This window comes from Podarcis raffonei, chromosome 6 (genome assembly GCF_027172205.1).
Source record: "Podarcis raffonei isolate rPodRaf1 chromosome 6, rPodRaf1.pri, whole genome shotgun sequence".
Classification (NCBI taxonomy): Eukaryota; Metazoa; Chordata; class Lepidosauria; order Squamata; family Lacertidae; genus Podarcis; species Podarcis raffonei.
In genome coordinates, this window is record NC_070607.1 from 2,368,555 (window position 1) to 2,429,784 (window position 61,230).

Here is a 61,230-nt window from a genome sequence, read left to right on the forward strand (position 1 = left end):
AAATCGAGCTCTTTGGCATCAACTCAACTCGCCGTGTTTAGAGGAGGAGGAATGCTGCCTACGACCCCAAGAACATGGAGGGGAACATGTCAAACATGGAGGGGGACATATTATGCTTTGGGGGTGTTTTTCTGCTAAGGGGACAGGACACCTTCACCGCATTGAAGGGATGATGGGCGATGGACGGGACCATGTATCGTCAAATCTTGGGTGAGCACCACCTTCCCTCAGCCAGGGCATTGAAAATGGGTCAAGGATGGGTATTCCAGCATGACAATGACCCAAAACACATGGCCAAGGCAACAAAGGAGTGGCTCAAGAAGAAGCACATTAAGGTCCTGGAGTGGCCTAGCCAGTTTCCAGACCTTAATCCCATCAAAAATCGTTGGAGGGAGCTGAAGGTTCGAGCAGCTACACATCAGCCTCAAAATCTTACTGACTTGGAGAGGATCTGCAAAGAGAAGGAGGACAAAATACCTCCTGAGATGTGTGCAAACCTGGTGGCCACCTACAAGAAACGTCAGACCTCTGTCATTGCCAACAAGGGTTTTGCCACCAAGTACTAAGTCATCTTTTGCAAAGGGATCAAATACTTATTTCACTCATTATAATGCACATCAATCTCTGACTTTTGTCTTCTGGGGGTTTTCCCTGTTGTTATTCTGTTTCTCACAGCTACAGTAGACCTACCATTAAAATTATGGACTGGTCATTTCTTCGTCAGAGGGCAAACGGGCAAATTTAGCAGGGGATCAAATACTCCCCCCCCCCTCACTGTATGTTAGAGGCTCGTTTATATTTTGGGAATGATGCATGTTTTTATGTAGCTGCATTGTTTTCTACTTTCTGGATGCCCCATGATCATATTATAAAGTAGTTGTGTTCCGTGTTATAAATCAAGCACTGCTAGGATCGTTTCTTTTTTGTTTTCCAATGTATTTCTTATCAATTAAATTTTTGGTGCAAGCAAATTTTTATTCTGAAAGTGTGGTGAAGAGAAAGCGGTTTGAGAACCACTGGGCTAGGCAGACCCCTGTTTGTGACCTTGGAGCTGCTAGCTGAAACAGACAAATCTGGGTCATATAGACAATATTCTGCTTCAATATAAGGCCAGATTCCTATGAAACGCTCTTTTAATTAGATGCCTGAGGCCAGTGCTGACAGCACGCACTAGTCTGGAGCATCCATGCAGCCCAGATTATTCTCCCGGCTGTTCTGAGGAGAAGCACGGTGTGAATTCCTCCTCCTGCTCACACAAAGGGATAATCCAGCAGCCATGGAACAGCCAGCCTAGAAACATAAATCAAAGCATCTCTCTATGCTTATGTACCTTTTTGCTTTTCTGGCAAAGCGGGACTTGAAACCCCAGCAAACAGCAAGGTGAAACCCTCCAACTCACCCCCACACCCTGTGTGCAATTCAGTGATCCTTCTGGGATGAACCTACCCTCCCTCTTCTAAACATTGTGCACTTGAAACGGCTGAATTTTGCAGGAGTGAGCCTCAGGCAGGCGGGAGTCAGTCTGCTGGAATAATGAGAACGAGTCAGGCTGTGAGCCTGTGCTATCCTGCCCAGTCCTCTTGTGCATTTCAGTTCTCTGTGCACACATCTGAGGGAGCATCCTCACTCTGTCGCCTCTCCCTGCTCTCTTTCTTTCGCCCCCCCACCTCCCTCCTTTTCCACCAGCTCTTCTTCAGGAGCCGCAGAGCTAAGAAGCCAAACTCAGCAGCATGCTCCCAAGGCTGCCGTAGACAGAGCAGTGGTCAGGCTGGCCACCCTTCAAGCTCTCCGATGTACCGGGAGCCCGCAGTCTCTGTCGTCCAGGGCCTCAGTGAGCTGTGCCAACCCAGCGCCAGCCCAAGCCAAGCAGCCTCTGCAGTGCGGACCGCTAAGAGACAGGTAGGAGGTGGGTGCTTGTGACAAGGAAGCTGCCTGGTGCGGTGGCCTTTGCAACAGGGCGGCAGACCTCTTGGTCAAATGTCATCTCCTGAGCGGTGGCATTTGGGGATGTTGGCCTCTCACCAATTTCTGTGGGGCAGTGGGCCTGAATGGGTGGGTAAGGGAGGGGTGCATGGGCCTTCTTCAACTGTCACCCTCCATTACGATCACTTTAGTGGATTTCCTCTCAGTATGTTAATTGGTGTGTAGCCTCTCCAGGATGACTGAAGGAGAAAGAGAGAGAGATGCTCATTTGCCAAGGACAGTCCTGCTCATGCACAAATCCTCTCACACCTTTTCTTCAGAGCTGATAGCATACACAGCCCCAAATCATACTGCTTTTCTGGGAAGTATCTGTGGTGAACCGCAGGTTTTCAAAAAATAGCTAAAAAAAATAAGAGGAGTAGGATTAACACAGTACTAAAAAACCCCAAGAATGACAGTGAGCTCTACAAGTTACAGACAGATTGTTTTTCCCCTGCCTGGCTGCTGCTGTTGCGATAAATGGGAGTGATTAGCAGCAGCATAGATTTGGCTTCTCCTCCCTCATTTCTCTTTTTTTAAATTGTTGAATGAAAGGCAAGTGGGCTGCAGAATCAGTGGCAGTTCACCAAGGGACAGTGACAGCTTGCAGATAAAAGGAAGTAGAAGACTGACTGGAAGGGGCTGGCGAGGCTAAATCACCCAGCAGGCTGCTTCTTTAGTGCCTTAGATCATAGGTGACTGGCAAATGTTGTATGGATATCCATGGCCGAAAGAACCAAGACAGACACATTTCTTCCCCAAATCAGTGGCAGGGAAGAGACTGGCCACCAAATATGCTGCATCTGTTCCCAATTTTATGGCTTCCTCACATGCAGGGCTGCTAATTTTGAATGACAGGGTTCTTGTGTCTTTAAGAGTGGGTGACAAGCAGGAATTCCCCCCCCCCCACTTCCATCTTCATGCTGAGAAAAGCTTCATTGGGTGAATTTCCAGTATTCATGTTGCAACTCTTAAAGTTACCAGAAAGCAATTGAGCAATCCTGTTCACCCTCATAATCAAGACTCCTGCTCTTTGAAAACAACAATGACAACAAGTACAACCCTCTCTCGGTAACGGGCCGTTCACATCCAAATACTGTGTTGTGTAATCAAGAAATGGAGCCCAAAGGCGTCTGTTGCCCATGAAGAGACGGGACTATGCTGGGCGCCTGAGTTCTCCATGACTGTCAGTGAATTCCCTGAGATAAAGTAAACGGGAGACAAACACTTCATCTCTTACGTAAGAGTATTAGAGGAGCCCGTCTTGCCCTGCATCCTGCATGCAGGGGATGAGTACAGCATTGCTCTTCTGCTTGGGGTATCTGCATACTGCATCTGATCCTGGAGGTAATAGAGCCAACATGACTGGCAGCCATCAATAGTCTTATACTCCATGGAAGTGCTGGTGTTGACCTATAAAGCCTTAAATGGTTCAGGACTGCAATACCTCAAGGATCCCCTCTCTCCATACAACCTGCAGTCATCATCTGAGGCTCTTCTTCATGTGCCTCCTCCATGAGAGGTCTGGAGGGGGGCAACCCAAGAATGGGTCTTTTCTACAGTGGCTCCCCTTTTGTGGAATGCTCTCCCCAGGGAGACTGCCCTGGCGCCTTCATTGCGTATATTTAGGCACCAGGCAAAAACATCCCTCTTCTCCCATAATTAGGCAATTTTAAACTGGGGTGGGGGGGGGGGTATTGTTTTTGTTTGTTACTATATTATATTTTTTGTGGTTTTAGATTGTAAACCGCCTTGTGTTCCTCAGATGTAGGGTGGTATAGAAATTGAATAAATAAATACAATTGAAAATGTCCAGTCCCTTTTTGAAGCTATTCAATTTGTTGGCCACTTCTATGGCAACCATCTTGTGCTAGCTAATGCCATATTGAGGCCGGGAGTGGGGGAAACTGACCTGGGTTATTTCCTCCAGCCCATGGGTAAGGTCTGGCAGATGTGTGTGTGTGGGGGGGGCCAACCTGACATCACAATTTTGTCAAGGTACCCATTTTCAGATCCACTGTGTGGATGGAAGCCCCAACAATCAAGCCCTGACAACCAGCTGATGTTAGGGCTTCAGAGCACATGGCACTGCACAAACTCCAACCATCTGTTGCCGATCAGCTGGCTGGTGGTGCCTGCAACCTGCTTTTGGCCCCTCTATGTCTTTATCCGCCCCACAGCTGACTTCATATATGATTTTGGGTATAGAGCAGGTGACCATGCCTTGGCCAAAACAGTCTTGCAAACCAAACTTTAGGTATCTGATGAAGACTCTCTCTCTCTCTAATTATAATAATATTTTTTTCTCCTTTGTGGCTCCACTTAGAAACCATAGTGTAACGCAGTATATAAATTATTGAAATAAAGTAATAATAATGAATAAATATTCCTTGCCATTGGCTTAGCCATGGGGGGTGGGAAGGAGCAAATCCCTTCCAACTCTGCAGTTCTATAATTTTATGATTCCATTCCTTTTGTCTGTCCTGAATCTTCCACCGTTCAGTTTGGCTAGATGACTCCTGGTTCTTAGATGATGAGAGGAAGAGAAGCCCCTCTCTGCCCTCTTTCCCCATGCCCTGTGTAATTCCACACACCTTTCTCATGCTCCTGCTTAAACATTCTTTTCCAAAACAATGGACCCTTTACTCCTCGGGGCACAGCTCCACCCCCTCGTTTTGTTCGCCCTTTTCTGCACTTTTTCTAGCTGTACAATATCCTTTTTGAGGTGACAATTTGTAACAGCATTATGATCCTGGCGGATTTTATTTTCAGTTCCTTTCCTAAGAATCCCTAGCCTGGACTTCTCTTTTAAAGAGAATTTTAAAGTGGCCACCACTAGCTCTTGTGGGAGTGAAATCCATAGTGTCACTATACAGTGTGTGGAGACGTGCTTTCTTTTGCCTCTCCTGAATCTTCCAACATTCAGCTTCACTGGATGCTCCTGAGTTCCAGCAATATCTCTCTGAAAATTCCCTATGTTGTAACCTTTTCTTGTAGAGGAGTCACTTTGCTCCTTTCATTATTTCGGTTGCCCTCTTCTGAGCCTTTTCCACCACTGTAATGTCCTCTTTGAGCTGAGGGGACCAGAATTGGACAGAGTTCTTTGATGTGTGGTCGCATCATAGATTTGCATAATGGCATTATGATGGCTGGCAGTCTTAATTTTCAATTCCTTTCTTAATTATCCCTCGCATGGCATCTTAATTGAGCCATCCACTATGACCACAAGGTCTCATTCGTGGTCAGTCGTCACCAGTTCAGACCCCATGAAAAATTAGGGCCACACACACACTAACCTGTTTCTAGTACAAAAATGCCTTTTATTAATCCGGAATCATTCTTGCTCATCTGCAACATGCTGTTTTAAATCTAAATTGATTGAAAATCATTCTGTCCACAAAAATTGATGTGGTTACATGATACCCATTTGAAAATCCTCCCCTTGGTTAGGTTATCATATTTTTCTCTTTCTGCACATACCCCAGATGAATAAAGAAGGAAGTGTTAGAAGTTGCAATCTTGGTATACACCCACCCACAATTTCATTGGGCTGGTGTGGAAGTGTGCACACACAGACACACACTTTGCCAGAGTTGCCTATATATGTTTTCATGTGCTTTCAAATGGATGCACTGTGGGTAACACAGAATCAAGCTGCAATGAACTTTTGTTTTCAGAACAAATCCAGATTCTCAAGAAGTGCTTTCCAGGAGCAAAAACTATGCAATAGATCTAGATTGTGCATTGACTTCATAGAAATTCAGAAATATTTGGTCTCCATTGATCCTGTTATCAAATGTTATGTGTGCACAGTTTATAATTTTTTTATCCCCATTCACCTCACTTTACCCTTGCTTACATTGAATCACATTTACCACCTCCAGTTTGGAGAGATCCTTTGATTTGGTACCATCAACAAACTTCAATGCATTCAATCTATTTGTTTTAATTGTGCTATTTCCCTTCCAGTTTGCATTTATTTTTTAATCTTGATTTGCAAACTTTCATGAATGTTCAGGGTCATTCACTCCCCTTCAGTTCAGCTGCAGGCTTTTTGTGTCATTTATTTGGTGCCTGCAACAAACGGCACCGACTTCAGTTATTTGCTTTCATTCCATTTGTTTTGTTTTTCATTAGATTTGTGAAAACTTCTATTTAAGCCCCTCCCCCCCCCACTCTTGCTGGATGTGTGGTGTGCATGTGGTGGTTGCTTTTATTCATTTCCATTTCCTCACCCCCTGTTCACTTTTAGCTTTCTTGTTCAAAATTTCAATATGAGTAGGAATATAAGAGTACCCCTAAACATATTTTTAGTAAAAAACCACTGGGTATTGTGCATTGTCTTAAAATAAGGTGCAACAGTTAATGCAATTTGCTAGAACATTATGAAATCAGCTGTGGGGCAGAACCCAGCAATTTTTGGTGGATCTAGGCTTGAGCCTCATGAGTTTGGGTCGTTCAGTACAAAAACTGTTCATTAATCCATTCATTTTTTTATTATTTAAATAGCTGGAGGGAACAACCTTGCAGTCTCTTTCTTTCTTTCTTTCTTTCTTTCTTTCTTTCTTTCTTTCTTTCTTTCTTTCTTTCTTTCTTTCTTTCTTTCTTTTTTCCTTCCTTCCTTCCTTCCTTCCTTCCTTCCTTCCTTCCTTCCTTCCTTCCAATGGCAGCATCTAAATAGTGCATTTATGACTGCAGCTTGAGGACTTCCAGTAGGTTGTGAGCTTAAGAAATGTCTGTTCTTTGGTTATACCCCCCCCCCCCGCGAGTTTAAGATCTTTCAGATGTTTCACAACAAGCTCCATTTTTCTCCCAAGGAGGGTGCATTACAGACATTGATGTATTGACAGCCGCAGCAGCAACATGAATCTGGCAAGCTGTGGGAAGAGGTTAATGTTATTGTACTCAACAGCTGAAAGTCAGGCTCTGCCTCTGCCCTGCGCTTGCTCTGTTCCACTCACATTCCCTTCTCTCCAAGCAAACCCATCAAGACATTTGTCCCCATGAGGCTTAGCTACTCTCCTTGAATAGGGCACCCCCAATTCTCAAAGGGGAATGCACTAAAAAGGTGTAGGGGTGACAACTTTTAGCTTTTCCATTTATCATCTTCACTGCTGCTACTAACTGCTTTTCAGATGGGGAAGACCTGGATTTGAGATCCAGGTTTTGCTCTGGGGGAAGCTGAGGCTCAAACTACGTGTCATGTGCAGCTTGCAGGGACATCTCCTGTTCTTCTTTCATTCAGGGGTGAGAACATAGCTATTTCCCGAATACTGCATTTTAAGAATATTTAGACAGGGTGGTCCAACTTCTCCTACCAAGGGGGCTGCAAGAGGACTTTGACACAGAGCCCACCGGCTCCACCTGCCTTGTCAGGGGGGAGGGGGAGTGAGGGCAACGTTTGATGCCTCCCCCCCCCAGCCTGTATTCAAAATTCACCAGGCGCATCTTGTACCTAGCTATGAGCCACTTGCGAGCAAATGAATCTTTATTCAACATTCAACACATATTTACACAACAATATTGCCATATTACAGTTTATGCACAAACATTACACATAAAAAGAAAAATACAATGAAAAATAAAGAAAAAATAAAGAAGAAAATAAAAATAAAGAATGAAAACAAGAAGGATAAATTAAACTTCTGATTATTCTCAAGAAACAGAATCTCATTTGATATTTTTACACAGTATCATATTATTATACTTTGTTTCCTTTATATCATTCAAAGAGATATTATTGGGTTTATTATCTGTACATTACAAGAGTTAGGAGGTTTTTGCTATCATAATAGGTTTTCAGATATTCTTTAAATACTATCCATTCTTTATTCACCTTCTGCATTGAGTACCCTCTAACTCTCCCCGTCATTATTGCCAACTGGATGTATTCTGTCATTTTAACTGCCATTCTAACTTTGTAGGTGTAATTTCACTCTTCCAATTCGTTGCAACCAGAATCCTGGCAGCAGATGTTGTGTACATAAAAAGTGGTCTTACTTCTTTCTTAATTTCATTTGACGTTATCCCTAATATAAAGGCCTCCAGTCTTTTTGTGAATGGGAATTTGAATATCTTTTTAAATTCATTGTATACAATATCCCAGAGGGACATGGGTGGCACTGTGGGTTAAACCACAGAGCCTAGGACTTGCTGATCAGAAGGTCGGCGGTTCGAATCCCCGCGACGGGGTGAGCTCCCGTTGTTCAGTCCCTGCTCCTGCCAACCTTGCAGTTCGAAAGCACGTCAAAGTGCAAGTAGATAAATAGGTACTGCCCTGGTGGGAAGGTAAACGGCGTTTCCGTGCGCTGTTCTGGTTCGCCAGAAGCGGCTTAAGTCATGCTGGCCACATGACCCAGAAGCTGTACGCCGGCTCCCTCGGCCAATAAAGCGAGATGAGTACCGCAACCCCAGAGTCGGTCATGACTGGACCTAATGGCCAGGGGTACCTTTACCTTTTTTATATAATATCCCAAAACTCTTTAATTTTTTCACATTCCCACCACATATGCATATATAAACCTCTCCCCTTTTTACATTTCCAACAAATTTCAGATCTATTCTTATACAGTTTGGCCGGGGTGAGGTGCCACCGGTAGAGCATTTTTGTAACATTTTCTCTTAGAGTATAACACACTGTAAATCTATCACCTTTTACTTTAAATTTATTTCTTAAAGAATTTTTTAAAATATTTGGATGACATTCAATCCTAATGTCAAAAAAATGCTTGTGTTATTAAAAGCTATCCCATAGAAGCTGCCTCATCACATCTGCGAGGATAAACAACTCCCCACCCTTGGAAAGCTCTGTGGTCATTTGAGCAGGAATTTTCCATAACCCGCTCCTCTTGCCTCAAAAGAGGCTTTTTAAAATATTGGCCTTTGTGAAATGCAATTCTCTTTATTGTCCATTTAATCACATTTGCCACAGTGCCTGTATCAACACATGGGCACTGTTTTGTTCCTGATTTAATGCAACCCTGACCTGGGAAAACATAAAAGGGAAAATATTAGTCCATAGTCATAGCTGAGCTTCCCAGTGGGCGACCTTCTGCATTAACAACCTGCTGGCAGGGAGTCAAAGCAATCAGGCTATGGACACCATGACCCAACAGAGTTCTTCAAATATAAATAATTTTGCTTATTAAACTTTTTAAAAATATGTTTTAAATTACCTTTTGGAATCAGCACATAAAACTCAGCCTTCACCCGACCCATGTCTCCCTGACTGCTGAAGCCCAGTTCTCAGGGCCAAAGTAGATGCTGTTTGGGAGATCTGTGATCAGCTCTTCCAACATCTATTCTGCCTTTGAAAGCAGCCAGTGAGGGAAGAAGGTTTGGGATGGGAGCCATGGCATTGGAGCAGTGAGTTCATGGCATTTCTCCAGTTTCAGTCCCCCTCACCCGCTGCTTTTTGCCATGGCTCTCCATGCGTAGGAAAGAGGCAGGCATCTGCAGCTAACAGCTCTTTGGGGAGGCAGTTAAATCAAGGAAATGGCATGGAGGGAAAGGATTAAGCACCATTTCCCTACTGTTGCACCCCTGGTTTTAATCTCCCCCTGGTTGCTTTTAGGCACATACATGCCGCCTCTGATTTTGCCCTCAGTGAGGCAGGAAATGTGTATGCCTGGACTGTGCCACCTTGGACCATAAGAGGGGGCTCATAGGACTGAATACTTGTCCAGCTACACACCAATTTCCTACATATTGTGGGTTATGTGTGGGGTTTTTGTATGCTTATGCAGTCATGTGATCTTTCACTTTTCCTCTGAAGTGATAGAGCCCAGACTCAGGGTTATCAACATAGTGGGAAGTAGGCCTAAGCCTATGCCCACTTGCCCCAACTTCATCCCTTTCTACCCACAAGCCATGTGTGAGGCTTCTCCCATTCCTCTCCTTCCCTCAGAATCCAGTCACTTACAAACAAGGAGTTGGAAGGGGACCACTTGCACTACTGTAATGTGCTGTATGTGCACTTCCCTTGGGAACGGTCCTGTCAGGAGCGAGCCAGCAGTAAATCACACCATGCAAGTTGAAGTTAACTCTTTATTAGCAAAAAACACTATCAACACAAGAGTGTCAGACCTAATGATCACAGTCGAAATATATAAAAAATAAAATAAAAATTGTCCAGTAGCACCTTAGAGACCAACTAAGTTTATTCTTGGTATAAGCTTTCATGTGCATAAATACTTCTTCAGATACCAGCATGCACACGAAAGCTTATAGCAAGAACAGATTACCTCTGGTCTGCAGGCCCACAAGGCCATTTTGGGGAAGCCATGCCCACCCAACTTACACCTGATGTCAGATGAGGGGCTTCAAAGGAACAATTTAGAAGCTTAAAGTGAGCACCTTTCAGAGCTTTTATGTGACTGAGGTATTGTGCAGGGCTGACACTGAACTTCAGTCGCTCCCAACCTGAGACCAACACCCTCTCAACCTGTTGTTTGCCGCTGTCGCTGACCTCACCACCAACAGTTATGTTATAGTAGTAGGTGGTGGCGCTTGGCTCTGACCTATGGTGGGTTCACCATGTTAAATTACCAAAAATGCAATGACCATCCAAACATGGGGCTGGGGACTGCATTTTGGGTAGACATGGCAGGTGTCTGGGTCAGTTTCCATTCAAAAGCACAGCCATACCCATCACTAAAACACATCTGGTGGCCTGGGGATGTGTGAGGTGAGGGACTGGTGGTCAGGTGGTGAGGGATCCTGCTGAATCCCTTGGCAGGTGCCCAATCTTGACGCCACCCCTGACGCCAACTCCGGTTTTATGCTAGCATTTTATCTCATTCTATGGCTCTGCTGTGCCTTATTTTATTGTGTTTCATGATGATTCATTGTTTTAAAATTGTGGCCTTTATCATCTTACATTTAGCTGTTCTGAGTGCACTGCTGAAGCATAGCCTATAAACATCCTGAATAAATAAAACAATACTTATATAACTATATCAGTTTGGTAGGCTGCTTATCTCTGATGCCTGTCTTGGGACTCAACTTTTGCTGCCATTGGGATCAACAATGGAAAAGGGTTGGGGAGAAAGAATAGCATGACAAAAGATCTGAACATTTTTGAGTGTGGGGACTGGAAAAAGGCAGTCACAGCGTTTGGAGAGCAAGATATACTCTATCTCATACCTGGAAATATTTACAATTATGCTATATAAAATTGTTTGGTTGCCATTTGCCACCAGGCAGATCCCCTGGAAGTACATCACCTGAGATTCCCGGTGCTCAGGAGGCTTCAGCACCCTGCAGAGATTCCTCTCTCTCCTCAGCATAAATTATGAAAAGGAAACAAAGGAATGCATATTTGCTGGATGTATATAATACATATGAGTGAAAGCATTCATATTTTCTTGATGGAAGATTAGATTTCCAGGGCACAGAATGTTGATTGGCACCAACTGTATACAGCCCTAATTCTTTGGGTGCTTCTAGATGACCCATTTATTGAGCATTTATTCTGATTTATCTGTGGCATACTCTCCGACATTCATCAGATGAAAGTAGGGACATTCTATTCTACATCAGTATCACTGCTTGAACATTTCCTCCTGGTCAAGTACAAAAGTTATTGGAGGAAACACACAAAACTGCAGGATTTAAGCTAAGGTTACCAGATTTTTTTCAATGAATCTGGGGACACTTTTCAACTTCAGTTGAATTCAGTGGCTTTTGTCAGGGGACTGATTTGTAAATCCGGAGACTGTCCCCAAGAAATGGGGACATCTGGTAACCTTACTTTAAGCACAGAATAGAGGGGAAAAGAAAACTCCAAATACAGCTAACTGTGTGTGTGGAGGCTGTCTGATATGCATTGATGAGTATTTTGGAAGCATGGTAACTTTGAACAACCATTATTGTTGGGATACGGGGTATCCCAGTGCTTATTTCAGGGTCCAGGGACATATAAACCTTTGAGTTTGGGGATATATAAACTTCCTTTTTTTTTGCATGTTCAGACCCAGAGACCTCCCCCCTAAATAAATTCACACTTGACTCAAATTTTAGCTTGGTTTTTTGGCAGAATTTAGGCCACAAATTTGTTGATTACAGAAAGTGACTGGTTGCATAGGCTCTGGTTCGACTAGCTGCCTGCCATGCAGGTAGCGCTGACCCAGGGTTCCAGCATAGGTCAGCCAAGGGTGAACACCTGGATAAGTGGAAAGCTGGGAACGGGCTAACTCCGCCACCCAAATGTCCCCCTGGACTCAGGCACGGGCACAACCCCCTCTCAGGGGATGACCAAACCATCGAGTCTCTGGATTCCTTTAACGGAATACCCTTCGCACAGGGATGGTGAGAACGTTCCCCCTTCCCTATCACCTGAACCAGAGCCTATCCGCAACCTTACAAGTTGTGACGATTTGCTGCGCAGCAGGCGAAACCCAAATGGCACCCGCCAATCAGCCAAGTGGGAAAATTCCTGCCATGCCCCTGTCCCAATGACAGACGACACATGATGGCATAGCAAGGTCAAGCGCACAAGCCCTAAAAGTAGGGAGAGGTGGGCGGGTGGTCTGAATGCATGCACCAAAAGAGGAAGCTCTGGGTCACGTGCATGCGTATATATAGGTCACTTGATCTGTTTGTTGTTGTTTTTTAATAATAATTTTTATTAAATTTTTCCTTTTACAAAATTACCATCTCAAACATTATTCACAAATTTCAACTTATTGGACTTCCACCGGCTTCTCCACCAATCATCCATATTTTCCATTTTTACGCATTCTCTATATTTAGTATTGCCATTTCATATTACCCTTTCAATTCTATTTCTTTTTTACAATACATCTTTAACCTTCACAGAGCCTCTTTAAAACCCACTAGCGTTGTTTGTTCATCACATATGCTTTCCAGATAAACTGTAAACTTTCCCCAGTCCTCGATGAACTTGTGATCCCGTTGATATCTAATCTTCCCAGTCAATTTGTCCAATTCTGCATAATCCATAAGTTTCATTCTCCACTCGGTCCCTTGATCTGTTTGGACTGCGCCCCATTAGCCAGACTGAAGCCAACATCAAGGGACCTACCAATCGGGTGGCTGACCAATCTTACCCACCCACCACACAGGGGTTGGTCTCCAGGTCTCACCTCTTTGAGGGAGGACACGATTTAATGTTTCAAACTTCTGAGCAAATTAGAAATGTGTAAACAGCTGCAGCATCCTAGTGCTGTGGTGAATTCTGGATGGATCAGCTACATAGGCACCACCCGCCTCCCCGGGACCCCTGCCTCAGCTGCTTGGGGAGTCCCCCTCACCCATATGCACACAACAAGATTTCAGAAGGCACTATCAATTCAGCTCATGAGAAAGTTCAATGCTTTTCCCCCATCCACATGAGAAGTCAGGCAGGAAGGGGCTTTGGAGGGAGGCATTATTGCTTCAGAGGACCCCTCCCCATCTCCCCAAATCCCTTTCCTCTCTAGTAATCTAGTTCAGTTCATTTTAAGCCACAGAGAGAGCCAAGCTGCAGGATCAGATTCAGATCTCTCTGCATCTCTCTCAAAGCAGGAGCCAAAGAGGAAATGGCCACTACACATACAACAGGTGGTGGCAGCTCAGTGACACTTCAGGTTCCCAAACGAAACTGGCAATGAAAGGCAAGGGAGCAATGCAAAGAAACTGGGCAGGGACCTAAGAGGTTTAGATGCAGAGCAGACCCTCCTTGTCTGCTGAGCAGTTTGTAAGAGCATGCAAATGAGAACCCAAAGTAGATTGCTGCTTCTCTCTTTCCCTGGCCAGGAGATGGAAGGAGCAATGGATGAAAAGGTGGAAGAAGATTTTGGGTTTTTTGTGGTGGGGAAAAACTTGCAATTGGGAATTTGGGATTCTGCATGACAAATAGAGAAGCCGTGATGGCTTAAGGGTTTGTGTGAGGGTCTCCACATTTTCATTGCAATTGGAGACTATGTTGCGGGCAGGTTAGAGGACGTGGTGTTGAAGCAAGTGTTATTCCACACTTTCCAGCACATATTTCTGCTGCTTTTCTTATCACGGAAAAACAAGACAGTCCTCCTGAAGGTTTTTGGGGGAAGCAGAGATAGATGACTCTGGGCCCTTCTTCCACACAATCTGTTGGCTGAGAATTCCTCATGGAAAATAGTAAGAGTTTGAAGGCACCTTTGGCCACACTCTGAAAAACTATGCTGCTGGCTTTATACCAGTTGTATTTACTTGTTGTAATTTTGTTTGTTTTCATCCTTGGAAGCTGCCAATAAAAAAAAATGGTTACAGGGCAGCCAGTTTATAAAGTGTATATACATATAAACAAAGGCAGATATAAACAAGAAGAATTGGCACAGAGAGCCAATGTGAAGTAGTGGAGAACCAGGAGATTATGAGGGAAAGGGGACCCCTGTGCTTAGCTAAAACACCATCATGGCAAGGACTTCATGACAATAAAAATTGGAGGAATGACGGCAAGGAGCAAGGATGTGCTGGTGTTTTTCTGCACTAGAGAAATAAAAGGTGACTAGCAGATAGAAGTCCACAAAAACTGGCCAGAATAATCCCTCATTAGGAGACTCTCTGACACAGCAGCATCTGGCTTCCCCACATTGGCTATTTAATTTGACAACATTGGCTGCTTAATGCTCATTCATTACATATCCTCAGACATTTCTCCGATGAAAATAGGGACATCCTAAGAAAAAGTGGGACATTCCGGGATCAAATCAGAAACCTGGATGTCCCTGAAAAATAGGGACACTTGGAGGGTCTGAGCCAATGTCATCTCCCTGAAAACAAATCAGAATGAATGCTCAATAAAGAGGTCATCTGGAAGCACCCTAAGGAATTTGGTGCATGGACAGAACTGGCCTGCCACATCTTCATGCCCTGCTTTGAAAGAGGATATAAAAGAGCTATCAGGCTTTCCCAGGCTTCAGCTTCACTTAGTGTATATATGGCCAGGAACGCTGTAAGCTGCCAAACTGAGAAATATTGAATCCTTTCCCTCCAATAATGTTGGGTTACTGCTGCAAAAACAGCTGCTTAAGGCTATGACAAACAGAGCAACTTGACAATAGCTATTTTACTAGAAGCAAAGAAGGTTATGATGATGTCTTTTGGCAGACCCGCTTCTGCTGGATTGACTACATGACACAAGTGATTCAAATGCCCTTCATCAGTTATAAATGGGAAAAGCAAAGCTAAGGCTCTTACAACAGCTAGGACGGAGGAAGCAGATTGAAAACAAAAATTGGTGCTACAAGGGATGTGAAAGAAGCAATTGCTCCAAGCTGCAACAGAAGCCCCTTTAACTTGGGGTGAAGACAAAATTGTACCAGCAGGGCACCAAAGGCTTTTGGATACTACCTTTTCACCGACCTTACAGCTCATAGTTTCTTTTTCCAGTTCTTGGGCTAACAAACTGGTTCTGCAGTCTTGAATGGGTTATCTGAACAACTTGATTGTAAAGGAATAGTGAAACACGATAAACCAGGAATCTTGCTATGATTTACCGCACTCTTTAGGAGCTAGTTTCATGGACATCAAAGAAGGATTTTTTAGTGCATTCAGTCACAATAATTAATCTGTGGATGCAAATCATAGCAGCAGAGACCGAGGCTCTTTCAAATGACCTGTTTATTTAGTATTCATCCAGATTTGTTTGCACCAAATTTGCATGAAGTTAAATAGTATTGCTGTTTATTAAGCGTTCATTCTAATTTGCATATGCAGTTTATATTAACCTACACCAGTGCATTTTGCCTTCACTTTTCTTATCACAAAAATATGTGGTGGTTTTTTTCTGTTTTGGAAGTGGATTTGCAGCCCATTTACATTTCAGATGGGGAAATCAGGGCACCCCCCATCCCACTGACCCTGTCGCTCGCCTGCCTGCCCCCTCCCTTCCCCTGTCGCCTCCCTTGCCCCCTTTTATCTTTCTCCATGGCCTCCTCCTCTGCAGCCTCAGGAGAGGCGACACCAGTCTGCATAGCCTCCACTGCCTCTGCCAGAACTCTTCTTCTGGAAGCTTCTGGAAGTACTGCCAATGAAGTAGGAAGGAGTGTGCATGGGGTCTTCCATCTTTTGGTCCTGTGCTATTGTGTGAGCTATTGACCCATGCCACAGCAGTGGTGTAGCTGGGGGGTTCGGGAGGGGCAGATCACCCTGGGCAGCACTGGGCCTGCAGGGCAGCTGAGCCGCCATGTTCCTCCCGGGTGTCCTGGTGCAGGGAGCCCTCGGGCGCCCCCTCAAGTGACTTACAACTTGGGAACACTGGTCATTTCCCAAACACGGGCTTCCAGCTGTTTTTGCACTATAATTCCCATAATTCCTGAGGACTGGTCCTACTAGTTGGAGATGATGGGAAGTGGGGAACTTTGGAAGCAACTTGGAAGGGGAATTTTTAAAGGTCTAAGAGGCTATATTTCCACACTTTACTTTGCTGCATTGTTCATGATTTTAAGTCTCTGCTGCGGTTCTCTCACCAAAGAGTTCTTGCCCCAAACCTGGATCTTTCCATCCAGGGAATTCTCCGTCTATTATTATACCTAGTATTTTCTTCTTTAACCAAAATACAAACCAATAAACCAACAGTATGTCCAAAAAACACTGTTCATTGGACAGTTTAAAATCTATTTGTCATGTAGACAGGTGGCAGAGAAAGTCAAAGGAATAAATGGGTTACAGACAGATGTAAGGCAGTTGTGGGCCAGCTAGGGAAAGCCTAAAATTACCCAGGCCTGACCTAGTGAGAGTATGTATAACTAGGTCTTGTCAGGCTGAAGCAATGGTCTGCCTGGGGGTGGAACCATTCTGAAGCCAATAGTACCCGTACGGTCCTTCACTATGCAACTCTGAATGGTTTCACAAGAGCCGGAAGATCTCGGTCAAGTTGTGGCTGACCCTGATGTTTGAGGAATCCCGGATGTTTGCCTTTGCCTGATCAAGTATCCTCCTGCTTGCTACACTCCCAATCCTGGCAACAGTTCTGGCTTTAGAAATTAACCCCAGGGACCCTGGCCAAGAGGACATCTGCTGCAGGGCTGGTCCTGAGTGTGACTATCCTTGGACCCAAGTTCACCACTCATTTATCGCCCAGTAAATATGTGACCACCAAGTTGAGACGGTGAGAAGCCCCAGGCGACGTCTGTTGGGCATGGGCTACAACTAGGGAAATCCCTTCATTGCACAGGGCGGCATGTGATGGCCTTCAAAGCTCCTTCCACCTCTAGAGGAAAAGAGCGTGAGAGGAAGTCAGACAGAGGTGTGCCTGAGCTGGCAGGAGATGTGGACTGATGATGGGAATCAGGTGAGAGGAAGCATAAGAAAGTGTGAGATCACACCCAGGCTGATGAACTGAGGAGGAACTCACACATTTCTATTTAGTTGACTCTGAATCACATTTTTTATTTTTAAAAAATGGCTGTGTATTTATCACACGAGTGCTCCCAATAAGGAACCCGCCTTGCTGTTTAATAGATGCAATTTGACTTCACTGGCACTGGCACTCTTTAATGAAACTCGCTGATGTTATTTTCCTCAACCCCACTCCACCAGCTGCCTTGCACAGAAACCTCCATGGATTTACCATCCTATCCTAAACCCACCAAGGACTTATTTAAATACTTATTTAAATACAGGCTAGTGCTTTGTTCTAACTGCTGAAGCAAGGACCAAATGGATGTTTATGGGGGGGACGGGACTCCCATCTGAATCCTCCCAGCAAACGTTTTATCAGACATTTACTGCGTACCCTGAGTGGTGGATTACTTTAATTTAGTAGAAGCAAAGGGATTTGAATGCCATCAGGTTAACAAGGAGGAGCGGGATGAAGGAGGATGCTTCGAAATGCTCCGATCAGGTGGGCACTTCTCAAATCCTACCAATGGAAATGTTGTGAGCCAGCTCTGCAGTGCTAGCCAAACCTCAAGCCTGCTCAGTTAGGCTGCTTTAGTGTTTACTGGATGTGATATGCAGAGAGGTTTCAGCAGAAGCGTTGCTTAGGGAAATAGGGGGAGGGGGAGGCAGGGAGGTGTGTCGCTGTCTGTGGGTTTTGCTCCCAGCTTAAGCGATTGCTCTCTTCTCTCCATAGAGCCTCTCTGACCACACAATTGGCAAAGACCTCCAGAGCACGAGGACAGGGCAAAGGCAGTGAGTATCTTTGCTTGGTCTCTAGGGTTGTCTGTCTGGGTGCACGATCCATGTTGAATGTGTCTGCTCTCTCCTGAATGTTTGTATTTGATGGGCATTCTTACTGTCATTGCCCCTCCACCTTTTTTAGACAGACATTTCTGTTCTTCCGTTTTGTCCTTTGCTGTTGTTTCCCCCATCCAAATATATTAAACGATGCCTTTGGTGATGGTGCAATAACCTCTTGTCCAAGTTGGGTGTCACATAATGGGGAGACTCCCCCCCCCTTCCCCCATCCGAGACCTCAAAATCTGCACCTGGGTGCACTTGAAAGAGTTGCCTTTGCACCTGCTCCCTTTATTGCAAAGGGAAAAGGAGATTCCTTCATAGGGGAAAGCAAATGCCTAATAGATGGGACCACCCAGGTGGTTTTCCCTACAAAATAAACAACCTCTTTTTATAAAACAACAACCACCACCCTTTGTGCCATCCCTGTTGTTGTTAAGAATAGCGGTGGAATGGGACAGATGGGAGACTTTGCCGCAAATGTTTTTGCCTGTTACTGTGAAATCATGAATAGACTAAAACCCTTTGGAATCCAGGAGGAAGGGAAGAGAATTTAAAACAAACACTGGAGCTGTTTCACCTGTGCCCTGATGGACAGGAGGTGCCTTGGTGGATAGGATGGAGACAGACGGTGGAGGGGAGTGGGCCAGATCAGATGCACCCAAAATGAGGTCAGATAACACCAGGACAAAACTTTGATGTGCTTGCAGGTTTATGGTTGTCTGAAAGCTGCTATATTCTCCGCCCACCACCCTGTCCCAAGATTTTGCAGCATAGGGAAGGTCAAATTGGTCGGCCACAGAGGCCTGTGCATGCGCAAAGACAGGGAGGAACAGAGGACCCAGTTTCTGCCAGGGGAATCCAGGAAAAGCATCCTCACGTGCTGCAGCCTCATGTTGCAATGGGGTGGGTGGGCTGAGAGTGCGCTAATGAGGAAATTCAAAAGGGCTTAGGGAATTACAGGGGTTGATTTCAGCAAAAATACAGCACAAGGCAGACGGTTGGGATAAGGATTAAAATGAATGCACTTGCTGGCATTTAATGCAATCCCTCCTCCATTAGTTAGAAGAGAAGAGTCTGTGTGTGTGTGTGTGTGTGTGTGTGTGTGTGTGTGTGTGTGTACATAATCAGATTTTTAAGTGCATGCTGGGATTGGTCCCTGCTTACCTACTTTGGATTTTTGAAGACCTTCAGGCCCATCTCCTTGCCTCTGCACTGTCAGTCTTTTCTATCTGCTTTATGTTTATCCTTCCTGCTGAAGCACAAAAGGAGAGTTGTTTTGCAGATGATTCCACTTGTGCAGTGCCAAGTAAGATCTACCTAATAACTGCATCCATTTTTCCAGTCTCTATTAGTTTCCATGGGGTGTTAGGGGAGGGATAGTACCTCTGGTGGGGTGCATGACATGCTCCTTCTGGGGTAGTTTGTCCACCTTTGATTCTCACTCTGCACTCACCTCTCACCTGTGGCTCCTAGAAGCTGTCAGCAGGTGACAGCAGCCACAGGTGAGGGTAGCCAATGGGTCTCAAACCCTCAGTGAATTAAGGACTTCTCCTGCATCCGAAGACAGGATCTGGCGGATTGAGTGGACAAGACCAAGAGTGGGTCCAATGGCCAAGAATGAGGTTTCTGCAGGTGCTGTAGAAGGAAGTGAGGGCCAGATGGGGCCTGCCAACCTGCAAAGGCAGCCCCTCTAGAAGGACAATTCTGATCCGAAACCTCCACTGCCTTGCCGTGAAAACAATGTGGGAGGTTTGGAGGAAGGCAACTTGAGAATGGGCCTTTTCAGTGTTGGCCCCATGCTTATGGAATGCTCTCCCCAGGGAGGCACAACCAGCACCACCTTTATCCAGTTTTGGGCACAAGGCCTTGGCTTTTGGGCCTTTATTTGAAAGGTGGCATTGTGGCATCTTTTAATGCAGTGAGACATGCAATCCTGCCTTTTATCTGTCTAGTTGTGTTTTTAGGTTTTCACTGTTATTATTAACTGGTTGTAATGTCTCTTTGGGTTATTTTGTAAGAAAAGCAGCTAAAAATATCATTCATTCATACACAGGTGTCCCACTCCATTTCCTCCATGTTCCTCTGCCAGTATCAACCCTTAGCATTTAAGTCACACATTTCAAGGTTACACAGTGCTTTGTATACATCATTCCAAAGGTCCTAAGGACACCAGCCCTGTAAGATGGGCGGATATTACATCCATGTTATGAAATGCAAAGGCTGAGAGAAGCAACTTGCCTAAGGCCACTGAAAGAGTTTGCGGCAGAGATGACACCTGAGCCGGTGTCTTCCTGTTTCTTACTCTTGGCCCTTAACATCACCTCTCCTTTCCATTAACCCCCAAACTGCAGATAGGAGGCTGAGGCAGAGAGATAGACAAGGCTTATTTATGACCACAGATGCAGTTGCCTTCAGAATGTGGGCTCCTCTTTAACTCCAACCTGTAGCATGAACCTAACTCTTAATTGGGGTTTTTTGGTCCATGGGACTTCAGGTCTCATCAACGCTGATCATGCTGGCTGGGGCTGATAGGAATTGGAGCCCAGTAACATGTGGAGCAGATTTCCAATCCCTGACAGGTGCCCAATGTTCTCCTCTTGAGCACTTTGGTGCAAACAGGGGTGGCCCTTGGTAATCTTCGGTAATACAGTGGTTACATACAGGTTACATACACTTCAGGTTACATACGCTTCAGGTTACAGACTCCGCTAACCCAGAAATAGTGCTTCAGGTTAAGAACTTTGCTTCAGGATGAGAACAGAAATCGTGCTCCGGTGGCGCAGCAGCAGCAGGAGGCCCCATTAGCTAAAGTGTTGCTTCAGGTTAAGAACAGTTTCAGGTTAAGAACGGACCTCTGGAACGAATTAAGTACTTAACCCGAGGTACCACTGTATAGTGCCTGGAGCAAGGCCAACATTTGGCGTCTCCAAACGGATCTTCTCAGTTTTGTACCCTCTCAGCTCAGTGCCCTGTGTGGGGCAACCACCCGCAGGGCTTTAAATCGAAGGAGGTGAAAAGCTGCGCTTGATAAAATTCTCACTTCCACACAAATATAAAACATTAAGGTGCTCTGTGCTAGGTGTGTGGCCGAGACTCTCCTCCTTGCAACTCTCTCGTTTTCTTATGTAGAAAAGTGTGGTGCTGCACTAAGAAGTTTGCGTGAGGCAAGATTTGAATTGGAAACTTCCAGCCTCGTTCTCTTAAGACAAAACAAGATGCTACAGGGGAGCTGAAGTGTAGGTGGTTCCCATGAAGCAAGACACAGTGATAACAGCAAGAACCTTTATTGAACTAACCAGTGCTTTTTTTCTAAAAAAAAATGTTTAGGGGTACTCTCATTTTGACTCAAGAAAATCACGATTTTATAGTTCAAATTGGGGAAAATAAATACAGTAAATGGACAAAAGTACAAAGATTCACAAAATGTTTAGGGGTGTGCGTACCTCTGCGTCCCCCCAGAAAAAAAGCACTGGAACTAACAGAACTGGACAACAGGGGTAAAGCAACTGGGCCACTCCCACTCTCAACGTGATTGGCTGTCTAAACTTCCAAGCTGCGAATCATAACTCAGAGTTTAAGGGCCAATGGCAGTGACCCAAATACTGAAATATTCAGTGATTGGATATCATGTATTGAATCAGAACACAAGGGCTCATAATCCTTAGTCCTTATTCAAGATCAGGCAAACAAAGACCACTGAATACGTAAAAGGAGGCATGTTGTAAAAGTTATATGTGAACTGAAGGGGAGTATTTTCAGGGGCAAACTGGCAGGTGGTCTCTATTTAGCATTGGCCTGCTACTCTTGCTCCGATCTCTTTCCCCTTGACCTTGTGTATGTTCTGCATAAATGCCCCAGGAGGTGTGGGACTTGCTGGCAGATTCCTCAGTGCATGCATGTGAACAACTGAGGCTGTTAAAGGACCTGAATCCATTCATGTCGCATCAAGTCCTCCTGTTATTTCATTCTCAGGCCAGTTCAAATGCCAGCCAGCTTCTCCATGTTCCTGCCCAGCAACCTCCCTTTGATGTCAAGGAGTAGCAAGGGCATAGAATCATAGAATTGTGGAGTTGGGAGGGACCTTGAGGGCCATCTAGTCCAACCTCCCAGAGGGGCTCAAACCTGCAACCTTGGTGTTATCCGTACCATGCTCTAACCAACTCCTTATCCAGTTCAGTCCTGAGCTGAGACTGCCTTGCTTGCTGAACAACATTGCACTGCAACCCCTCAGGGTCTCCTCCATGGGCCACCCAGGGGCATGGGTGTAGCCGGGGGGCAGGAAGGCGCAGCTTCCCCCTAAATCAATAAAAATACATAGCAAACTGAGGTTCTGCCCTCCCCTAGCAAAAGGCCTGCCCCTCCTAACAAAAATCCTGGCTACACCCATGCTCAGGGGAAGGGATAACAGCTTGCTAGGGTTCTTACCAGTTCTGTGTTCTGAAAAGCTACAAGGAAGGTCAGCTGTCGCTTCCAGGAGGTGAGAGAGTTTGCTGTGTTGAGGACAGTTGCCCTCCTTTTGCAAAAAATACTACAATTTGCAATATCAGAACCCAGCATGGTTACTCTTTCTTCCCTGAAGTACTGCCTCCTGGAAACTGTGTTTGCCACTCTCACAAGTCAGTCGGGGAAGGAATTAACAAACGGAGATGGCCTGCGGTGCAACACTTCTGATGCCACAAAGAAATAACCTCTCTCGAAAGTTTCTCCCCCCAGCCAGAGAGAGATCTGATCTATCTTCTCATTGATGTGCCACCTTACTACTTTTTAAAGAATATGACCAGCACCACCCCATTCTGCCACCTCAGGGCTCTACCATTTTACGCTGCTGGTAAAATGGGATAGCCTTATTTCCAGATAATTCTGAACGGAAGCATGTCAAGCTCATCTCCCCCTGCCTTGTCCTCCCTCCCCCCTTTGGCTCCCCACATTTTCCCTGCCTTTCCCCCATCTTGGCCATTGCCAGCCATGCTCCTTCCATGACAAGGTCCCACACAAGCTCTGTTTTGTCGCAGTCTCCCTGTCTGCTGCGCATCGTCATTGCCTTTCTCTCAGACACCCGAGGAGTTTAAGCAGCACTGCAGAGATACATGTCATGAGAGAGATCTGTGAGATTTTCACAGTGCTTGCTAGAATGGGCCTTGTGAGGAAGGGCAGTGGTTGAGGAGCTCTGGGCAGAAGATACCCAAAGCACCTCCAATTGTGAAACAAGCCCAGGTTTGGAGAAGAACTACCAGGTCTTCATAACATAAGCCGGCCATTTGTACTCATTGTGCTTGCATCACTGTGCCTTGGCACAAGTTGGCCTTTTGGCCACAGCTGGCTTATTTGTATTAGGGAACCTTGCAGCGTTTCTTCTTATAAAGGAGGGGTAATGGCTAAAGTTCCAGACCATGACTGGGAAGGGAGATACAGGTTCAAATCCTGTCTTGGCCACGAAGTCTGCTGTGTAGTTACTATCTCTCAGCCTAGTCTACCTCACAGGGCTGTTGCGAGGACACCATGTAGGGGGAACTGTGTGTGCTACTTTCTTGCCAAAGGGAACAGGATGCATTAAGCCGGCAACAGTTATTCAGCTTACCTGCCTACTTGGCTAGCAATGGCTCTCATTACTTTCATGATTGCCACTAAATGTTAACACTCTGTAAATGTCTGTGTTATTTTGCAGGACGCTATGAATTCACATGAAAGGGTCAGACCGAGTATACTGATATGCAGAAAAGGACTGCACACTTTAATCAGTGGTTAATCAGCAGATTAATCCACTGAAGGTTTGGCTGACTGGAAACACAGTTTTCATTGGGAAAGGCAGGTTTTAGTTTGTGGCGACTGGAATTAAGGATTTTTTATTTTTATTTTGGGAGGCTGTTATTTCAGTGGTAGGGAACTGAAATAAAAACGGAACGCCTGCTGTCAAGGATCGGTAGTGTTTGTTTGAGTATTAGTTATTTTATCCCCTATATGTTGTATACTCTACACATTGCTAATATGCAAATATTAATGTTGTTAATTAAAAGGCAGATAACAAACATTATTTTTCTGAATCTTTAAAATTATATACTCAAAAGAAATGAGCACACAGCAGTATCAAACTTAAGTAGTATAGGATCAATATAGCCATCTGCGTATGACAGCAAAATATTGAATAACCTAGACGATTTGTTGGGAAGTACAGAGAGGTCAGTTGGGTTAGACAGCAAATTGAAAACTACCATTTTGATTTGTTACTGGTTTGTGCACTGTTAGTTCAGTAAACTAAATATTATTCAATTAGTTAAGAACTCTAAAAATATGCTTTTTGTGGCTGATGAGAAACAAATTCTTTTTAATTACTATTTCAAAATTCTTTAGTGGGAAAGTGGGCTCAGATTGCATTGCTCATTCACTTGGGTCACACATTGTAAAACACAGGTGCTTCTTTCCCTCCATCATATGCTAGGGTGTGCTAAAGCGTCACCTGTTTTTCAACTGGAGCTAAATGCTCTGGGGCAGGCTGCACGGTGCCAAGCAGATAATCATTTTAATCAGCTAACATTTAGATTTGCTCTAAAATTACATTTAAAATGTTCAATAAATAGAAATCATGCAAGAGTGTTTATAACAGAAGGGAGAAGTGGGCACAGTGAAATTATCTTGGAGACAGTGCCAAAGCTTTCTGCAGAGGCCTCCCATATGGCATCGAGAAAGGTTATTTTATATTTAACTGTGCAGTCATGAAAAGCTCATGTAGGCTGTTTCACAGTGAAGTTAACAGAAGCAAATTCCTCTGAGGCTCAGGGGAGAGTTAAGAGTGCAAGGTGAATTTTTATTAAGATTTTGGAGTTTGAGAATCAGTATGGCGTTAGCGCAGTGGCTTCCAAGCTGTTTTCTTAGCGAGCCCTTAGAAAGAAATGAGGACTTACTGGCCAAGATGATTCTCCTTCTTGACTGTGTTTATTTACGTGCAGCTTTCCCACAGTGACCCTGTGCCCAAAGCAGCTGACAACCAACACCCACTTCTTGTAGATACAAGTGGATCTTCTCAATTTTGTGCCCCCTTGGCTCAGCGCCCTGGGCAGGGGAACTGCCTGCACACCCCAAATCCAGCGGTGCTATAGCTAAATGGGCAAGTGCGTGTTTTATAAACATGCACACATCCAGTTTGGCTTTCAGTAGAAAACTGGAGCTTGCCTCTACATTCACAGGCATGAAATGGCCTAATGGTTGTACATCCATTAAACTTTTGCAATAATAAACTTCAAAAGGTCTGTACTAAAAAAATAAATAAAAAAGCAAAATTGTTTATTCATCTTCTTTACAAAAGGGAGATCACTCCTATAGTCTTGGAAAGTTAAACAAAGTCAGTTTTAATAAGTTCTAATTAGCTCTTAATTCGTTGAAAATAGGCATACATGCAAATTAGCTCTCTATTTTCTGGTATTCTGTGTCAAACTGTGCCCCCTTCAAGGTCATCTCTGGAATCGCAAAGATTAGAGAGGCGTGCATTCAGTCTGAAATTCCTTTGACCTTATTTTTGTTATGATGCTCAAGGGATTCCCAGCATAGTGCCTGTGGGCACCAGCACATTCGCTAGCATGTCCTCTGGTGCCTGTGAAAGGGCTCAGTAAGTATCCCCTCCAAAATCCACAATGCATGAGAGGCTGTTCCCTTTTCCTCTTTGCACTGGCTCCACCTTCCTGACAATGAAGACCCCTCCTAAACAGGCCCACATTTCAGGTCGGATGCCTACTCTCTCACCTGTTCTGAACAGAGGAAAGGTGCAAATGGCTTCTCTCTGTGAGCAAATGTGGTGGAAGTGATGTAGGTGCCTGCATCACTTTGTGGCCCTGTCTTTCCCCGCTCTCTGCACTTTTGGATGTGGCAGCCACTATGCCTTTTTCCTACGGTTGCCATTTTGTGACTGGCGCTCATGGAAGTCTCTTGAAGTTCCAGACGTGCCCCATGGCCCCCAAAGATTGGAGACCCCTCCATTGCACCACCCTGGCTCTCTGGGTAGCATCTTGCTGGCCAAAGCTTGAAAGAGGATGTTGAGTCAGGTGGACCCAGGGTCTGATCCCGCTGGGTTGCTAATTGTTATCCCTTCTCCTTTTCTCCCATTTGCTCCCCTGCCTTGTATGACTGACTGCAGAAACAGAGGGATGAGGACTCGCCTGGGATGTCTGTCTCACAAATCAGACTCGTGCAGCGACTTCACAGCTATCCTTCCAGACAAACCCAACCGGGCTTTAAAGTGAGTAGTGGTGAGGCAATCCACCTTCTTCCTTTTCTGTGTTGTTCTCCCCTTTCCTTTGCGGTGATTTTATAAATCCTTCCGTTCTCAATTTCTGCACCTGGAAGCATGGATTTCAAACCTGTAAGAAAATGGATTGTACAGGTTTTGTGCCGAAGGAGTAAGTGAGCCCGAATCTTCATAGATTGCCTTCTTCTACCGGAACCAACTTAAATCCATTCAACAATAATAGAAAGCCTTTTATGAAATACTGTAATTAGGACAGGGGTCAGCAAACTTTTTCAGCAGGGGGCTGGTCCACTGTCCCTCAGACCTTGTTGGGGACCGGACTATTTTTTTGGGGGGGAGGGGGAAATGAATTAATTCCTATGCCCCACAAATAACCCAAAAATGCATTTTAAATAAAAGGACACATTCTACTCATGTAAAAACATGCTGATTCCGTGGGCGATTGGGCCGGATTTGGCCCCCGGGCCTTAGTTTGCCTACCTATGAATTAGGATGTGCCTCGGTTAGAATGTTCTCTAGTAGAAGTGAGCCACGTACAGCTGCGAAACAGTATAAATGAGATGCAAACAGTGTAGTGCTTAATTTGAAGTGGACTCTGGAAACCTCCTTCAAAAGAAGGTGGCAGTTGTCCAGAGCCTCGACCTCCTTTGCATCCGTATATCTCCACTCACATTTTGCATTTCTTTATGCGTGTGCCTCTAAGCATGCTTGCACAGAATGTCCTTCTCTCCGCACACTGCCAGATGTTCGGTATGCTCTGCTGGAAGCGCCATACCCCAGTGGCTGGTGAGGCTTGCTCCAGAAGCACAAGCCATGGTAGAAGGATGCTGGAGTCAGGCCAGTTAGGAGTCAGCCTGGCTGGACAGAGTAAGGAACACGGCCGGAGACGGGGGAAAGGGCAGTAACTGGCTGGGAGCAGGAAGAGGAGCAGTCTGGGAGTGCAGAGAGGTGGCTTTGGGGCTTCTCTAAAGAACAAACTGGATGTGACATGGGACAGTCAGCGTTAGAACCTCCCACATAAAAACCCCCCAATATTAATTGCAGTCTTGCTTTAGCCAAGAGCAGATCAGAATTATAGTGCTGAGGAGAAAGACTAAGTTTTCTCCCCGTGCTGTTTTTAGGATTAAAATCTCCTTACCCCAGCTGCTACTTTCCCCATGGGACACATAGGTTTTCCTTCATGGGGCAAACAACAGACAAACAACAGAGGGGAGGAATTTTCCATTAAGAAAACAGTGGGTGGGCTTACCCTTTGCCCTATTACTGTGGTCCTGATTTGATCCCCCTGCCTTTTTAAAGTATTTTTAACAAAAGCACACATATTCACAAGAATGCCTGCTTGCATACTTAACTACAAGTTACCTGGAGTAGGGGAGTGCACCGCCAGCACAGCTACCCCACCAGGAGGAAGGACTTCTGGTCTAAGATATCTGTATTTTGTCCAATCTATTCCAATCTATTCCAACATTCGCCAATCTTTTCCAACATTCAACATACTTTTTAAAAGAACTCTAATGTCTGTACAAAGAAAGTGATACAGAACAGAAAATTAGCTGCTCTGTAATTTTGCACAAGTTGTTTAGGCCATATAATATTGCAAATTCTGCCAGGTTTTGGGCTGCCTTGGTATACACTCCTCAATCCCCATTTCTCACTTGCAGCAATGCTCACTGACCCTAACTGCCCCCTACTTTGTCACAGGAGATTATCAACAGAAGAAGCTACAAGATGGGCAGATTCTTTTGATGTCCTTCTGTCCCATAAATGTGAGTAGAATTGCATTCCTCCTGGTATCCATTCTTTACCTTCCAACCTTATCAATTTACTAATTATTAAAGGTTTACTTGTTAACTGCTTTGTAACAGGCCTCCAGTGGGAGTGAGATCCAGTTCTCTTAAGAGCAGTGCTTTTTTTCTAAAAAATATTTAGGGGCACTCTCATTTTCCTACTCATAGAAATCCTGCCCCTCAATGAGGTCAAACTTAGATTCACAAAATGTTTAGGAGTATGCGTACCCCTGCATCCCCCCCCCCCCCGGAAAAAAGCATTGCTTAAGAGGTATCCTGGGTTGTACACCTGGATGATTTTCACAGGAGAGTCTTCAATTGGCTTTTCCTTAGATCAACTATTGTTATGTGAATATAAAGCAAGAAAATAAGTTTGACATTTATTTTGTATTATGTCCCATGCTGGCAGCATCTCCAAGTGGCAAAAATTGTGCATCTCACTTGTGCATCTTCAAAGGCCTTGCACACCCCAAAAGAAACATGAGTGTTGGAAGTGACCTCTCATGTGATGTAGTCCAGTCTCCACTGCTATAGCATCCTTGGTAGGTCACCAACCAGCCTCTGCTTTAAAAACAACCCTAACCAAAGAGTCTCCGCCACCACCTTCCGAGGCAAATGTGTCTTCCACTGTCAAGCAAATTGTACTTTTTGGATGCTCTTCCCAATGTTTAGTTCAAACCTCCTTTCTTGTAATTGGAACTCACTGGATTGGGTCCTACTCTGGGGAGCAGACCTTCTCAACGTTGGGTCCCCAGATGTTGGACTATAACTTCCATCATTCCTGACCACTGATTTGGCAAGCTAGGGATGATGTGAGTTGTTGTCCAACAACATCTGGGGACCCAAGATTGAGAAAGGTTGTTCTTCAGCAACAGGAAACTAATTTGCTCCACCATTTACATGACAGTCCTTCAAATATTTGGAGATGGCTATCATGTCATCTCTTCTCCAAGCGTCTTCATGTAGTGTTAGATCTCTGCATATCTAGGGGGGCATACTATATGTGACAGTGGCAGCCATATGTGTTAGCTCATGTATCTTGTAAAGTAGAGGGTGGGGAGAAAATTCCTGGGTGCTAATTCTGAAAGGCATTATGGTAAAGGGAGTGGATCCTTCCCCAATTCCCATGCTTTACTTTCCCACACTTTGGATGCAATCTTAGCTCCCTAACTCAGACTGCTGCAGCAAGGTAGGATTGACTGGAGATGTCCCTCAGCTGGCTGTGGGGGTTCAGTGTCCATAGGTCCCCTCTGCACCCGTCAAAAGCATGGTTGGTCAGAAAGCTACTGCTGATAGCATTCCTTCTGGCAGCAGCCAGCTTAAGCCCCCCAAAGTGTGTCATTGCGGGATGGAAGGGCTTTGGATGCAGCGGTGGGTCTGCCACTCCGTTCTGCCCTACTGCTCACTGGCCAGAGTTAGGATTGCTCTGCCCATCACTCTGAGCACTTTTCTCCTCAGAACATGTTCATATCTGGTATGCAGTGGCTCATACGCTGGTAAGGAAGGGGAGGGTTTGGTTCTTCTCACTATCATGCCCCTTTAGCTATAAAAATTAGATCCACACATCCCTGCCCTGATTTATAGGAGAATAGGGTGAAGATATGTCTAGTTTGGCATTATTAACTCTGCCCTCCCTTGCATTAGGGCTGAGTGATATATGGCTTTGAACATCACAATCCATCACCGGCTAAACATTGTGATATACCAATATATCATGATGTCTGAAATAAGGATGGATCTGCGTAGAGGCATTGGCTGGTTTCACAGTTTTTCCCACATTGTGATTTTTGCATAGCACACACACACACACACACATATCATGATATATTGCCAGGTCAAAAATTATGAAACTGATATCATGATATAGACTTCAAACTGGTTTTGGATGATATATTGATATATCACCTAGCCCTACCTTGCATCGTGTTTAGTGAAATTCATTGTGTGACAGACACCGTGCAAGGAGATTTTCTGTGCCTTTCCAGTTTCACAGCAATTGACAGGACAGGGTGGCTGGCAACATGATGACACCATGATATGCAACCGGTTTTGCTGGCCATTACAGGGGAGAGTTAGAAACAGGGACATCTTTTTCACAGCTGTCTCATATCTGCTGTTGTATCTGGTGAGGGCGGGGATCCTCCTGCAACCTGAGTCTGGCTTTCTGCAACAGTCCCTTCAATTCCAGCTTTAACGATGAGCTTTGAGATTTTTCAAAACTGCCTAACAAGTTAATTAAAACGAATGGGAATTGGGCATTCAAGTCTCTAATGTAGGCTGCAGATCTCCGCCCACACTGCTCAGTAAGAAAAAGCTACTTATTTCAGTTGTTACACAATATAATTTATGTTGGGGTGGGGAACCCACAATCTGCAATTTTCATATAAACTTTATATAAAATCTCCAACACCATATAATCAGCATGCTTTCTCTCACTTATAACCAATGAATTATCCCAGCTCTAGTCATGAAAATATTGTTCTGTTTCACTGACATATCACACTGGGAATGTTCAGATTTCTCCTGATGCAGGATATATCCTGTAGCTTTTACCTTTCAGAGCTTGCAGTATGTTGCTCTAGCTAGCTGCAGGGATTGTTTCTATATCACGCCTCCTTCCCAAAGCACACCCACATAATGGAAAAGGTGGGACCTTGCTGCAGAACAAATGCCCCTGCTGCGTGTTTCAAATGCAAGAGTTACACACCCTAGTGCACAGTCCAGAGTGAAATTTCAAAGAAAAGAAAAACGGCTAAAATAGTGGAGTATTGCTCTCGGGGAGGAGGATACTTTGATGGATTAAACAATCTCATGTAGCCAGACTGCTGGAGGTGGGGATGGACTTATTTCCTGAAGCTTCGGAAAGCTACAACCACAGGGTTAGAGAACCAGTAGTATGATTCCGTCTAAGGTAGCTTCTTATAGCCAATTTTGAATTTTGCATGACTACACTCTCTTGCAGTAGGCTGGTCCAGTGGGATGCAATCAGCTGCAAATGATTACCAAACTAATATCTATTAAAAATGCGTGTAAAAATCCAGAGTGGGAAGCTATGGCGCAGAAAATAGTGACATCACAGCAATAAGTGTCTGTGACAGAAAATAGTGACATCACAGCAATAAGTGTCTGTGACCAAAGCCGAAAATGCAAAAAATGGCATTGCAACAGAGATTCCCAGGGCAGTCCAACATTCCAGGGGAAAACCCTTGGAGACTAATGATTCAAAACACTAATTTAGAACATAACCAAGATGAGGCAGTATTCTAGGGAACAATGTTAGGAGCCTGGTGTGATTCAAACAGTCTTTTAAAATGCAACCTTCATCTGTGCTGAAATCTGTCCTCCAGTTAATCAAAAGCTTTCTTCCTCTTTGAAAGAGGCCTCCATTTTTCTGCCTCGTTCTCAGAGCACTTTAGAATTTCATGAGATGCAGGGTTTTGAGCTTAGTTTATCCTTTCGAGGTGGCTGGTGGTGGATTGGGTGTCCCGGTAAATGTTCCCCCAGTACTCTGTCATCTTCCTGGCTCCTGTACTGAAACATCCCCCTGAGAGGACACACCTCACTATGCCTCCCCCTGGACTTGGTTGAAGTGTGGGCATCTGGGAGGACTGCAGAGTACAGACCACTGGTGAGACATCATAATGGCCAGTGTGGTGGGGCAAAGCCATGGATCTGCTCTTCCAACACTGGCTACAGCTTAACTGAACAGGGCTGGGGTGGGTAGTGTGGTGGGCAGTGGTGGGAGCACCGGATTCTGTCTGCCAGTGAGTGAGTGAGTGAAAGAAAGAAAGAAAGAAAGAAAGAAAGAAAGAAAGAAAGAAAGGGTACTCACTAACACTCCTCAGCCCTCTCAAAAGTAAAGGAAGTGCATCAAAACCCCTGCACCGACCCATAAGAATTCCTCTGAATTTTTCTCTCCCCTTTTATAATACCTTATTTGGATGCAATTTCTTTTCTCACTAATTGATGGAGAATGGTTTTTTGGGGGTGGGGTGGGTGGGAGAGAGAAGCTGTACTATTTTCCAGCATACTCCTAACTTAAAGTAGCAAAGAAAGGAAAAGGAGAAGCAGAGAAATAACCCAGTTGTGAAAAGAGAGGTATCGGAAAAATATGCTGATAAACATGGGCTGTTATACTTGGCCGTCTTCCTTTAAAGCAAGCCTATTTTTGCCCTAGCTGTGGGTGTCTGTGAAGTGAACACTGTTTTGAGATCTGCAAACCAAGTATTTCAATCCGTTTCCTGTCTTGGTGGCAAAGCTAACCAGCTTTTCAAAAACAAGATCAGTTGTTGTTACTGTGACTGGCCAAATATCCTACAACTATATGGGGGCCACATAGCGCTCATGTTCTTATAACAGCTACAAGAATCTTGTAATATTGCAGCTATTTCACTATACAGTGGTACCTTGGGTTACATATGCTTCAGGTTACAGATGCTTCAGGTTACAGACTCCACTAACCCAGAAATATTACCTCGGGTTAAGAACTTTGCTTCAGGATGAGAACAGAAATCGTGCAGCAGCGGTGCGGCAGCAGCGGGAGGCCCCATTAGCTAAAGTAGTGCTTCAGGTTAAGAACAGTTTCAGGTTAAGAATGGACCTCCAGAACGAATTAAGTTCTTAACCCAAGGTACCACTGTATAAACAATGAAAAGAAGAGAAATATTATCTTCGTCCATTGCAATCCTCAGCTAGAAGAGGAGGTGAAAGCCCAGGCAAGATGGAAATTGGTTGGCCTCAGGAAACAGCCTGGAAACTAAGAGAAGGTCAGGATGTTGGTCAAGGATCAAGGTGTTAATGCAGAGTTTAGTAGGTTCGCAGCTGGAATAGCCATCCCACAGCTGAGACAGAAAGAGCAAGTTGCCTCAGCATAGGCCTGGAGCAACTGTTAGCATTAGGTAGTGTGGATTAGGTAGACATGATTAACCCCCTGCCTTCTGAATGCTGCAGGAGCTGGCGCCCTTTTTATGTATCTGCCAGGTATTTAGGATCAGGAAGCACACCCATCTCCTGCTCAGGGCTACTGCTGTATGAGGACTCTGCACCTGAGGATTTCTAGTGCAGGGCAATGACAATAACAAGAGGAAACCCTGGTAGCAATCCTCCACCCACCCACCGTGGAAAGAGAAACTGACACTGGGTCATTTTCTAATATATTAACCACTTATTCTCCACCTACGCTCCACAGGAAGCAATAAAATGAGTTGTATTTTCAGGCAGACAGTATCTGCAAAGGATCCTTTAAAAACCTCAATAGTGCTTTGCCAGGTCCATCCACACTGGACAGGTCAGTGCTGCAATTACCCTTTATTTCTAAAAATTGCCACAAATCAGGCCTAAAGAAAACATGGGAGGATGACACAGAAACTAGTGGGATACAGCAGGCTGACAACAGCATCAACCTGATGCTCTGTAAAATGTAGGTGTGAAAATGATGTCCATCCCAGAGAAAGGGGCTAGAAAGAAAATCTCTCTTTGCTTGGCACTGCTGGATAGCATGACCCAGAACAGAATTGCATTTGAACTGATGATAAAGGTCTGTCCCTGGGGGTTGGCTTGTAAAGGCTGTTTCACACATGCTGGTCATCACTTGCTGCTGCAGTCATCAAGATGATCATGTCTCTGTGAGTTTATTTGCACGCTGTAAGTTGTTATCTGTTCTGTGTTCATACATCTGGGGACAAATAATAGCTTCTTGGATGCTAAATCCTGGTCTGAGGAGTAAGGAAGAGGTAGGGGAGAAGAAGAGAGAGAGGTGACCATGAACAGAGGGAGAGGACTTGTTCTCCCTGTATATTTCTTGCCCAGGAGAGATGGTCTGGCTAGACAGATGAAGATTCCTTTTGACAGAATGCTGGAAGAGACGCAAAACAAGAACATGTCTTGCACTGCATCCCTCACAGGGCTGGGTATGTGGTTTATCATTTGTCCAACATCTAGCAGGGTGGACTGTCCTTAAATCCTCAGTCTGATTGCAACTGTCAAGACATGGAAAAACCCTGCGTGCTTTCAATTGCCTTGGCTTGCTTTGGGAAGATTTCCTCCCCTTGCCCTCCCTCTCTCCCTCTGTCTCTGATGTGAGTATACGTGTCATGCGACTCCTATTCCCTTTTGGCAATTCCACTTTCTCTCTCCCACCCCTCAGATTCATTACTAAATCTCCCCATTAAAAACATTATTGGAAATTCCCATTTTAGCCACAGATCTGATGATGCTAAAACTTTGTTAGTTTTGAGTGGCTGCCAGGATTCAAAATACCAATGCAAGTGTCACTGAAAAGTCAAATACTCATCCCAGTTTTTAAAGCACTGACTGGTTTACATGCCACATCCAACTGCAAGCTCAACCACTGAATGTGTGGGCTTGCCAATTCCGGAGCAAAATGTAGGTTTGCACAGCTCCCCTGCTCCCCAGAGCTACACCTCTGGGTGGAATCACCATGATATGATTCAGCACAATGACACTGCATTACACATTTTGGACTATTAGATGTCACTGCAGGAGAGAGGAGGAGGTAGTCATGTGTGTGATGGGACATGGAACTTAGAGAGAGAGAGAGAGAGAGAGAGAGAAAGAGAGAGAGAGAGGGGAAGAGACCCGGGAGTTGAATGTCTGGGGATTAGCACCCAAGCATCACTCCCTTTTCCACAATTTAGTTTCTTTACACAGCTACTGAGTTAACTGAGAGCAGGAGGCTAGTCAGAGGTCTGTGTGGGATCTTTTACCTCCAGCTGCTTATCTTGCCCCCTGCTTCCTCTAGGTTGCTTTCTGGGGCAAAGAGGTCTTTCTCAGCATATCCATCATGAGAAAACGCTCTTCTTTCATAAGAGCTTCTGGCCAAGTCTGCTCAGTTTCTCACGTCCTCTGGCAAGCAGCCTGTTTCCGGAAAAGTCAGTGTAAATAGTGAGGATGTCTGAGAGCAGACATTGGAAGAGAAGGGAAAGGAACACATGTGAACACATGATAAAAAGCTGTTTACGTTTATTATTGGGGGGGGGGCTCATTCCCAAAAGGCAAATGCTAAGAAAGCTATGGGATTGGAAAAACCAAGGCTAGTGAGTAACATAGCTCCCTAATGAAGTGAGGTTTTTGCTACTTTCCAGCTTGCCTCTGTAAACATCCAATGTGTGGGCTTTGTTTGCAGTGGATAGAGCTTGAGATAAAAAACTGAGAACTTGGATCATATGTAGGAAGAAAGCACAGGACTTAATGTTGGTTCTAAACCACAGTGTCTCAGAATATTAAAAGTGACCCATACCTATAATATCTTACAAGGAGTCACAGAATTTCAAAACAAACCAGCGATTCCAAAACACGAAAGGTTGAAAGAGAATTGTGGGGCAGATGAAGGGAGCATTCTCATGTTATCTGCTTGTCTTAATGCACAAGTGCATGCTAGCCTGCTACTGCCATTAACAAAACTCCACACTATTCAGGGCCATCAGACACACTCTGGGCTATATTGAGCTCAAGGTCACTACGTCAGGGAGTAGACAAGTGTTGGCAAATGATTCAGCCTGGACGTATTTGGCACTTCCTAAATATCCACCAAGACCTTCCTTGACCTAAGACAGTGCCTACAACAACATATGCAGATTCAGTTTTTTGGCTCTCATCCAGCCCATTGCCACTTTGAGGCACTGATACAGCACCAATCCAGCTTCACTGGGTCCAGATGGCATAGAGAGTGAGTGAGCCCAGTGTCATCCACATAACGATGACACCAAACCCCAAATCCATTGGTGACAGCACTCAACAGCTTCATATGGATGTTAAGAAGCACTGAGGACAAGATGGGGCATTTGCAGCCCTTGGTACAACTGCCATGATACTGAGCCTTAGTCACCCAATGCTATTCTCTAGAGAAAGTAGGAGCAGAACCACTGTATCACCATGGCTCCAACCACAGTCTTCTGAGCCAGGAGGATACCATGGTTAATGGTATCAAAAGCCACTGAGACATCAAGGAGAATAAACAGGGACACCATCTCCTGATACCAGTAATCAACAAGAGGAACCAAAGCCATCCTAGTGCCAAAAGCAGAGTGGAAGCTGGATTTGAAATGGGTCAAGATAACTGGTTTAATCCTTCCTCCAATACTCTTAATAGTTGCACTGGCCAGACACAGATTTACTACCTCTCTGGGAACCAGAGCTAACTTTAATTGGATCAGGGTCATCATATTTAGTGACTGCTGTAAAGAGGACAACAATTTGCATAAAATTTGAATGTGCTTATTTTATGCATAGATGCAGATTCAGACATAATTATTATAATTTAAATAGAAATACAATACATTTCCCCATAGTGACATGCATACCTGTCTACTGATGGGAAACGTCAACACTCTCCTTCTTAGGTTTCATTATCTTAATATAAGCCTCGGACCGGACAGCTCTTCAGATAAGAGGATTCTTCCAGGGGACTGTTCTCTTACAGAAGATTGTTGCCTCCAAAGTACTCTCCTACTGAGCAGCAAAAGCAAACAATAGTGTTAGCGGGCCTTCTCTCTATTTATAACATATAACCCAAGATACCCTGGCACAGTTACTAAGCACCGAAAAGATAAGGGCACTTTCACTAACTACCTAAAGCCAGCAGCAAGCGCATTGTGCTCTCCTCTGCCAATCTTTATGAAAGTGGTAATGATTAGAAAGAGGATGATCACCCTCATGAATAAATAGAGATTACAAATGTGTCCTAAATAGCTGATGGGTTGCAAATGGTATACCTGGGCATAAACTCCCATTCAACCAGAAGCTCATTCAGAGGCCTTGGAGACGTGGCTGTTTAAATACAATGAGAAATATGTCCTTTGTCATGAGCTTATTATGAGCAGGGCAGTTTAGTTCTATGGAGTACAGAGAGCTGTTTCCCCAGTCCTCTCCTATGCTGCATTTCAATTCAAACCTTGAGGGGTAGTCATGGTTGCCTGGGCCTGCACGTGCCACACAATGTGATGGGATGCTGTGGTGATTGAGTGGACTATACAGTTTCTGAATACTGATGGGGAGAAGCAGTGGCGTAGCATGGGGGGCACAGGGGTGGTTGCCCTGGGCACAAAATTGTTAGGGGGCGCAAACTTTGAGCAGCCAGTTCTGCCTCAGCATAGCCGAGTGCTTCTGTAAGCCTGGGTCCATTGAAAATGGCTTCTCCATGCAAATCAGGAAGTGACTTCTCCAGGCAATGAAACGACTCTTCTTTTCTTATCTCTGCAGCTGCTGGGTGATACGGACACTGTTAGGCAGTTGAATGTGCATGTATACTCCATCCGTTTTACCCTCTCCCACCCACCCACCCGCTCTGTGCGGCCCCAGGCACCGGCAACCCATGCTATGGCACTTAGGAGGAGATACCTTTTCTAAACACTCCCTTATTAAACTCCCCCCTACACCACAAAACCCCTCTTTAGATGCACCTGTATGAAAAGTTCTAGTCTTGATTAAATTCTAACACTTGCTGGATCCAGGGTTTAGACCAAGAATGAATGAAGCTATTTGGTTAGCCACCCTTGTTCTGTAACAACGTGGACTCAAGGCAGCTGAACAGGTTTCTTGGGAGTTCCTCGGTGAGGTAGTAAAAATGGCACACAAGTCTCCTTGAAAGAGAGCTACCCCATCATTACTGTTATTGGTGATGAGACCCAAAGCTTAGCCGGAAGCCATGGTGTGAACGGAGGGCTAAACTGGACACGACACCAATCTCACTTAAAATTGCTCTCTTTTTACAAAATACATATGCAGTAGTGAACAGGTATACTGCAAAAGGGACTTCAATCCTTTCCACCCTTGACCCAAGCGGGAGCTCTCCTTCTCTGGGCTAGTAATGGGGTCCTATCAAAACTGCAGTGGAGAATGAGAAGGTTAATCCCACCCCAACACATTACAGTCTCAGTGAGAAGACAGTGGGATGGGGGTGAGAAACACCTATTAACTGGGGGGGGGGGATAAAAGACAATTCCAGTGACGCATTTAGTTTCATGTCTGCTTTGGCCCAAGTGTGTGATTAGCAATCACAATAAAATATTTTGCAAGCTCTTCTGCAACACATATGGGAACGCCTCAGCAGACAAGTTGCCTTGATGAGTTAATTGAAGAAAGGTGAATTACAGATGTTTTAAATACATGAGTAAATAATAGAAAGGGTTCCCTGGTGGTACAAAGTTTTAAAATTACTGCACTCCCAGCATTTATTGCATTTGGTATTTGCATTGGATATGAATTGTTTATATATACAACTGTTGGAACTCTTTTTATATATGCCCTTGTTTTATATATGTTTTCACTGGACTGTGAAATTGCTTCATGATGCTTCTTAGGAACAACAGTACATAAAAAGCTGGACCTGAAGTGTAGCGCTAGCAGTAGGAGCTGAATGACACTACAATTCCCCACTCTCATACCAAATTAAGTGTGTGTGTCTCCAGAATGCTCACACACCAACTGGGCTTTCCATGATGCATTTATCTTCTTAAAAATATGCTGCACAAAATGAAATATTGAGGGGGGGGGAGCCCAAACATCATTTTGTAGATGAATTGCAAAATGTTGGTACCCTACCTATGGTTGTTAGGTGGAACCTATGGTTCCATTTCATTTGAATGGAACAACAGCAACAAACCCCTAAAAATTGAAAATGGTTCACACATTCAAGCCTTAAACAGTTTCCCCCTTTTTCAGATGGAGTGGCTGCGTTTCGTGCATTCCTAAAGACTGAGTTCAGTGAAGAGAACCTGGAATTCTGGCTGGCTTGCGAGGAGTTCAAAAAGACACGGTCCACTGCCAAGCTGGCTTCCAAGGCACACAGAATTTTTGAAGAATTTATTGATGTGCAAGCACCACGAGAGGTTAGTAGATACAAGAAACGATTATTCTGGCAGGATGAATCTTGGAAACAAGGGTGGTGGAGAGCAGCAGAGAAGCCACCACTCACCACTCTTCCTAGGATTGGGGGCCACTTGTGGAACCTCAGTCTATTAGTTTGTTTGTTTGTATCTATTTCTATACCTCCCTTCATCAGAGGATCACAGGCCAGTTTACAGAATAAAAACACAAAATACATAACATAGTGCCGCAGTTCATAACCTGGGGGGGGGGGGGAATCAGGCAATGTGTGCTCACCACTGGTATGTTTGGACATACCACTAAGCCATGGCTGGATGGATGTAGAAGCTAACAGCTATTCAGGGATCCCTCTCTGCAGAGAAGAAGGCTGCCCACAGTCTTTTCCACATGGGCGTCGTTAGAGGAAGCATTGATTTGAGCTCTGCGTCAGTCGTGTGGTTTTTATTAGTTTTATCAGCTTTTTATTAGCTTTTATCAGTTCTAGTATTTTATCGCTTGGTATTTTTTTCTTAATTACTATAATCACAAAGTTTAGGCTAAAAGTTTTAGAGAAAGCCCTGGAAAGTCTCAGAGAAAGCCTTAATTAGCTCCAGCTCGACTCAATCTACCAACTACTTATCAGCAGGAGAGGAGATCAAATGCCCTAATCTTGGAAGGACTCCGAGTTTCCTGATTTACAGCAGAAAATAGTAGCGGCTGAATCTCCGTGAAAATGCCTAAGAAAAAGAAGCGATCAGCTTCATCTCCACAAGCGAGCCCACAGCAGAAGTGCAATGTCTTTCCCACATCACTGTATAGTTGCAAGAACATTTGACTTCCCATCTTCTGGTGCAGCATAATACAGTGTGCATGAGCTACAGCCAGAATGGAATAACATGGATACAGCAGGACTTGCTTCCCAGCAAATATGCACCAACATGCACAGAAATATGCTTGATATTTCAAATATGCACAGAAATATGGTTCATGACATTACAATAAAGGTTAGGCAATTCAGAAATTACTGTAATTTGCTGATCCAGAGAAGGATCCTAAAACTTGGGTTACCAGATGTCCAATATTTTAATGATCCTACTGCCCGTTTGTCAGGTGATCAGTATTAAAATATGAGAAGCCAATGCACCTCACATGTGGTCCAGCCTTGGTTCTTTCATTGCCTACCTACTCATCCAGCTTGCTGCATCTTTCACCTGGCAAGTTCCATCATTGCACTTGGCCCAATATGTTTCACCCTGATTTTGCCCCCAAATCTACCTCACCCCTTGGCCAGTTTGGTTAAAATTAAAAGTTGACAATGCTAGCTGAAATTCTACATAGCTGTGCATGTGTCATTGAGCCAAATGTACTCCAGGTTTGCTTTTCAGCTCAAAAGTGATGAATTAAATTTGACAGTGTGACAAAAATGCTGTATTTGATTGTGGATGGAGGGCGGGGAAAGTTAAGAATTGCCCCTGCTGCCTCACACAAATTACATTTGTGTTCTTTCTCAGGTGAACATAGACTTCCAGACCCGAGAGGTGACAAGACGGAACATACAGGAGCCCTCACCAACGTGCTTTGACCAGGCCCAGGGCAAAATTCACAGCCTTATGGAAAAAGACTGTTACCCCAGGTTCCTAAAGTCAAAAATGTATACAGACCTGCTATCTCAAACCCAGAGGAGGCTCAGCTAGAGCAGAGATGGAGACTCCCCTCCGTAGATACCATGAGCTTCCTGCACCAGCCAAATCCATTTCCGTATGTGAAATTAAGTTCATTGGTGTTACAACAGCAGTAGAATGAGAGGGGGAGTGGAAGAAGTATGAAGAGTTGGGCTGTATGTGTGTGTGTAAAACATTTCTCAGCATGAGTCCAGTGCTCTCTTTGGATCCTTGTGTGTGTGCGTGTGTGAGCAGACACATATATTTTTAACTTTAGCAAATGCACACACACAACACTGAAACACTTCATAGGTGGTGCTGTTTTCAGGAACATAACATCTGAACTACATTTTATGCTGAATTCACTGGTCATGAAGCCAGGCTTCCTGATTCCTTTACTACACTAGGCTAGTCGGTAAATGGTCATCTGTGCTGGAGCACAAAGCAGATCCAGAAAGAGCATCTGCAGGGTCAGAGGCTGGCCTTGTCAAGAAGTGCCAGAAGCAAGCGGCCAGAGGTGCAAGGCACCATGCAGAAAGGACAGTCAAATTGCAGTAACTGGTCAGCCAGAAGGACATAGACCAGCAGGTAGCAGATGTATGCCTCAGCAGATGTTTAAAAAAGGGAGAGGCAAGACAGACAAGGCTCTAGACTTGGCCTGGAGTGATTTACAGCCTGGCCAAATAAAACCAAATCTGTTTTAGGGTGGGGCAAAGTGGAGGCTTGAGATGGATGGTACAACCGGTTTCCCCTTCGCTTTACCGCCCAGAATAGCTTATCACAAGGCGCAACCAGCCTGTTGATAAGAAAGTTTTGAATTCAAATCCAGGCAAACCCTGACAAGAAGGTTCTACATCTCTTTTCCCCTGTATGTTCAGGCAGTTGATTTATTTTCCTTACCTTATTCAATAGGTTTTCAGACCGCTTTTAAGGCAAAACTGTATCCCAAAGAGGTTCGCAATACATAGCCATAATAAAATCCAACAATAAAACCCATTCAAACATAATATCCAGTACCACCAAAAGTTATATAGGCCAACCTACCACAGAAAAAAGAAAAATAACTCAACCCTAAAAAGCAGTGTCCTAGATTAGCCTCCAATGTCCATGATAAAAAGATGACCCAAGGTCTATTTAAAATTAAGGAGAGATGGGCTTGCCTGATTTCACTTGGAATCAAGTTCTATGACTGGGAAGCCACCACTGAAAAGACCTTCTTTGACAACACTCTGATAGGCTGTTGGAGCTGGGGCATACGAGAGAGTTAAAGCTGTGCTTTAATGCACAGGACTCAGGCTAGCTCCTATGTGAAAAGAGAACAACACAGCTCCTTTTTACTTGGATTTGTATTGATGTGATCTTGAAACAGTCTCTGCCCCTTTAGTGTTCTCCCTTGCCCCTCTATATACAGCCATCTAAATTATACTGTCATTGTAAGTCTCAGATATTTTGCATTTTAAGCTCCTGCTCCCACTTTGTTCTGAAGACTGGTGGGTGGGTTTGGGGTTTTTTGAACAGCATGCAGAGATGGGAAATAGAAGCAGGGAGTGGGCAGTGTACTCCTTCTGAAATCTACTTCTTCTTGCTTCTTTATTGCCTGGATGGCCCTTTCAAAGAACTGTGAATACACCTGTCATATTGCCAGTATAAAGAGGCAAAGGTCATTCTCCAAGAAGCCAAAAACATGAAACCTCCTTCATATATGGGTTGGGGTCCTCCTGCCCTTGAGTAATACAACTAGCTCTACAACTAGATCTGTTAGGATGCTAAAACTTATTGGCACCCTCACATATTAGTTCTTAGGTTCCCTCTGGGAAAGTCATAATGGTTCAAGTGTTGTAGATACAATTATCAATTTGTGCTGTAGGAGTACCCCTGTGATACTGGTGGTAAGAGAAAGAAATAAAAGGATGGCCAATCTCCTGGTAAGGTTGCCATCTCAGTATGCAGAATGGATTTATATTTTGTGAAAAGCTCCAGCTTTAAGCAGACCCAAGACGAGCTCAGATGACCTGGTGCATCTCCTCACTCCATTCATAATCCCTTCCTCCCCAGTAACTGCACTATGCAATATGATGTCTCTCACACCAAAGTGGGCAAGAGAAGGAGGGTAAATAAAGTGGTGCAGGAATGAGTGTGAGAAACTGAACCTGCAAAGCTTCTCCTAAAGAAACCGGAAGCCCATCTAAGTTCCAAAGTGGCAGCTGTACAAAACATGCCAGAGAATTATCATTTTCCTGCTTCCATGCGCCAATGGATAAAAGTGGCACTGAACTCCACCATAATGCTATTTATCATCCTTACCACTGACTGTTATTTATTATTCACTGATTGATGTTGGTGCTGTGTGAACAATAAGAGGACATATGGACCCTCTTTGAAGGGGACCTGTTTAGAGGAGAAAATCTATCCCAGATGAAAATCCTAGTCTTGGAGAGCTGTTTATGTATGTGAGTATATAGATATTAGACATTATGCAGCATATATTTTTCTTCTTCCAATACAGCAGCATGCTCAGTTTTATGTGTATATGCAGATGTTGTATTCTATTACCTAAGAAACACAGCTTAAAATAGACTATGTAGACACCCGCTGTGTCATGATATTGGGCTCTGCAGTGAGCAAATATTTCAGGTCAAACTTTGTACTGGGGGCTGGGTGGGCATGTAAGGAAGAATAAGGAAACAAGGTACTAATGATAAAAAGGAGCAAGGCTGAAAATGCATTTGAATCCGTGGTATCATGGGGTGCTGTGTCCTTCAAACACTGTGCACAGCACACAGCCGATTGCAAGCTCTGATGTGATGCTGTGGTGGTAGAGGGCGGGGGGTGGCTTCCTGCAGTAGCGTTTTTTGGATTAAAAAATCTGTACTCTCCTTGCGTTTCAAGGTTTGCACAGACTCACCTGGCAATGTCTCTGTAAAGCATACACTGCATTAAAATGGCATTGAGCATCTAGCATTGACCATGACAACAAGTGAATCATAAAGTAGAATGGATTTTGTCGCATTTGCTTTTCCAGCTTAGTGACAAAGGGTGAGTACATATTGGTTCCTGAAGCTTTAACTTCAGCAGAGGCACACAGTAAACCAGATGTTTGATAGCACAAGACATTTGAGGCCAGTCAGAGGCAAAAATAAAAAATAAAAACCCAAACAGCATTCCATACGGTGGCATAGCACCAAACTAAATATATGACAATTTGCTGCCCTTTAATGGTACTCCAAAATCTGCTGCCTGACTCCCTTCACTAATGGTAAACAGGCTGTGTGTGGAATGACAGGCAAAACTGGAGGCAGTCGATCAAGATGAAGCACTAAGCAAATATGAACTCCAGGGACTGGAATGGAAATGCACTGGGTGCCTGTCTGGTCTCCTCAGAAACCGCTGTGCAGATGTGCTCCAACATGATTTAGTCGATTTGCCAACTCCTAAGCAATTTCATTTAATGGCAGAGGCAGCTTCAGACAACTGCTAAGGTGGCTGGCGTGCCTCCACAGCTTAACCACACATGCAGCAGAATATTTATTTAACAACCCATGAAGCAGTTTACAAAGGAAAATGGGCAACTATATTTAATAATATAAAACACTGTAACTGATAAAATAATAATTCTACTCTCTCATTACATTTCTGCTCCCTCAGCACTGTGATCTAAACGACTGAGCCTCTTGGGCCGATTGGAAGGTCAGCAGTTCGAATCCCTGTGACTGGGTCAGCTCCCATTGCTCTGTCCCAGCTCCTGCAGCCTAGCAGTTCAAAAGCATACCAGCGCGAGTAGATAAATAGGTACCGCTGGGGCAGGAAGGTAAATGGCATTTCTGTGCGCTCTGGCTTCCGTCACAGTGTCCTGTTGCGCCAGAAGTGGTTTAGTCATGCTGGCCACATGACCTGGAAATCTGTCTGTGGACAAACGCCAGCTCCCTCAGCCTGAAAGCGAGATGAGCGCTGCACCCCGTAGTCGCCTTTGACTGGACTTAACTGTCCAGGGGTCCTTTACCTTTTACCTCAGCTGCCGGAACTCACCATGAACACCTCCCTTGTTCTCTTATAATGGCAATGGCACTCATCTGAGAGGTGCCAGAACTGAGTTCTGGCGAGTTCCAGCTGAAAAACAGCCCTGCTACAATCTATATGATGCAGCTTTCCTTGGACTTTTACCACATCAGAATGAAGGAGCAGGGTGCACAGAGAAATTGAAAACTAAAGCACACAGACAACTAGCAGGTCAAGGAAAAATGGCAATCTACAAACCTCCCCTCCCCAGCATGCACAGGACATATTTAGAGGGGGGACGATTCAGGATTAGGCAGTTTCCATATAAAAGTTTTTGTGGATGCCACGTGTGTTGATTTGGGCGTTTGACACCTGCAAGCCGAATGGCGGCTGCCTAGCAAATGCTGAGCAAAGCATTCTGTAGGGAGAATGTAGGGAGGTAGGCCAGTAAAAGTTGTGGACCAGAAAATTTTGTGGTTTTTTTTTATATAATATTTATTAAAGTTTTAAAGGTTACAAAAAGAAAAAATAGAAAATTTTGTGGGCTTGTTTGCAAAGCTGTTCCGTAAGGCCTGATGCCTTCTTTTCCTTCAGTGCTCTTTAATCTTGCAGCATTAAGCAGCAATCCTGTAACACTTACAGGGAATACCTAATGAAGTCAACCTAGGATGGTTCATCGTTCAGTATAGGCACAACATTCACACTGCTGTTCTTGTAATGTAAACTTTTCGACCAAAAATTGCAGAGCTTCAGCACAAGTTTTCTGTCTGCATGCTATTATCTCTCTTAGTCCCAGAGAGTTAGTCCCATGGCTCTAATTACAGGGAGGAGATTCAATAATATTGATAACGTATAATGAAAGGAAACTTCTCATCTGAAAGCATTATAATTATTTTGGGTGACTGCTTTTCTGCAAGCAGCATCTCTCTCTTGGGAATGAAAATAGCCTAACAACCATTCAGAGTCAATTTTTAATGGGGGAAAATTGGCATCCACTGTGGGCTGTCATGCCAAAAGCACCGCCTCATATGTACTAAAATAGGCCTGTGATTAATGCTTTCCCCCTTGTATTAATAAATCAAGAGAAATGGGAGTTCAATTATTGCAATATTCTCTAATTTTCCATATTTTGTAAGAGATAAGTATCCTTTCTTTCATTCAGCTCTTATGGGCAACCCAAGGAGAAAATATTCTCCCAAGGCTGCTGTTGCCCAAAGACATTAAAAGAAAGCAATTAGATTATATTACACTTGCGTGCGCATCAGCCTCTGGTGTCACATGCAAGAACAGGTGACAGCCAGTTTATATAAAATGTGGGGCACACAGAGAGCAATCAGCTGTTCAGAGTTCCCTGTGGCCTGGCATGTGTTCACAACCAGGCCACATGAAAACAGAACATGAAGTGGGGTAAGTTGAAAACTCTTTTAGTGAGCTGCCACACCACGTGGAACCCTGCAGGTGTGAAATGCTTCTCATACACCTTCTGTCTCACGGAATTGACCTCAAGAAATAGGACTTGGGATGTGGCTATTTAGATGTACATATACAGCATATGACTATGCAGATTGGAGCTCTGTAGGGTCTTAGTGGCACCCATCGCCACCTGGTGAACCAGACTGAAGCTTGACACAGAGCCTGACTCCCACACAAGGTGTCAGGTGAGCAGGCACCGGAGGAAGAATTAGTCCCCACCCGTTTACAATTAAAAAGAAGAAGTAAAAACATAGAAAGCAGTTATCAGAAAAACGTCAAATACTGCCAGTGAATAAACTGATCCTTCTTGGAAAGCCTGGAGAAATAATATATTTTTAAGAATCCAAGAAAATAAACAGTGGGTGGAATTCCACAACATTGTCAGCTTGGCAGATGCAACGCTTCCCCCCTCTCCTCCCTGTTGCTCAAGCAGAAGCCCTTGCACAGAGCCAGGAGTGCGGACTTGGGCCCTTGAATGTGGGTGCCCTGCGCACAGGCGCTATGCTACAACGTCATGACATCACGTCACACTCTGCCATCATGATAGTGTGGCCTGGCACTATCATGATGCTGTGGCGGCTGCAGACGCACTATCATGGTGCCACCGTGGTGACAGGGCTGGAGCCTGCACCTCCACTGCGCCTCTTGAGGCCCGCTGCCGCCGCGGACACACCCTGCAAGCACACCCGTGGCCACAGCAGGCCCCAACAGAGGTCCCACGGCAGAGGGACAAGCCCCGGATCACTCAGGCCAGGGTGCCAGTGTACCAGAGGTAAGGCAATGGCAGGGGGTGGAGGTGGGGGGGTGGCAGCAGCTGGACAGCCACAGCCACAAAATTGTGGGTGCCTGGGCCCCCAGGAATTGGTGCCAGTGCACAGAGCTTTGGCTAATGGGAGTGCCTGTCAATGGAAAATGTGTGAGACTGGGCAAGTGCCCCTGCTCTGAAGGACCTGGTCCACGCCACCATGGAACACCTCCCAGACAGTCCTGGACTTACAGAAGCCACCCCGGATTCGGATTTGATTTGATCCTGGAATGTCTCACTTTTCCTTCCTCTTTTCTTCTGATAAATGTTGGAGGGTATGGAGTTACGCAACCCCCCCAAGCCAGGGAGATAAGTAACTCTATAACCTTTAGAAGACATCTAAAGGCAGCCCTGTATAGAAAAGTTTTTTAAATGTTTTATTGTGTTCTTATATATGTCAGAAGCCACCCAGAGTGGCTGAGGCAACACAGCCAGATGGGTAGAATATTTATTATTATTATTATTATTATTATTATTATTATTATTATTATTATTGGAATAGGACATCCCTATTTTCATCAAAGAAATATTGGAATTCAATGTGCCATCCAGTTAAGCCATCTCTTTAAATCTGCATAGTTCATAAGACCGATAAACGTCATTGATCAATACTAGCTGGTCACAAATATAATTGCTTTATAATTGCTACTGTGGTATTTTCATAATCCCACACATATAACAGGCAGCTCCATTGTCAGATATATATGTGGCAGAAACAGTACTCTTAGCAGTTTACAATAAAATATAAAAATAAATGCATCTAAAAACAGAAGTAAACCATATAAAATGAACCATTTAAAACACACAAACAACAGAGCAGGTGTCCAGTATAAGCAATATAAGTATGACCAATCTAGTCATCAGTACTCAAGGCCTCTTGGGTCAGTTTTACACCTGGGATGGCTAACCTGAGCCCTCCAGATGTCACTGGACTGTTATTCTTTAAATGGAAGGTGTCATTGTATGTCATGTTGTGGTGGGACAATGTCATATATTTATGAGACAATTTCCCAAAAATATCCAGTGTGGGAGGGGGAGGAGGAGGAGAGAATAGCTCTGGGTAGTTGTGCATCCATTTGCCCCACACTGGCTACGGGGCTGCTTAGAGCCAAACCACTTAGAGCAGGATGGTCCAACGTGTGGCCCAAGAACCTCCCACCGCCCTTGAGACCTTTTGGGGGGCGGGAGCCTCAGCAACATTTGACCCACACAACCCCACAGCCCTTACGCTGCCTTCCCAAAGCCAGGTAAATGAGGCTCGAGGCTCTGGCAGGATCCTAGAGCCCTCTCACCTTCTTCCCAAGCTGGGAAAATGCTAACTAGGCTTTGAGAAGGAGGATGTAGATCTCTAGGACTCTGTCAGAGCAGCTCACTTAGCTGGCTTTGGGAAGGCAGCTCGAGGGCTGGGTGGGAATCAGATTTGGGCCTTATCCTTCCCCCCCCGCCCCGCCATGACAAGGAAGTGTGAGGCCCACAGGTTCTGTGTCAAAAGTATTCTTGCGGCCCACTTGGTATGAAAAGTTGGACCACCCTGACTTAGAGCTTTAAAGGAGGTAACCTACACTTCGAACTGGGCTCAAGTATGTATCAGGAGCCAATAGATTTTGTGTAATATTGGGTTAATCTGCTTTGAATAATGGATCACTAAGAGTACCCTGGCATTCTCTGCCAACAACAGCTTCCTTGCACCCTTCAAAGGCAACGCCAACACAAAACACAGAGAGTACCTGGATGTGACCAAAGCATTTGTGACTGTGACCACATCTGCATTCTTCAGATGATGCCTTCCTAAACGATGCAAATAATCCCTGGCCAAAGCTACAACCCACTCTCCAATTGCCACCATACCCAGAGCAGGCTGAATATCCTTTCCCAGATGATTTTTCCTTGGGACCAAAAGCTTCTGTTTTCATCTAGCCCAAGTCCCAATTTGTTAGTTCACTAAATATTCACGAAATGAATATATGTATTCATATAAGGCCTGCCTGCCTGAAGCATGGTGGCAGGGAGGGGTCAGAATGGTGAATGCATCAACATCAAAATTGCTAGTACTGTTTTTAAATAGCAAAGTGTAGGGGGAACCTGGCTCACCCTACAAGAGAAAAACCACAGCAACTAATATTTCAGTTGTATGCAACCTAAAATACCTCAGAGATCTATTTCACTGCTGGAGCATGTTTTGGGTTTGTGGGTGGGGATTTAGCAGCCTGTTGCCCAAGTGGTTTGCAGTGAAAGAGTGTGCTCTTCAGTTACAAATTTGCTATTTATTTACAATGCACTCTTAATCTGCAAGATACTTAATAAGTCACAATTACTACCATTTTACAGATTTGGAACTGAGGTTGAGGGACAGAGAGGGCGCATGGCAGCAGTAGCATAGGAAGGGGGTGGAGGGGGCGGGCTGCCCTGGGTGCCACTCTGGGAGAGGTGACAAGATGGCCCCTGCCCCCCCCCAGCTGTAGAGCGGCTGAGGGCGCCTGCAGTCCATATGGGCGCCACTCACGCGGCATCCATACGGGTTGCTGCTCTCACGTGCGGCGGCCGTATGGGCTGCCTCTCAGACAGCGACTGTATGGGCTGCCGCGTGTGCGCAGTCCGTACGGGCTGCCGCACGCACGGCAGCCTATAAGATCGCTGCGCAAGCAGCAGCCCGTACGGCCGCCATGTGTGAGCGGTATATTCCGTATGGAGTGCGCACGTGTGGGAATGGCAGAGTTAGGACCTCATCACAGCCTTCCTGAATCCAAGGACAATTGCAGGTTGGACTGGAACCATCATCCCTGAGACCTGCAGGTATAGGGTGGTATAAAAATTTAATAAATGATAAATAATAATAATCCAGGTCATGGCTATCTGGCAAGGTGCCGGATGAAAGATGAAGATGGGAGTGGGAGGATGGATTCTGCCCCAAATTCTTTTCATATCTGCTACTGTTGGGCTCATTTAGTGAGTCACACAAACCCAACAGATCAATAGCGACTCATGCAATTCACATTTTGTATGGCTGATGATGCCTTTGACATCATCTCTGGAATTGCCTTGTAATTTAAACTGGAATGTTGCCATTTGACTCTTACAGTAAAGACGTAATAGACATAAAATGAAAACCTCTTTATCTCTCTTGTGTGGGTGGGAATCCCTAAGATAAGGTAGTGCATTATCAGAAGTATGTTATAGTGATATGTGGGAAAGAAAACAGGAACCACTCTTTTTAGAAAGAGAAGCAAGCTGTAAACATCAAAACAGCAGATCCTCCACAACTGGATGGTTGCCCCGGTCTGACTTTAGCATAGGATGGATGCCAAACAGAAACAACCTTTAAAAGAAATGCAGCCAGGCTACCTGACAATCATATAAAACAATGGTTTTCGCACTGTCTACTTAGTAACTCTGTGGAAGCCTATCAGGGACTTCTCAAGCTGCAAATCAGATGGTGAAAGGCGGCTTGTCCGCTATTTCCATCTTTCTCCTCTTTGCAGCTGCAGGGAGTATATTGAAGAAGAAGAGTTTGGATGAAGAAGAGTTTGGATTTGATATCCCGCTTTATCACTACCCGAAGGAGTCTCAAAGCGGCTAACATTCTCCTTTCCCTTCCTCCCCCACAACAAACACTTTGTGAGGTGAGTGGGGCTGAGAGACTGCAGAGAAGTGTGACTGGCCCAAGGTCACCCAGCAGCTGCAGGTGGAGGAGCGGAGACGTGAACCCAGTTCCCCAGATTACGAGTCTACCACTCTTAACCACCACACCACACTGGCTCTCATGTGCAGAGTTCGTGCAGGATGATGGTGAGGATCCAGCATTCAAACCCTTCCTCTGTAACACCAGCTGTGATATCAGGCTCACAAGGCCTGAAGGTAGAACTCTGCAAGCCACTGCAGATGTAGAAGGTAACAACAGATCTTTTCCTCACCTCTGCCAGCCTTTAAAGGAAGCATGAGCCAATTCACAGAACAGCTGACAAGTGGCATTGGGTAAACCGATAAGCCCCTGGTTACATGTAAATCACTGCAAAGCCTACATTCTCAGCCACAAATCAAGGCCTCTAGGAAGCAGGGAAAACAACAGCCGGCACTTTGTTTGCTTAGCTATATTTCATACCACACTGTGGCACGAAAGCTTGCCCAAGCAGGTAGAATGGATGCTTCTCCCTGATGTGCTACCGTGGGGAGCCCAGCAGAAAAGGCTGGATGTTACTCCAGAGACAATAATCAGAGAAGCAAATGAGGTGTTCAGGGAGCAATCCACTTTCACGGGCGAGCTAGTTCAGTCAGACATGGGATGAAATTGCTCACCATCAGTGCAGAGCCACCAGCATTTCACATGATCGCTATATGAGTCTCTTTATAAATCTGTTTTATGGACTTCCGCAGTATAATACATGTGGTAGCCTAGAGCAGCCTACTGAAAACACATAGGCATGGTGCAGACAGCTGCCTGCATTTTTATGCCACCTCAGGCCACCCTTCTCCCATAGTACAATGGAAAGCTGAATCTTTCTACTCCAAGCCTGAGACTCTTGCTCATTCTCACATGTACAATACATGTACAATATGTGTCGGGCGCAACAGGAAAATAAGGGGTTCATTTAGACAAGTCCCATTGAAAATTGCAAACACTATAAACAGCTCATTGTTCTTTTCTAATCAAGCACTTTTGTTCTGCCATCAGCAACTGACTGCACTTTCTCTCTACACTTCAAAATTGCTTCTTTTGAAGCATTGCAGCCCTTTCTGCTTTCTTCAGTGGGTTTTGCCAGGCAAAATTATGTTTCTCTGTCCAACTGAAGCAACTTATCTTTGCCATTTTTGTAAGTGAAAATGGATGGGATTCTGAGTCATATTCGTTTGCGTAGTAAGATACTGGAGGAAGCAATATTTCATGCAGAAATGACCAATTTGCAGATGTGCCCACCAAAACTGGCAGTAAAGAAGCTGCCTCATAGTCAAAATGATCCCTCTAGCCATTTGCTGTCAGTCCTGACTAGCAGCCCGAATCCAAGACCTCAGATGGGAGTCTTTCCTACTATGTGTAACTTATAACTGTTTTCTCAAGGAAGCTTGAGACCTTTTACAAACACAAAGCACATACATCCTGCCTGCCCTGAGTTACCCAGGTCAGACGTTTGGGGCACTTTCATATGGCAATCTTGGCTGCACACCCACAATACATTTAAAACCCCAAGAATCCTGAGAACCGTAGTTTGTTGAGATGCTGGGAATTATAGTTCTGTGAGGGGCAAACTAGAGTTCCCATGATTCTTTGGGGAAGTGCTTTGTATGTGTGGTGCATGTGCTTAGTGCTACTGATGCATTTAAGTTGAGGGCCAGTATGGTGTAATGGTTAAGAGCGGTAGTCTCGTAATCTGGGGAACCGGGTTCGCGTCTCCGCTCCTCCACGTGCAGCTGCTGGGTGACCTTGGGCCAGTCACACTTCTCTGCCGTCTCTCAGCCCCACTCACCTTCCAGAGTGTTTGTTGTGGGGGAGGAAGGGAAAGGAGAATGGTAGCTGCTTTGAGACTCCTTTGGGTAGTGATAAAGCGGGATATCAAATCCAAACTCTAAGTTCTGTACAACATCCATACAACGTCATGCTCATCAAACTGCTGCCCTATATTATTTCCCCATTTAATCTGGATTTACCATTTCCGTGGAAAATCCATGATTAGGTTAAAAAACAAACCCAACAACACCACACCCAAACCTGTGGAAATGGTAAATCCAGATTAAAAGGGGAGGGAGTGGTATTTTGAAGAGGACGTCATTGTGTGGATGCTGTGAAAAACTTGCATGCATGAGCAGCACCAGCTCCACAGTAAGTGGCTGCTTATTGCACCCTCTACGTCTTGGACTCACTGTGGACTCTGTGTTGCTCACAGGCAAGTTGATGAAGAGACAAGCACACAGGAAGGACAGCACTTTGAAAGTTGTAGCCTTCTGTTGCCTTCCTCCCTTCTCCTTCCAGAACCTCTGGAACAGGCGTGGGGGATCTGTTTCACCCCAAGGGTGCGGAACCTTCTGGGAGCTCCATGCCTGTGGCAGATGTGGCCAGAGGCAAAACAGCAACAACATCCCAGCCACGCAAAGCCAGATCCCAGCCCCTGCATCTCTCCACACAAGAGGCACAATCATCGTTCATGAGCGTGGCCTGTGGAGAGGCTGTGTTCTGGGGCAGATAAAAGGACGCAGAGAGCTGTGCTTGGCCTCCAGGCCTGAAGCTTCCCAAACTCCTGCTGTTTCCAGTCCCTGCTCCACGTTATAAGGCTCATTATTCCTCCGCAGCAAGGGGTTGGACTAGAGGACCCTCAGGGTCCCCCACCTCTACAATTCTAAGATTCTAGAAGGCTGCATACACGCCATACATTGAAAGCAAGCCCCCAATAACAACGGGAACTGTAGTTTTCCCCTCACGGCACCAGAATTCCACCACTCACTAACAAACTACAGTTCCCAGGATTCTGGGGTGGGGGGATATGCCAAAAGTGCAGGCAATGTAGGTGGGGAAGGACTGCGATAGGATGGCTGGAAGCTAAAAATGCATCAGGGCCTCAGGCAGAGTCCTCCTTTTGTAGAGCAGCCTCCATGTTAGTCGACTCCTGACACTAATAGCATCTGGGTGTACAGAAGGCTTCCTGCTGTTCTTCTCTGGGCAACCTGCACGCTCTGCTTTGTTCTCTTTGCAATGTCCCCCCTTGCTTCTCAGAGAAGATGGTGGTGCCATTTAGTATTCAGTTCACACATTTTCTTTCCTGTTTTTCTCTGGACTGAAATCATTAAACCAGAATTGGCCTGTCAGTCTTCTGCGGTTTCCTCCTCTCCCTTCCGCACCTTCTTTCATCTGTCAATTCCCCTTCAATTTATTCTCCTTTTTTGTGTGTGCATGTCTCTCCACTCACCTTATATGACAGTTCACTTCTCTCTAAAGCATGAAACAGAAATCTTCCCCTTACTGTTCCCTAATTTTGCTCCTTACCTCCTTCAGTCTTGCAGGTATATCTGTCATACTGAGCAAGGAACAAGAGGTGATGGTTCTGAATTTGCTGAACATGGTGGCAGCCATTTTGTCCTGTCCGGACTCCATTTTGGGAACCAAAACTTGCTCTCAGTAAAGTAGCATGAACTGGAGTAAGTGTATTCAATGCTTCCTTCCCAGTAGACACAGGTTCAGTTTGTCACTTGCTGGGAGCCAGTTTATGGGTTTTATCGGTCTACCTGCCTGTCCTTATGCTTAAATGCTAATTTGAGGTTTACGAAATGGTTATTTCACTTTGGTGTGTGATGTTTTTATTATTATTTATTAAAGTTATCGATTCTTAAGGAAATCAGCCCAGAGTGCTCACTGGAAGGACAGATCGTGAAGCTGAGGCTCCAAGACTTTGGCCACCTCATGAGAAGAGAAGACTCCCTGGAAAAGTCCCTGATGCTGGGAAAGATGGAGGGCACAAGGAGAAGGGGACGACAGAGGACGAGATGGTTGGATAGTGTTCTCGAAGCTACCGGCATGAGGGAGGCCGTGGAAGACAGGAGTGCCTGGCGTACTCTGGTCCATGGGGTCACGAAGAGTCGGACACGACTAAACGACTAAACAACAACAACAAAAGTTATATGCCACCTTTCATCTGAAGAGCTCAGGCAGGTCACAGCATAAAAATACAAGATAAAAACACAAAACTCATAATAAAAACTAGAACGAAATCAAAGCAACCCCCCCAACACATTTAAAAGGGTATTTACGGTAATGGACCCAAGGCCTGTTTGAAGACAACCTGGCGCCTAAAGGTGTATAATGAAAGGCATTCCACTTTACTCAACTCTAACTGGCCCACATATATTATCTTACTATGAAGAAGGAATTTCAGAGTTTTAAAAAGAGATAAGGCAATGTCACCGATACTTGATGGCTGCATAGAATATAAGTGGGCCAGTGTGGTTGGAATCATTTTGGATTTGATGAAGTGGACTTTTCCTAATATACAGGTTTGTGGTGCTGCGCTTCATAAAATCCCAATGTACCCAAAAATGGAATAAAGGCATCTAGCTCAGGCCAAACTACATGTTATGTTATTCATACTTTTTTTTAGAGTATGCTTGAACTGTCTGGCGCCTCCAGGCAATGGCGGAGTTCCTCCGATCGGGAGGAACTTGCTCCGTGGAAATCAGGGTCTGGCCGCCCCGGCGAAGGCGGAGACCCACTGAAATCACAGGCGGGAGAAGCTTGTGAACCTGGGATTCGGCTGCCACCTTTTGCGCCTCCCCTACTCGCGGGGAAACCCTGATTTGGGGATCCGGAGCGAAGTGGGGTGAGCGGCGCGTTGCTTCGAACTGACTGCTTTTTTCACGGAGTGAAGCCGCATCGCTGTTGCCGGAGAGCGCTGACTTTTTCCTGTGGACAATTTGACTTGAAACAACTACCCGTGAGTAGAACGGAAAATTGGATCTTTAAATTTATTAATTTGGCATCGAAACGGGAAGGTTTTAAACAGGAAGTCCGCCTTCCTTTTTTGTAAATAGATTGAAGCAAAGACGTTGCAAGTTAAAGCCTTGGAAAGTCTTTTGTAAAGGATTAAATCTCCATCGGTTAAAATTATTAAACCCCCCCCTTGGAAGCAGGAGAAGAGGGGGGAAATTTTGAACCTAGCAAGCCTGCAGGAGAGAGTGAAAAATCAAATTACCACTGCTCTGAACCTGGAAACGGGCTGCCAGTAAGATTGACGTCTTGGGAGAGTTCATTGACTGTGAACAGAAAGTATGTTGACAGATGGCTAAATAAGAGAAATATATTGTTTCCATTGTCCCCTTCTGCGTTTAAAAAGGAGGAGAAGTAACTGAAAATTGAAACTAACTTTATAGTTTAAATTGTGTTTGATAGGATTGATACAAGTGGAGACTGTTTCCCTCTAGAGGGAGCTTTTGAAACTGTTACAAGAGTGGAGCTGGGGTTTTTCCAGCTGCAAGAGAAGAACTGTGAGAATCAGAGATTGACCTTGGATCTTAAGAATGTCGACAGAAGGAGCCTTAGTGACTGTATTATGTAAGATAAGCTATTTGTGGGAACAGCTCCACAAGAAGACGGATGTTATGACTACTAAACTTGAGAACTTGGGACAAAAAGTGATTAATTTGGGACAAAAAGTGATCACCAATACAGAAATTGTTCAGGATTTGACACAGGAACCTACTTTGACAGGACAAACTGGGGAGAAAAAAAAGGAGAAAGTTGTTGTTGTCGAACCTAAAGTAATACAAGTGGGAGCCCCAGCCTTACAGAGGCAAATCGAGGACTATAAGTGGAGGCCTTTTATGAATGAATATAGAAAAAGTCAGAATTTGAAGATTGGAGCCCTGCTTGGACTGGAGAAGGAAGGTTGGATAGACTCTTCCATGCAGGGATTTGCTGACCTTTGGGTCCTGAATCTGGGTCAGGAGGTGATTGGAGTTGTGGGGGCCTTTGGATCTGGAGGAGCTTTGAAACATGATTTGAGAGATTGTATGGACCTTGGTTCTAGCTGTGGAGAGTTGGCTGGCCTGTCGAAAGGGAATGGGGGCATGGTTGGGTCGGGGCCCCCCGAGACCTGCTCTTCAGCATCTCCAGCATCAAAGAATATGAAGAAAAACTGCAGAAGGGACTTGGAAAATATTTAAGAGCCTCGGACAGAAGATCTCCAGGTTGATGAACTATACGGAATGGATGGAAATGACTGGCAGAAGCCGAGACCAGGGAGAAGAGATGGTGGAAGAAGATTGGGAAAGTTTAAAGTTTATATATAGAAATATTGTAAAATTAATGAGTGTTAGAACATTGTTGGAATGAAACTTTATGGCTTTAGCAGAAATGTTATAAGGAGTTAAGTATAAATAAGTACTTTAGTATTAATGGAAAATAAGGTTAAAAATATGTTAAGATATTCATAATGATAAAAATAGAGAAAGATGGAAAGGAATTGCTGAAACATGTAACAGAAGTGCAATACAAAAAGGGAGGTGAGAGGAGGTCGATGAAATAAGGGAATGAAAGATAGAGTAATGAAATGGTATGGTATATGTTTTTAAATTGTTGTTGTTTTGTTTTGTTTAGTTTAGTTTAGTGTGTTAAGGTTGTGTTTTGTATTGCTTATATATTGTATTGTATTGTTTTTTCTTTTTTTCTTTTCTCCTCTATTTTTTCTTTTTCTCTTGCCTTTTTTCTTCTTTTTTCTTTTCTTGTAAGTCTCAAAAGTAATAAAGATTATTTTAAAAAATAGATTTATTTTTAAGAAAAAGCAGCTGTAGGGCCTTGATCTGGAATCATACACTCCAAGTGACCTGTTTTAAGTGGCGCATACCGGATCACAGAAGCCTTCTGTTTGGATCCCAGAATGGTTTTTTGGTCTGGAGCTCTGGTGCAAGACACTTGCTCGAGCGCAAGTCAGCAGCGCCTTCCTGGCCGGCACTCCGGGGATGACCCTGCTGACAACTGCCAGAGCGCCTGATCGAAAGGTGTGTCTCTCCTGACGTCCCATAGGAAAAGGATTCGTGTGATTTAAAATAGACATATACTGTACTGTAAACACACACACACGAGTGAAATTACTTTGAGATACTTGGAGAGTGATTCCCTGCCCCCACTTTCACAGGGCCACTCTCAGAAGGAAATGACTTGGGGGGGGGAATGAGGTGTTCTTTACCTTTTAAATACAAGTCAAAGTGTTCAAGTCAAAAGACAGGAGGGGGTGGAGTGAGTGTTTTACTCTTGTGTGAATACACCTAGCTTAAAGGCATTAAAAACTACTAGAAAGGCTTACATGCACTTTTAAAGCTTTGTTTGTAATTCTAACTTTAGCAAAATCTTCCGGGGTACCACAATAAGCTGACAGGGCAGAAGGAGGCATCTGTCTCAGAGACATGCAGCTAGAGCGTGCTCTTTTGTTTTCCATCAGTCAAATGGACCATAATAGAGCCTGATGGGCAACACTGTCACATAACCAAAGCAGCTCTGCTTTTAGGTTTGATCCAGGAAAAGCTCCTCACTGTTCACTTCCCCAGGAGGTCTGTGTAATATTTCAACAGACACTGCAAGGCTTAGGGATGGGAGATCTTCCACTTTTGGTCTCCTCAAATCTCTTTTCTGATGAGAGCAGCTTTTGCATCTCATTTGGAAACCAAGGACCCAGAGTCTGGAGGAAGAATGGGGAGGCACACAATGCCAGATGCTTGAAGTCCAGTGTGAAGTTTCCACAGTCTGTGTTGATTTGGGGAGCCATGTCATCAGCTGGTGTTGGTCCACTGTGCTTCATGAAGTCCAGGGTCAACACAGCCGTCCACCAGGAGATTTTGGAGCACTTTATGCTTCCTTCCACAGACGAGCTTTATGGGGATGCTGACTTCATTTTCCAGCAGGACTTTGGCACCTGCCCACACTGCCAAAAGTACCAAAACCTGGTTCTGTGCCCATGGGATTACTGTGCTTGATTGGCTAGCAAACTCGCCAGACCTTAACCCCATAGAGATTCTATGGGGCATTGCCAAGAGAAAGATGAGAGACATGAGACTTAGCAATGCAGAAGAGCTGAAGGCTGCTATTGAAGCTTCCTGGTCTTCCATAACACCTCAGCAGTGCCACATGCCATGCCACATTGAGGCAGTAATTGATGCAAAAGGGGCCCAAACCAAGTACTGAGTACATATGCATGCTTCTACTTCTCAGAGGTCCAATATTGCTCTATGTGCAGTTCTTGTTTTGCTGGTTTCATTTAATACTCTAATTTTCTGAGATTGTTAATTTGGGGTTTTCATCAGCTGTACGCCATGATCATCACAATCATAACTATTAAAGGCTTGACATATCTCGCTTTGCATGTCATGAGTCTATCTCATATATTAGTTTCACCTTTTAAGTTGAATTACAATATTCTAATTTTCCGAGTTTCACCTGTATATGCATATTTGTACGTATTGCTTTGCTGAAGACCTGCTCTGCAAAATCAGGAAAAGTGTGATGTTTGAAAAATGACTGCATTTCAGTTTGCATATTGTTTTGGGACGTGAGAACTAGATAGATACACCTTTAGATGTGAAATGAATTGAATTCCTCCATCCTTAGTGGGAATGCCCAGTTTGGAGGCCAGGTAGAATTCTCTGCATGCACCTCTATACTTCCATGATTGTTAAAGCATGTGGCAGACACATGGCACACAGCACCCTCTAGCTCTTTCACATACATACATGCAGTCACACACCAGACATGCAGGCATGTGTGCATGCACACACCCCCACAAAATCAACATTTCCAGACCTCTCCATTCCCTCACTAGGATCTCTAATGAGCAGGCAGAGTGATCTCTCATCTCCAGTCTGAGCACTAAGTACCACAGCACTAAGATCAGACATGCCTGCTTTTTAGAGAAAGATCAGGGAGAGAGCTTATCTTTGATCTTAGTGCTGCTGTTGTACATAATGCTAAGATTAAAGATAAAGAGATCCATCTGCCTCCTCTTTAAGGGTAAAAGGCAGCATTTCAGCTCACACCCACCACAGTGCTGGCTGGCGTGCAGGTGGGGAGGAAAGCCTCCCGGTGATCAGATGAAAAGGAGAGAAATAGTTGGGTCATCAACTTACTGATGTCCCCAACAGCCAGATCTCAGAATGACTTCATCTCACTTGATTCACTTGGATATTAAATAGCATGAGGGACATGGTGTTAACTGTGCAGATCTTCGGAGGTCATTGACTTAGTCAATTTGTATGGGTCTTATGTTCAGAGTATGTCTCTTCAGTCACAAAAGTCTCTGTGAGAGGGAAAAGATCCTGGCTTTCTAAATTTATATTCATAGCAACAATATCCTTGCTCTGCTAGGGACCATTGGCTCCCTATGGCAACGGAACTATGTACTCAGCATGGAAGGAGAAATATGCTGGGGAGGGTCAATAGGACAAATACCTGTAAAAAAGCTACCTATCTCCTGAAGGATGAGGGACTCCATTAATTCCAGCAAGTTAAAGTCAGGAACACAGAGAAATGAACCTCCTACTGTTATTTATACCCATCTCCTTTACCCATGTTTTTCTCATATTTTCCTTACATCCAGGATATGATATTTCCACCTCTTCTGCCAGATGACATTCTCCTTCAAATCCCACCTTGAGTCGTTCTTCACACAATTTACCTTATATACCCCTGACTTTTGCTTACCCTGTCTCCCTTCTCCCAGTTCATTTCTACCTTGTGTAGGTTACTTTAAAGAGGAATCACCAGGACTTGCGTCACTTGATCTATAATATCATATCTCACATAATAAGATTCTCCGCCCCCCACCTCCTCACTGCCCCGTCCTTGCTAACTCCTTCGCCTGCTTGGCTGGAAAGCTAGTGTGGCGCTGCTGATAACAGTCTTTGCAGAACTGTAATTATATCACAATCATAAAAGATGTGTGCCTTAATCCCTTCATGAAGGGAAGAAGAGTGGTACCTCGGGTTACAGACACTTCAGGTTACAGATGCTTCAGGTTACAGACTCCACTAACCCAGAAATAGTACCTCGGATTAAGAACTTTGCTTCAGGATGAGAACAGAAATCTTGCTCCGGCGGTGCAGTGGCAGTGGGAGGCCCCATTAGCTAAAGTGGTGCTTCAGGTTAAGAAGAATTTCAGGTTAAGAACGGACCTCCAGAACGAATTAAGTTCTTAACCCGAGGTACCACTGTATATGAATGCAAACACACACACACACACACACACACACACACACACACACACAACCTTCCAGTTATTTCTATAATCAGATTTTCATTACAGCAACTGCCCAAAAATGTTCAGTAAATCATGCCTCAAAGCATTTACCCTCTGAAAAATATTATCTAAATCAAAGAAAGGGGTTGGAATAGATGATCCTTGGGGCCCTTCCAACTCTGCAATTCTATGGTTCCATGATAAGATTAAAGCCCTGCCCAAGTCCTCTAGTTAACACACTGTTTTCCCTCTCATTTGTTTTCAACACTCCCCACACTTCAAGTCTATCGACACCAAATGATTAAATGTCTATTTTTGATCCTTTTTATTCTTTACACCATTTGTGCTGTCTTTCCCCGCCCCCCTCTAAACCCCACACTTGCTCTCTTCTCCCTTCAGACTACTTTTTAAAGCCCTGGTAAAAGCTCTGGGTATCTGCGCAAAGCAGGGCTGTCCTGCCACAGGGAGTCGGCTGCCTCAGGCAGATGGATGTTGGGGTGGTGGTGCGGCACCAGCTGCTCCCAGTACGTACGCCCAGTCTGAACCCTCTCAGCTACCTGCCTTGCACTCCCTAAGCGACACAGCTGCCTTCAGGCATGGTGAAGGATGCTGTCCCTCTTGC

At 44.7% G+C, this 61,230-nt stretch overlaps 1 protein-coding gene and 1 long non-coding RNA gene across 8 annotated transcripts; one reads left to right on the forward strand and one right to left on the reverse strand.

Annotated features, from left to right (window-relative positions):
• Positions 1-1,484: 1,484 nt before the first annotated feature.
• RGS8 (regulator of G protein signaling 8) lies at positions 1,485-43,592 on the forward strand. Of its 7 annotated transcripts, none has more exons than XM_053391123.1 (6): positions 1,485-1,899; positions 18,020-18,078; positions 26,258-26,353; positions 28,064-28,128; positions 38,830-38,996; positions 40,485-43,592. In XM_053391123.1, exons 1-6 carry the CDS (start codon positions 1,534-1,536, stop codon positions 40,665-40,667), a joined length of 936 nt encoding a protein of 311 aa, XP_053247098.1. In that variant the 5' UTR covers positions 1,485-1,533; the 3' UTR covers positions 40,668-43,592. The 7 variants fall into 7 exon arrangements, with proteins under 7 accessions (XP_053247098.1, XP_053247096.1, XP_053247101.1 ...); XM_053391121.1 differs by having other exon boundaries at positions 1,488-1,899; positions 26,252-26,353; XM_053391126.1 differs by having other exon boundaries at positions 1,493-1,899; positions 26,224-26,353.
• On the reverse strand, positions 32,565-36,747 carry LOC128415202 (uncharacterized). Its single transcript, XR_008330889.1, has 3 exons — positions 36,471-36,747; positions 34,875-35,025; positions 32,565-32,905 (listed from the first exon to the last, which is right to left on the reverse strand). It is a non-coding gene; the product is annotated as an uncharacterized LOC128415202 (long non-coding RNA).
• Positions 43,593-61,230: the final 17,638 nt, after the last annotated feature.

Coding starts and splice junctions, on each gene's coding strand:
- RGS8 (XM_053391121.1), top strand. CDS start 1,534: ATGAGAACGAGTCAGGCTGTGAGCCTGTGCTATCCTGCCCAGTCCTCT. Junction 1,900..18,019: donor TGCGGACCGCTAAGAGACAG/GTAGGAGGTGGG, acceptor TTCTCTCCATAG/AGCCTCTCTGACCACACAAT. Junction 38,997..40,484: donor ATGTGCAAGCACCACGAGAG/GTTAGTAGATAC, acceptor GTTCTTTCTCAG/GTGAACATAGACTTCCAGAC.